This window comes from Bidens hawaiensis, unplaced genomic scaffold (assembly GCF_021521415.1).
Source record: "Bidens hawaiensis isolate Kalapana, Puna unplaced genomic scaffold, B.hawaiensis_p1.1 tig00027096_1, whole genome shotgun sequence".
Lineage (NCBI taxonomy): Eukaryota > Viridiplantae > Streptophyta > Magnoliopsida > Asterales > Asteraceae > Bidens > Bidens hawaiensis.
The window spans coordinates 180,384-238,896 of record NW_027494373.1 but is presented as its reverse complement, the minus strand read 5'-3'; the positions used below and the strand labels follow the sequence as shown (position 1 = coordinate 238,896).

The 58,513-nt window shown below is 38.2% G+C and overlaps 3 protein-coding genes across 3 annotated transcripts; 2 read left to right on the top strand and 1 right to left on the bottom strand.

Moving 5' to 3' along the window:
• Nucleotides 1–5,270: 5,270 nt before the first annotated feature.
• LOC143574761 (uncharacterized) lies at nucleotides 5,271–21,835 on the top strand. Its single transcript, XM_077059302.1, has 18 exons — nucleotides 5,271–5,356; nucleotides 5,931–6,035; nucleotides 6,748–6,830; nucleotides 6,941–7,025; nucleotides 7,125–7,211; nucleotides 7,297–7,358; nucleotides 18,649–18,830; nucleotides 18,930–18,990; nucleotides 19,086–19,263; nucleotides 19,801–19,839; nucleotides 19,943–20,004; nucleotides 20,088–20,124; nucleotides 20,207–20,256; nucleotides 20,348–20,417; nucleotides 21,083–21,158; nucleotides 21,234–21,313; nucleotides 21,384–21,452; nucleotides 21,582–21,835. The coding sequence occupies exons 1-18, from the start codon at nucleotides 5,282–5,284 to the stop codon at nucleotides 21,624–21,626; spliced, it is 1,446 nt and encodes a 481-aa protein (XP_076915417.1). The 5' UTR covers nucleotides 5,271–5,281; the 3' UTR covers nucleotides 21,627–21,835.
• A 7,762-nt stretch (nucleotides 21,836–29,597) lies between these two features.
• On the top strand, nucleotides 29,598–29,987 carry LOC143574749 (uncharacterized). Its single transcript, XM_077059290.1, has one exon. The coding sequence runs from the start codon at nucleotides 29,598–29,600 to the stop codon at nucleotides 29,985–29,987; it is 390 nt and encodes a 129-aa protein (XP_076915405.1).
• Nucleotides 29,988–38,400: 8,413 nt separating this feature from the next.
• Nucleotides 38,401–58,035, bottom strand: LOC143574742 (serine/threonine-protein kinase TOR-like). Its single transcript, XM_077059284.1, has 56 exons — nucleotides 57,812–58,035; nucleotides 56,761–57,099; nucleotides 56,607–56,681; nucleotides 56,335–56,507; nucleotides 55,998–56,096; nucleotides 55,451–55,610; nucleotides 55,211–55,354; nucleotides 54,935–55,104; nucleotides 54,654–54,858; nucleotides 54,397–54,582; nucleotides 53,018–53,170; nucleotides 51,877–51,998; nucleotides 51,691–51,790; nucleotides 51,523–51,621; nucleotides 51,044–51,174; nucleotides 50,458–50,560; nucleotides 50,201–50,383; nucleotides 50,033–50,125; nucleotides 49,900–49,935; nucleotides 48,716–48,814; nucleotides 48,534–48,632; nucleotides 48,269–48,431; nucleotides 48,061–48,185; nucleotides 47,916–47,968; nucleotides 47,673–47,796; nucleotides 47,412–47,588; nucleotides 47,083–47,235; nucleotides 46,862–47,014; nucleotides 46,532–46,603; nucleotides 46,297–46,431; nucleotides 46,148–46,209; nucleotides 45,929–46,026; nucleotides 45,562–45,671; nucleotides 45,254–45,427; nucleotides 45,107–45,172; nucleotides 44,286–44,354; nucleotides 44,080–44,190; nucleotides 43,823–43,963; nucleotides 43,599–43,727; nucleotides 43,244–43,403; nucleotides 42,920–43,134; nucleotides 42,545–42,751; nucleotides 42,346–42,459; nucleotides 42,060–42,263; nucleotides 41,872–41,952; nucleotides 41,726–41,800; nucleotides 41,470–41,536; nucleotides 40,843–41,177; nucleotides 40,633–40,761; nucleotides 40,441–40,524; nucleotides 40,012–40,073; nucleotides 39,855–39,927; nucleotides 39,636–39,770; nucleotides 39,388–39,558; nucleotides 39,053–39,309; nucleotides 38,401–38,502 (listed from the first exon to the last, which is right to left on the bottom strand). The coding sequence occupies exons 1-56, from the start codon at nucleotides 57,929–57,931 to the stop codon at nucleotides 38,484–38,486; spliced, it is 7,392 nt and encodes a 2,463-aa protein (XP_076915399.1). The 5' UTR covers nucleotides 57,932–58,035; the 3' UTR covers nucleotides 38,401–38,483.
• Nucleotides 58,036–58,513: the final 478 nt, after the last annotated feature.

Sequence of the window (58,513 nt, the reverse complement as noted above, 5' to 3'; positions counted from 1 at the left end):
ATCTGTGAATCCCTTATTGAACATTATAGAGCCAAAATCTCAATATGTGAAAGCCTATTACGTGGCTTCTAACAAGAACATGTTCAACGGCGGCTTGTATCAAGCCGTCGGGAGTAGCACAAAGATTGAGAACGGCGTATGACGATCGGGGGAAGGTGAATTTGGATTCGAGTCAGGTGAGTTTCCATACGTCGTGAGAACGGTAGTCGTGTTCTTTGGCTAAATGGTAAAAGACGATACAGCCTTTTATTTTGATGGAAAGACAAATAGTAGACGGTGGGAGGCAAGTCCCCAAAACCACATGAACACTAACAGCTCATTGTTGGGGTGCAAGTGATCCTGCATTCCCGCCCCAAAATCACATGGACTCAAACTACATTTTACTTCTTTTTTTATGAGTTTCATTTATTTTTATTTTTAAGAGGGTGAATAATCAATTTATGAAAACTTCAAATTTTTGTTAACAAAAGTTAAAGTGTAAATTTATTTCAAAACAAAACCCAAATAACTTACACATCAAATGAGTCAAACCAAAAAACTATTTATGTATTGATATGAAGAGAAAAGTTAACGTACAAATGAAATTAACGTGCTAAACATAAGAATCAAGTAGAGTAATTATATATACAAGTAGAGTAATTATGTAATTACATCATAGAGTAATTACGTAATTACTCTATGAGGTAATTACGTAATTACTCTACTTGTATATATAATTACTCTACTTGATTATCACGTTTAACACGTTAATTCCATTTGTATTTGATCCAAACCCTTGATATGAAAATATAAAGTGAATTCAAATATAAAGGATAATCTTATTAGTAGCACTTTATTAAATATAAGATGACCGGAATTTGAAAGATCTTTCTTGCTTCCATATGCTTTTGTGTTATTCGTCGGCCAGTAAAGTAAAGATGCTAATCCCCGCAGATATTGATCAAATGCTAACTTATTATTTTATTTAGCTCAAAATGAGCATAAAACAAACGGCATTCAAATTCCATATAGCATCTTTGACGTTGGCTTCACAAAGTCAAAACCCGGTTCATTCATATGGCTCGATGTGTGATTGTCTTTATACCTTATTATTAATTGTTAATTAATGCTTTCTATGAGCTAGCATACAAAATTACAAACCGGTACTTTTTCTCTCGGTCATGTTTTATGCTTCAATTTTTATTATAAATATTTAAACCTAGTTGCATTAAAAAACCAACATTCTATATGTTACTTATTTATTACTTGCCCTTTGTTCAGTTTAACTAAAAATATAATATACTTGGATTTTTTAAACTTAAATGAGTGAGAGTTGACCGATGTTTAGGAAATAGGTGAAGTAAGTGAATCAGCTCCTCTAGAAACCAAGATAATCGTTAAATTTCTTTTTTAAGGCGTAACTAAACTGAACTTACTCATGTTCAACATAAAGAAGAATTTAACGTGTTAGCTGAATAGCTGGTGTCCACTCCCCGGCCTGGAGATGCAGGGTTTGAATCCCGCGGTGAATTATAAAGAAGAATTAAGAGTAGATTGGATGACGTGTGAATTACTCAAATATATATAAAAAAAACACTAAAAATCATTGCAGCATGCGTTGCTTTCCTACACGGGACATTATTAGACATATTTCACCAGACACATGATATAAATTGATTTTGATTTGACTTATGGCATAAGGTGGTCCTCAAGTGGTTTTCAGGAAGTTATATCCACTAAATATAAGAAACTTGAAAGTTGTTCAACGGTAGCAACTTTGTCTTTTGGTAGCAAACGAGGTTCTTATCTGTGCATTGCCTTGCGCGGGCTTAGTGTTTAATGTTTTTTTCCTTTAATATATGGCCATTCAAAAAAAATTAATTTTGAAGAATTTCTTTTTTAGTGAAGCAATTCATGATTAAATCTGTAAGTCACAATGACATGAAGATCTTTCAATAATCAATCTACTGGAAAAGAGAAAATCTTGAAAACTTTCCCATACCCACCTCAAAAAAATCATATGCCGGAAATTAACTATATGAATAAAGGGTATATAATTTTAAACACTTATCCAAGAGATGCATATGGATGTGGTATTAAAATATTAGCAAGCAGTACACAAAAGGGATGTTAGATGTACATTGTTGTACTAGCTAAGTAAAGCAAGAAGTTCTATTGATTAGTAGTACAATTTTGTAAGATAACACGAATTTCATAATTAATGGGTTTAATGAGCTAGATATTGTTAGAATTAATGAAGCCTTTTGGGTTTAGTTGTGGGTTTTAAGCTCGGGTGACAAGAAGGGTTATTGAGGCCCGGTCAGGTTAATTAGCTATTACACCCATTTTTAGTTTTTTTTAGATACCAAGTTAGATATTTTTTTTTGAACGGCTAATTTGGATGTCACTAGCTCACCCGAGACCACCCTCGAGAGGAAACCCACCAACCATAATCCTATTGTATTTATATCCTCCATTGTGATTGTAATCTTCGTCTGAGCTTAATAAAATAACTTAGTTGCAGTTCGTGGATGCAAGTATTCTATTAGGACCGGACCATGTTAAAATTCTTTTGTTATAGTTCATATATAATAATATTTGGGTTTTAAATTTAAATGAGCAAAACAAGCACACTAATAAGTTTATTTGGGGGTTATCAAAACATTTGAGACACCAGAAGGGTAAAATCTCGTAAAAAGATGATCATTATTACTAATGATGACCTCTTGAATAGATTGTCATTGCCATTGTAATCCACGACATCGCCAAAACTCAGTGAGAGATATCTCTTAAGAGATTGTACTTGGCAACGACGATTCTCAAGTGGTCGTCTTCACCAATGACGACCCCCTTGTAAAACATTTTCAATATTTTACTCTATTACGTCACATACAAAAGATGGTCCTCACGAACTAGCAAGTTTTCTTTTAACAGAGTTTTTTAAAGCAAGTCTCCAACAGAACGTTTTTAACAACCCTAGTTTTGTCCCACCTATTTAGTTTTAACTTGTTTATGGAATATGCTTTATTTCTAGGTAATCACTGAACAAGAAAAATAGTAAGCAAAAGACGGAAACAAAGTAAACTTGATCACAAGCTAGTGGATGTCATTAACGAAACGTGCCGTGAAGTATGCCAAGTAAATACACCCACTCCAAGCCACATATGGCCTTCGTTTCTCCAACCAAAAGTTCTCTTAATATAAACAAAAAGTAAAACATATAAAGTAATTGGCTTTTGTTCGGTTAATTAAATCGGCTTTTACAAGGCAATTTCTGTCGAAAAATATTGATATATTTTAAGGCGGGTACACAAATAGAGACTCTATTAAATATTGACATCGACCCTTAGGCCACAATGCAATCCAAACATTTCCTAAATTCGAATATTTTTATTCAGATATTGAAATGGATATAAGAAAATATAGCTTTATACAGATTAAAAAATTAAACCTTTAATACATCCCAACATTTGGGAATTGAAGAGACGGGAGGTGATTTAAGGTGACGAGTCAATCAAACATGTAAATAAAATCTATCTGAATCCAAAAATTAAAACATCTGAATTTCAGATAATTCAGGTTTACTATTTCAAGTTAGTCATTTAAATGTTCAAATTTAAATCTTTCACATTATCATTTTACATGATTAAAAAGTTAAATTTACTCGTCTCAAAATAATAAAAGTCTCTTTGAACATTCTTTAAATTTAAATTAGTTCCGTGGACAAAATGGAAAGAACTTTCCATAAAAACAGTCAAATATATCCAAAAGTAGTTGTTTGACTCTCAATAAATCCAAATATTTGTATGGTGGTGATTGTTTTGTTGTGGTTTGCTTAAATATTAACGATGACGTTCTTATCGAATCTAAATTGTAAACGGCGTTCTGTCGTCCCCTTAAAATATTAGACCGGGTCATAGTTATAAAACATCCCTTTTAGTTTCCAACTATTAGAAAAGAATACATTAATTATAATTTATTGGAGCAATGCCAATACTTTCCATATGTATGACTTTGTTATTGCATGCTATAAAAATAAAAATACTATATTTAATATTAATGCTCTTTAATGATACATTTCCTTAATTAAAAAAATAGTCATGGCTTAAAATAAAGAAAATTTATCAAATTAAAAACCGGTGGTCGTGACAACGGTGGCAGTAATAATGAGATAGTGGTGTCAAAAAGGTAGGATGAAAATGGAATATAATGAAAAAAATGAGAGATGTGGATGGCTTTGATGCGTTTAAATTTATTAAAATTCCTTGTGTAGTGGGCGTAACTATTATATTGACTAACCAAATACGATCATTTTTCATTTCCTCACAGCCAATTCCATCTAGTTGTTATTCGTATATACCAAATATTAGCTAAATACTTTGTAAAAGATGATCACACAAAGTCACAACCACATTCTTTTTATAGCATTTTCAATGCTCCCCCTCTCTCTCTCTCTCTCTCTCATTACGCTTTGAGAATCTAGATGTGGTTAATGTAAATGAGTATATTAATTTATAACAATATTACGTATTTATGTGTTGCGATCTTGCAAAAGATCACCCGGTTCCAACTCTATGTATGATGCAAGCTACCGCCGATACGACGGCTTGATTAAATACATTCTATGCATCGCAAGGCTAATTCCAACAACTACTTTCCATGCAAAGGTGTTACATTTCATCTTTATGAATATCGCGAGCTTAAAACGACAAAGTTTTCAACAATAAATCAATATCTTATCTGGGATTAAGATATTCAAAGACAAATAGGCTCAAAAGGGTATAGCATAGAACGAAACTTCAATCATTAAAATTGTAAAAATGATGTAATTTTAATTTGGTTAACACACCAAAATGGTTAATTTCAAATATAAATAAAACCTTTTTGTTATCTATATACGGACAAACAAAGCTGTCCTCACACAGAGATTAACAAAGCACCGTCCCACACACAATATATTATATACCCTCCCACCTCCGTAAATTTCTCACTTTGGGATGGATTTATATGAGAACGAAAGGTCTAAAAGTGTGACATGACCTTAGTCCAACTTGTACGGTCCTCATCAACACTTGCACACTACGTGCATGTATATATATATTCATTCATCCAACAACTACATACATATATATAGGCAGCAAGCAATAATAATAATAATAAGAGGAAGTGAGACCACGTAAACGAATATCGTCCATGTATTATTCACTCAAGGATTCTCTCAACACCATTTTCCAATTTCAATCAATTCTCAATTCCATTTCCAATTCCAGTTCTTAGTAATTTAGTTCGTTAAGTCTTATTAATGGCTACCGGAGATGAATCGTCGTCGTCTAGATTCAGTTTGGAAGGAGTTGATGACGTGGAGGACTTTGTTTGGGTGAGTTTTCTTATGCTTTTTTGTTTAAATTCTAAATTATTATTATTATGATTATTAATTGCAGCAGGTCAAATGTTGTTGTAATTATCATTAACTTATGTGATGAATATATATTATATAAAGAGCCGGCGAGCGTCTTGGGATTGATTGGCTGTAGGATTATGAAATCTGTTAAGAGTTTGACTCTGGATGTCAACTCCAATGTTGATTTTGACCTTGCTAGGTTTCCATCAGAGCAAGTACGCACAATAATCACGAGATTTACGTCCACGGGCGCAACTAGAGTTTATTTTATATTGGTAGCTCAGTAGAAGATTAAAATACATGACTATGACTATGATAGTTATAGAGAATAATCAGGTCACGAAGAGAACGTAAAACAATGGGAACCCCCATTCGTCTTCTAAGTGTCAACCAAAACCGACCGCCTTCACAAAGCCTTACATCAATTAGGCTAATCAAGAGTTTTGCAGTACTAAATTTGATTAAATAAAAATTTTAAAGTGGAGTTTAAGATTTTGTAGTTCTGCAATTGATTAAGATTTATAAAAGTGTTTTGTTGAGAAATGTGCAGGGAAATCAAGGAGATTCGGCTTCCATGTCGTTAGGAAGGTTTAGTCATCTTTATGATCTAATGGATATGGGCAACAAAGCGTTCAGAGAGAATCGGTTCGAGGAGGTAAATGATGAATAACATATAAGTTTACTTGTATTTTATATAGGTTGACATTTAGTGAAGATCAATAAACAACATAGCATTTTTAGAGTCTATGTTATGTGTATATGTTAAGTCTTTTAACGCATTAAATTTTGGAACTTTCCAACTAGTCTGTGACAATATTCCTGCAAGCCGGAATTTTTCTTTTCTTTTAGACATATTAAAAGAGTACATTGATTGATTGATTGATTTGTAACTTTGAAATAGTATATAACATAACCGTGAAATATGTAGTATAGAATTTAGTACATAAAAGTGTCACCTAGAAATGGAGTTCGGTTTTGCTGTTTCATATGACTATATTTGCGTGTCTCGTGGCTTAAGTTGTTGCCTGCCCTAGTTTAAGGATGTTTGGATTATAATTCTTCGTTATACAATCACGGGTGTGTTTTGTAGAAAGACGATTCCTCACTTATGGCTCTCCAAAGCTTAAAGTTAGTAGTCTTTTGTTAGACTTGTGTTGTTCGAGATTATTTAATAAAAGAGGCAACAATGACATATAATGCATGACAATTATAGTATTTTTAAGATTAAAGTAACAATATCATATTCATAACTAGATAACTATTGTATATTATAGTTTACCATGCTTGATTTGGAGCTCATAATATTTAAACCAAATGCTATTTGGTTCCTATAATCTATTTTGCTAATAATTATATTTGTCAATCAGGCGGTCAATTGTTTCTCGAGAGCTCATAATATTAAACCAGATGATCCTATCATTCTTAACAACCGATGTTCTGCTTACCTCAGGTAAATTACTTAACTGCCCCTGTTTACTCTTCAGTTCTCTATCTTTTATTTGTTGACTTCTTAACAATCACATGTGTTCCGACACATAATCCACTTAATTTTCTATTCAGGATCTGCCAATTTCTGAAAAGCAGGCCACCTTCTGCATCTGAACATAGACCATTGAACGGGCTTGATCCTACAATCCATGCTGGCGTACGTGATCTTTGTTTATTTTGTATGACCTTGCTCATTCTTTGTTGCTTTTAAGTTAGCAAATTGGTGAATGTGTTAATAATTATAGTTCTTTTTTAGCTTGCATTGAAGGATGCTGAGCACTTTATGAACATCAGAAGTCAATCAGTAACTCCATACATATTGAAAGCAAATGCACTCATTTTGGTGAGATCCCCTTGTTTCATCTCCTTTTCTGAACTCAACCATTAATTATATTTCATCACCTAATTTGATAATAAGCTGTTGACAGTTAGAGAGGTTCGAGCAAGCCCATGATGTAATTATTGCCGGTCTTCAGGTTGATGCTTCAAGGTAATAGAGTACATTATACTTTACCACCACTTAAGTGGTTCATATCTTTTCTTGGAGGTGGCATTTTCAACATGTTTACTTGTAAATGGGCTTATCTTTATCGTGTCAAACTGGCAAATTTAAAAACATATATATAGCTCAATAAGGGGCCAAATACTAGGAAACTAACTCAATGTGCAATTTTAATGTATAAAACTTCCTAAATCATTTTATTCATATAATTAGATTACTACTAATTACTAGTAATAAAATATTAAAAATTTGGGGATGGGTGGCAAAACGTGTCTAGTCGTGTTAAAACTGGTCAGACGCAACACGAGTACCAAACATGAACACAACATGATTTGCCACCGAAAAACTCCCATGGCCAAAAGCTCCAATGATCCGGCAACGACCTAATGCGGATCAGAGCAAATCCTGTGACTTCCACGGGACAAAGGGTCACAGTACAGAGGAGTGTACATCCTTGAAGGATATTGTTGAAACATTCGTCAAGGATGGAAGACTTGCACACCTTGTGGCATCAATCAAGAATGGAGGAAGGAATGATAACCGGTATAAAGGAAACGGACGAAAGCCCGTTGACATCAGCATCCACATGGTTCATGGCAACATCAGAGGAAGAAAAAGACGAACGACAGAACCATGCGAATGGAAGGAAGCTGAGGTGCGCTTCCCGCGAGTGCCAGGAGGACCCAGCAAGGAAGGCCCTATCGTCATCAAAAGCCAGCTGGGGCATTACATAACTTCCCACACTCTTGCTGACAACGGCGCCTCGTCAACGGTTATGTACAGGCAGTTCTTCGACAAGCTAGACGACGAAGACAAAGAATGCCTGGAAACGGTTTACGCCTCAATGGAAGGGTTCGACGGCAGCACAAACACACCCCTGGGTATCCTATCTTTCCCCGTCATTCTCACAGACGGAAAATACTCCCGCACAGAAGACGTGGACTTCGTCGTAATGAGGAAGCCACATCACACATACGACATTCTCTTCGGGAGAGACGGGATGGCAAGATTCAACGCCGTGGTATCTTCAGTCCATGGCATGATGGGATGGCCAACTGCTGAGGGTGTAGCGATGATCACCGGTATCCCCCAGGTATGCATCGCATCCGTCTCAACTAAACCCAAACCAAAGATGGCTAAACCAACCATCACCGAACCAGAAAAATGGGCCCTCAATGGCAAATACCCTGACCAGGCTGTTACAATTGGCCCAACAATCACTGATCCTACGCGCACCTTACTCAAACGCTTACTACAGAGAAACGCTGACATCTTCGCGTGGACACCAGCTGACATGACTGGTGTACCTCGAAGTAAAGCAGAGCATAAGCTCAAGTGTGACCCGGCTTTTACGCCAGTCATACAAAAGCGCAGAGTAATGGGGGCGGAACAGGCTAACGCGTGTAGAACCCAAGTCAAGGAACTCCTTGATACGGGCATCGTACGCGTTAGTAGATATCAAACATGGGTTGCAAATCCCGTTATGGTACCGAAGGCTAACAAACAATGGCGCATGTGTATAGATTTCAAAGATTTAAACAAAGCATGCCCCAAAGATTGTTACCCGTTACCCGAAATTGACCTCAAAGTGGATTCATTAGCACCGTTTCGCCTTAAATGCTTCCTTGACGCATATAAGGGGTACCATCAAATCCACATGGCTGTAGATGATCAGGACAAAACCGCATTTCGGACGCCCGATGGCACATTTTGTTATCAAATGATGCCATTCGGACTTAAGAATGCAGGGTCCACATACCAACGCCTGATGGACAAAGAGTTTCATGCCCAAGTTGGGAGAAACTTGGAAGTCTACATGGATTATTTGGTCATCAAAAACCCTGAGCCAGAAGCGATGTTGAAAGACATCGAAGAAACTTTCAACACGCTCAGAAAGATAAACATGAAGCTCAACCCGAGCAAGTGTTCCTTTGGGATGGAAGAAGGGAAGTTCTTGGGAGTCATTGTTACTAAAGATGGCTTCAGAGCGAACCCTGAAAAGGTCGAAGCCATTATCAAAATGGAATCACCTACTACCATCAAGCAAGCCCAGACACTGAATGGACGCCTAGTCGCACTTAACCGCTTTTTGTCAAACCATGCGGATAGGTCGTTCCCATTCGTGTCAACATTAAGAAACTGTTTAAAGAAAACGCACTTCCGCTGGACACCAGAAGCGGAAGCAGCTTTTCAGGAAATTCGGTCACGCTTGATCAAACTCCCAACGCTCACAGCACCAGAAGCGGGGGAGGAGTTAATCATATATCTTTCTGCCACAGATAGAGCAACCGGGGCAGTCCTGCTAGTAGAGCGGAAAGGTATCCAGATGCCTATTTACTATGTTAGCCGTGTCCTAACAGACGTAGAAACCCGGTACTCTACCCTGGAAAAACTAGTCTTAGCACTTGTACAGGCTTCACGCAGGCTAAGACGATATTTCCAAGGTCACCCAATCACCATTCTCACCAACTTCAAACTCGCAAACGTTCTAGGAAAACCCGAATTATCGGGACGTCTAGCCAAATGGGCAATTGAGTTGGGGGAATATGCGATAAAGTACAAGCCACGACCAGCTATGAAAGGCCAGGTCCTGGCCGACTTTATTGCAGAAGTCCCCGCTTCGCGGGAGAAAGAGTGCCAGGAGGAGGCTCAACCCTCCCCAGCACAGGACATCAATGATGTCTGGCGACTCTACACTGATGGAGTAGCCAACAACGAGGGTTCAGGCGCAGGGTTGAAATTAACCAACCCAGTAGGCCAAGAATACACTTACGCTATTCGACCGGATTTTCCAAGTACGAATAACGAAGCCGAGTATGAAGCATTCTTGGCAGGGCTGAGAATTGCGCGTAAAATGGGAGTGAAAAACTTGGAAGCCCACGTGGATTCCATGTTAGTAGCCAACCAGATAAACGGAACGTACGCGGCTGTGAACGACACAATGGCCCTGTACGTCGCACAAGCAAAAACCCTTATGCGCGATTTTAATGATTGTAAAGTCATACACGTCAAGCGTAGCGAAAACGAATCTGCGGATGCGTTAAGCAAGCTTGCATCATTAGCCTTCACCCATTTGGGAAAGGACATCCGCATTGAACTCCTTGAAGCACCATCAGTCCCGCACAAGGAAATTTGTGTCATCCAAACCGGTACAGAAACGTGGATGACACCAATAATAAATTACCTTGCAGCGGGTATACTACCAGAGTCAAAAACACAGGCAAGAAAAATACGATGTAAAGCATTAAACTATCAACTCATCGATGACATCCTTTACAGACGTAACTTTCTTGGCCCACTCTTAAGATGCGTGGACAACCAAGATGCTGACTATCTCCTAAGGGAAGTACATGAAGGCATCTGTAGAGTACACGCAGGTCCACGCGCTGTTGTTGCTAAGCTAAACAACGCTGGATACTTTTGGCCGGGGATGCATACGGATGCGCTGGCATACATCAGAAAGTGTAGGTCTTGCCAGCTCTACGCACCCAACACGCATCGCCCGAAGAATGAACTTGTTCCAGTCACCTCTTCATGGCCATTTCAGAAGTGGGCCATCGATGTGACAGGCCCATTTCCTACAGCAGTAGGAAACGTTCAGTTCCTAGTGGTAGCCATCGACTACTTCACCAAGTGGATAGAAGCAAAACCCTTAGCCCAAACAACTGCAAAACATATTAAAAAATTTATTTGGGAATTTATTATTTGTCGTTTTGGACTTCCACAGACTTTGGTGAGTGATAACGGCACCAACTTTGCTGACAAGAAGCTACAAAAGTGGCTGGAAGAATTTCAAATCACCCACACTTTTACCTCAGTGGCACACCCGCAAGGTAACGGTGAGGTGGAAAGAGCAAATAAAAGCATCGTCGAAGGCATAAAGAAAAGACTCCGGGAACACAGATCCGGCTGGGTAGACGAAGTTCCACACGTTCTTTGGGCAAACAGAACGCTGAAAAAGGCTAGTACGTGAGAAACCCCGTTCAGCCTCACTTATGGCACTGAAGCCATGGTCCCAGTCGAAATTGGTTTGCCATCACCAAGGGTCTTGATTCAGCCAGAAGACAATGATGCGGAAAGACGGTTAGACCTTATGCTAACCGAGGAACGCAGAGACTTAGCCGCAGCGCGTGAAGAAAACTATAAGCGACAAATGCAAAAGTACTACAACACGCAGGTAAAACTCTGCAACTTCAATGTAGGAGAATACATATTGCGTAACAACGAGGCTTCAAACCAAGAGCGCCCAGGAAAACTGGCACCGGTCTGGGAAGGACCGTACATTATCAAAGAAGTTTTGGGAAAAGGCGCATACCGGCTTGAAAGGCTCGATGGCACTCCTATCCCAAGAACATGGAACGGAGCTCAATTACGCAAATGTTACATGTAGATCAATTCCAAACTTGTAAAGAAAAGGCCTAGAGCCACTTCTAATGGAAATGATTCTCCTTTATCACATTGTGTTGATAGCCTTACCTTTATACTTATGAACTTCCCACACTGATGCCGGTATTCACCGCATAAATATGGGAAGAAGTAAGTCGTTGCGTGTGGAAGGCGGCAAAACCCGCATAAACACATAAAACGGTAAAAATTTCGAAGGAAAACCTTCACGCAGGTCAACTATAGGTGAAGTTTGGTCATCCCAATAAATGAAAGTGACGGTCTTACCCGCACAATCATGATAGAGGAAACTGAACATTGACCTATTGGCAACCGCGCGTCGAAAGGTTAACTTATTCAAAACACTTAGAAAATTTCAAAGGAAAATATGAGGAAAACTTCCACGCAGGTCAGATATAGGTAAAGTTTTGCCATCATACTAAGTGAAAGTGACGGTCTTATCCGCACAATCACGAAAGAGGAAGCAAAACTTTAACTTATTATCTGCCACGTTGAAAAGTTAACTTATCTAAGTACTAAAGAAATTGCTAAGTTAAAACAAAATATGAGCGAAATAAACAAGGCAAGGCATTAGCAAATAATTTTTATTCCATCATCATTCAAACATTACAAGAATTGCTGGGTACATACCCGCATACAAGAGTAGAAGTCTACAAACAAAAAAATCTACTCTAATGGTGGAAAGGGATCTAAAGTATCAAGCTTCAGGACCACTCCCACTTGAACCCGCACCTTCAGTAGAGTGTGGCGGTTCAAGGAAAGCTTTGAGGATAGCTAGCCCATTATCAGCAGCAGCAATCTCGTTTACCTTCTCCACCACCGGATGCGGGAAGGCGGCATACTGATTCACTGCTTGGTCATACGCAGCTTCAGTATCCACATTGTAAAGAGGGAAGTTGGAAGGCGGAATGCCTTGTTCAACAAACCCTAGACCAAGCAGGAAGCCAGCCTTTTCCCCATCCTCATGAGAAGCGTTGAGGGCTGCGCTCATCGCATCGTCATATGATGTGTTCGTGAACACCCGATGCACAACCTAAAAAACAGAAGTATATCAAAAACTCTTCTAAGGAAAAGCGTAAAGAAATTGTGAAACTACGCATACCTGCGACAACGCTTCTCGAAGAAGCCATTCCTTGGTAACCAAAGCCTCCTGGAGGGCAGCTTGAGCTTCATTACGGGCGCGTTCGGCTTCGTTCTTTGTAAGGTTGGCAAGCAACACATCTTTGGCTGCAGCCTCTTCGACGCCCTTTAGCTTACGCTCAGTGTGGTCAAGCACCCCCCTCTAGTCCAAGATCTCTTGGAGCTTCTTGGCATCTTCCATGGCCAAGGCATCATGAGCCTGCTGGAGCCTCTCTAATTTGGCTTTAAGTTCCTCATTCTCGATGCGTAGAGGCTCAGCAGCAGCTTCAGCCTTGGTGGTCCTCTCGGTTGCGTTCCGTGCAGTTTCCTTAGCCAACCGAACCTGTTCATTAACAGCTTGGGCGGCCTTGGAACGGGCCTCGAGACGAGCCTGAACGTCAACCTCAAGGGCCTTGAAGGCCTTCTCCTTTTCCGCAGCAACGGCGGCAAGCTTCGCATTCTCCTCCCGGATAGCCCGCGCCTGAGCCACTTCAAGGCTACGCGCCGTCTTTAACTTGTCGTTTTCACGACAAAGTAACTCGACGCGCGGCTGCATCCGGGCGAGGAGGATTCGGAGCTCGTTGGACAGCCTACCTTCCTGGTAGCTGGCCATGGCCTCCCCCAGCGCACCGCTTGGGGCGGCGTGACGCGCCCATTCGACGCAATCCTCAGCAGTCCGGAGGGTCGTTCCCCGGCGGATCTTCCACCGAGGAGCGTACACCTCGTTGGAATCACGAACTGCAATAAAATAAAAAACAGTTAAGAGAGAAATAATGAAAGGGATATAGGCCAAAATAACCCTACGCACCTGTAGGGTCGACAACAGGCCGATAGCCACCAAACCCATCACCTGAACCTAAGGGATATCCATACAAAAGGTCAAGGAGACGGGAAGGAGGTAGGGATTGGCTAGACGCCCCAACCCCAAACGTACCTGAAGGACTGGCCGTAGTCGCAGGCGCCGGAGGAGGCATGGTGGATGCTGCCGTGGTGGAAACCAATGGAGGTGAACTCACCGGAGGTGAACTCACAACCGTGGCCGCGGCTGCGGAAGAACCTGCAAGAGAAATCACCGCCGGCTCAGTGATGGATTCTGTGAAAATGGCACTGACAGCCGGCGGGGATAATGTTACAGCTGGAACAGTTGGCTCAACGGGATGAGCAACTGAACCAGTACTGCAAGCAGGCGTAGCCGCCTGGGTCATCGCCTCGGGTAGGTTGACCAAACCTACCTTCATGGGTCCAGAGCTGCTCCCTCCCGCTCCACTCTGGAATGCCGCAGCATCCACGCCTGCACGAAGACAAGATATATATGTATAATAGCGGAAAGATATGAAGTTAAAGTTATGTACACTTACGGGTCCTTTTGAGCTTGAAGGTGCGAACAGGCGGGGAAGAACCCGATGGAGCCGGCCTCTTCGTACCGGTCACCGTCGTCGTCCTGGGCTGCTCGGAGGTGACAGCCGTTTCAACCTCCGGAGCAGTGGTCTCAACACCACCTGGGTTCCCCGCCGCTTCTTCACTCTCGGTCTCCGACTCAGACCGGTTCCCCTGGTCGGCGGTGGAGGCTACCTTCGCCTTGCCCTTCCCGCCAGCAGCCTTCTTTTTCCGCGCAAGAAAAGGACCATCTGCGGATTCCTCATCAGAAGATGACAAGACTAGAGGAATTCCGGCAGAGGTTTCAGCATTCAGAGGGCGAGGGTTAAATAGTCTTTTACCTGGCCGCGTGGCGCTCAGTATTTCGTGGCCTGGCGGGTAGGCCTCCACAAACCGATCCGCAGTCTGCGCAAGGATGGGCAACTCGTTCTCGTCAAGAGCGCGAGTACCCAACCGAGCGGGACCGTCAGCTTCCCGCGGATGCAGGAGGGACTGCAAGTCATTTCCCTCTGAAATAAAAAGAAAAACAGTTAGAAAAAACCTTAAATCAACAAAGAAGACGGAGCATACCGTAAGGGATAAAGTTCAAACCGTATTCAAGTACGATGGGAATCTGTGGCGCATCCGCCCCAGCATCCTTCCACACCCTGCTCATACCGAGCATCACCATCCCGGACTCCGGAAAGCGGTAAACCGGAGTCTGGATCCGGGAAATCTTGGAGAACCATTCCGCCTCCTGGTAGTTGGAGGCGTGAAGGCTGGAGAGAGCTCTCCCGTTCTTAAATGTCATCGCTATAGGGACGACACGGGCAGAGATGTAAAAGAACTCCAGCTTCCAAGACCGAAGACTGCGCTCGGTAGCGCAGATCTTCAAACCCTTGATCCGGGTGACCAGGGTGTACCAGCCTTGGATGCACCTCCAAGAGTAGAAGGTCATCAGGCGGTCGACGTGGGGATCCACGCCAAGAATGAGGCACACCCACTCAAAATGGCGGATCTTGGCGATCGCCATTGGGTGTACCTCCGTCAGGTGCACACCGTGTCTATCCAGAACACGGTATACAAACTTCGTCAATGGGAACCTAAGATTCCCATAGACGAAGAAGGCGGCATATACCCCTATTTTGCCCTTGGGGGCATCGTACACCGTCTGGTGTAGCTCCGGAAACTCAGGCTCGAACGGCTCGAGCATGAACTTCCGGACGATGTACCGGTAAAGCTCGATGGGAAGAGCACACTGCATTCGCCAGCAGTGCTCTTATCGTCCTTATCGGACGTAGACGTCGGGTTCTCGACATACAAGTCAGACTCCTCGACGATAGCTTCTGGATCATGAGTAGACGACATGTTTTGGAGGTAAAGAATGATTTAAGGAGAATGCTCGACAGAAAGAGTATTCGCCGGAAATCGCTTAGAAGGAGAAGAGAGAAGTGAAAGTGTGGATTACCAAGGACCCTCTCCCCCTTTATATACTCATCGCAATCAATGCGATGAATTTAATGCGGAGGAGAGAGAAAAAGCTGGTGCAATGAAACTATGACACGTGGAAAAAGCAAGCTGGCAACAGCTGTTGACGGGACGCGCGCCGTAAAATCCGCACCCACGCGCCCCACGCGCCTGAAAAAGCGTCTGGAATGACCATGTACTGTCACGTCGCCATAACTTCCTGCACGTCCTGAAACTGTCAGAAGAAACCGTCGGACGACGTTTCAACAGTTTGGACTGTTCTTATCCTTTCACCAACTCTTCGAATTTCAAAAAGATTCAAAAGTAAGCGGGACTATACCCCTTACCTTGGCAACCAAGTAACTATAAGACAGGTGCGAGTACAGTGTCAAGGCAAAACCCTTCACATACTTAGCACCCGCAGGGAATTGAAGCCAGGAATACCTTGGAAGTAAAGTAACTATAAGACGAGTGCGGGTACAGTGTCAAGGCGAAACCCTTCACATACCTAGCACTCCGCAGGGAATTGAAACCAAGAAGGATCTTCTGGGCCATGCTTGCGGAAACGGGAATAACATCCCCGCATAGCAGGAACGTCGAGAACTAGATTGTTTGAAGCTCCAAGATGGAATTGGTTGTTTTAACATAATTGATCACTATGTTCAAAACTACCAAAACCTCATAGAGAATCTACACAAGTGGAACTCAACGCTCCTGACTTGCGAGGAGGTTACACACCTACCCGCATCATACCCAAAGATCAAGCAGAAAAGTCGGGAATTTCTGCGTGACATTAGGGAAACCGCAGGAAGAATCCCCACGGACAACCTTAAAACTAAATCCTTTTCAAAACCCCTTGATTAAGTCCAAAGTTCACCTCACTTATTAACAATTCATGAGAAGAACATTGGACTGGGGGGACTTGAAGAGGTAGGTCCCAGCAGAGCCCAGTTGGACCCGCAACTCACCTTGAATAGGGACGTTTGCGCAAGGACCAACTGGTTCCGCAGGACCCACCATGCTCAGAGATGAAGACCTTACGCGCAGTACGCCAGCTGTTCACGCAGGGAAAGCCTCCCAATGGTGAAGTACCCTGCCTGTCCCCGCAGCTGCGGATACAAGCCATCAGGGAAGGCTACCCGCACTAATAGCAAGGCTACACGCACAAGGCACTAAATAATTCAGTGTCACCTGAAGGAATGAGCAAGGCTGGAATACTCCCGCCCAAATGAGCCAGTCCGTATGCTTCTGGAAGATCTTTTGTACTATACCTGCCAAGGTATGGACAAAATAGACAAGATCTGACCAAAGCAGCCCATGAACCAATCACAGGGTGACAGCTCACCGACAAACAGTACGAGGAGCATGCTCTAGTACTGTTTGTCACTATTAGCCGCTGCCTAATCACCAACCCTTGTCGTGGCACGCACATAGCCTGCAGTTGGTGGAAAAGGAATAGTACACAGCCGGCCTGGTCACTATCAGCCGCTGCCTACCCACCAACCAGCATGGCACGTGCGTAGCCCGTAGTTGGTAGAACAGGAATATTATACAGCTGGCTGTACCTGCTTGGAAACCTACCTTCGGCTATAAATACTCCAACACCTTGGAACGGTATGATCATCTGGTATTTTACCTTCACTAGCTATTTCTCTCAATATACACTTATATTCAGAGCAATCTAGTCTGATTCTCACGCCGGAGGGTGGTCACAAGGAGGAACCCCCCCTTCTCAGTGACGAGCTCACGGTGTCTGTTTTGCAGGTCATCTGAAGAACATCCTTTTTTGCCGGACCTAACCCTCGTGGGAAACGTTACTTAACCCCCAGATTATCCATAATCTACTCGGGGTCACCTAGTGTTTCTTCAATTATCCAAAAGAGTCTATTGCTCTTAACATGAACACGAACCCGTTCAAAATCTAGATCAAAATCCATTTTCAGCTGTCTCTACTGAAAGAAGTTGAACAAAAATGTTTTTGGAAGCATTGCTTCTTGACCAAGCATTACTGCTATTCATAGACAAATCTTGTTGTGAATTTCAAGACCACTGACTTACACATAAACAACCTTTTTCTGTTAAAAACTTGTAAAGAACCCATTGTTGCTTACCACATCCAAACATCTTGTTAGCGTATCAAACGGGTAAACGAGCTAAAGACGGAAAAGAAGAAGAATCACAGAAAGAGTTAAACTCTCAAATCAATACACCGTCTCATTCACGTCTCCAAAATATGTATATCAACCTATTACAATTATAACCCTAAACTATTCAACATTTACACTTTAGTCCTTCTACTATATAATACCTAACACATCTGAACCAGTGGGTCTGTACATCATGATAGTGCATTTACCCCCCCCCCCCCCCCCCCCCCCCAATTTCACACCATAGTTCTGGAGTCTGGACTGCACAGACCCCTTATAAAACCCATGAAGATCCTCATCTTCAAATGGCATCACTTCATCCAGACTTCCAGAGTGAAATCTGTTTTATTGCTACTGCTAGCCGCTAGGTTTCTGGTTTCATAGCCTGTTTAAAATGAATTTGAAGATGCTTCTAGGGTTAAGGGTTTTCTTTTGGTATATATGCAATTATTTTCAAAATAATAAAATTAAATAGTTAAAAGGGGTTTAATCATGTGTTTTGCACGAATTTAATCGTGTTTGACTTGTTTAAGTCAAAATCATGCTTAACTTCGTATCGTGTTAACCGGCCGTGTCAAAAATTGCCTAAGCCACATTGACACCCCCCCCCCCCGGGTCTCTGCTTTACGTGTGTTTGATTTATCCATTCAATAGCATGCATATTCTGTATTCTTTTCAAATTCATGTTCTTTCTTTCGTTTTTCACTTCCATGTTTATAATTGTGAATTGTATAATGACTTTCGCAAATATGATTTTTGTTTTGTTGGTTTCTTTTGTGATGCAGTAACGCTCTGCGAAACTTAGAAAGGATAACAACCAATGTATTTGGGAGGAGAGTCCACAGTAGACCAGCACGTACCGATGATTTTGATTGCACGCTTTGCTTAAAACTACTATATGAACCAATTACAACTCCATGTGGTCACACCTTTTGTCGCTCTTGCCTCTTCCAATCAATGGACCGAGGTTGGTCAACTTCCTTCTCTTTGGTCAAACGGGGGTCAGGCTGACTCGGCATGCATTCTTCCGTCACTAATTCTTTTATGTCCTTCGAATAAATGCTAGGAAACAGATGCCCTTTGTGTCGAACGGTTTTGTTTATTAGTCCTAGAACTTGTGCAATAAGGCAAGTTTGTTTGTTTCCGTTTTTTAAATTTTAAACTTTTTGTCTTCTATTAACTGTTTTATTATATTATAACATTTGTTTTTTTTTTGTTTTAGTGTGACACTGAACAGCATAATAGAGAGAACCTTTCCACAAGAATATGCAGAAAGGAAACTAGAACATGAGAGTTTAGCTAACATGGGTCCCGATTTGATACCTCTTTTTGTCATGGATGTTGTGCTACCTTGTCAGAAATTGCATTTAAACATTTTTGAAGCCCGTTACCGACTTATGGTGAGTTAAATATCAGTGTTCGTGTTCTTACGTCAAAAAAATATCGATGTTTGTGTTGGTTTATATTCGTTTGTTAATAGTATAAACGAAAGTAAACGAACAAAGATAACTTAACATAGATGAAAAAAATATGTTTGAGGGAACAGCAATTAAAAGTTAACATGCACAAAATCTGTTGGCCTAAAAGTTCATTAACACCAGACTAAATTGTAACAGGCTATCATAAAACCAGACTAAATTGTAATGGGCCTTAAAGTTTTAACTTCAACAAACATTACTAACGAACATAAATGAATATAAACGAACACACATGTGTTCATGTTCATTCATTCAACTAAATGAACAAAAATTTTGCTCGTCTTCGTTCGCTTATTAAAAAATGAACATAAATGAACTTCCTGCCTAATGGTTTATGAACAGTTCACTGAACGTTCGGTTCGTTTACAGGCCTAATTCAAATGATCGTGTTGGCATAAAACAGCAATGGGAATAAACATGTACAAGAATGTTATGTTTGATCTTTGTGTTAAATGACAGGTAAGGAGGATTATGGAGGGAAACCGACGAATGGGAATGGTATATAACTGTATATAATCATTGTTTCATTTTTTCCCCTTTGATTAAGATAGCTTGGTGGATTAGTGCTGTCCAGATATAACTTTTCTTTGAATTTGTGCAGGTTATACTTGATTCCGCTACAGGGTCTGTTGCCGATTATGCTTGTGAAGTGGAAATCACAGAGTATGCTTTGGTTAAGATTAGGACACAAGTTTAAATGCTTTTTTAACTGATTTTTATTTAACCTTTCTTTTCTCTTCATGCAGTTGTGAACCTCTTCCTGATGGCCGCTTTTTCCTTGAGGTGAATTAGTTAGTTTGTTTTCTTATTTATCTGTTTGAAGTTGTTTTAGTTACACCTTTTTTAACTGATTAAATCCATGCAGGTCGAAAGTCGGCGAAGATTTCACATCCTTAGAAACTGGGATCAAGATGGGTCAGTAGCATCATTGTTGTCAACCACTTATCTTGACTGCTTGAAACGATGTGGTAGTAAGTTTGACATTTTATGTTTTTTGTCTATGAAGGTACCGTGTTGCTGAGGTGGAATGGGTGCAAGATTTCTCTCCGCCTGAAGGATCAAAAGAGAAACATGACGTAAGTATACTTAAGATGTAAACGTTTCAATCGTGAGTAGTTTCTTCAAGCTCAAGCTCAGTTCTGGGTCGGCTCATTTATTATTTATTCTTTTAATTAATTTATTTACATATACATTTATAATTATTTTTGTATATATTTATATTTATGATGTTATATATAAATAATGTTATAATGTATTTTATTTTTCATAAATGTATACATAATAGTAACTATTATGTAAATACATATCTAATATATTTTAATAAAAGTTATCTAAATAGTAGGCTCGTGTAGGGTCAGGACCTAATCAGCTTGTTAAGTGAAGCTTGGGCCCTAGCTAGTTTAAGCTCAGCTTCATTCGACCTTTTAGTGAGCCGATCTTTTAATGTATACATAATAGTAACTATTATGTAAATACATATCTAATATATTTTAATAAAAGTTATCTAAATAGTAGGCTCGTGTAGGGTCAGGACCTAATCAGCTTGTTAAGTGAAGCTTGGGCCCTAGCTAGTTTAAGCTCAGCTTCATTCGACCTTTTAGTGAGCCGATCTTGAACCCTAGATCTTGGCTTGTAAACGTTTTTTTCTTATATAATGTCTTATTCTTGTTTCTTTCTAATTTGGAAAATAATATTACATTCGTTGAAACTTATGTTACTAGTTTAATCATACACTTAACAGTTACTGCAAACAACGAATAAAGTAGCATCATATGCGCGATCGTGGATAAAGGTGGCTCAAGAGGCTGCACAAAGAGGTAATATAATCAAAATCTAGGGTTTTGTATCAACTATCAAATCTTGATGCATAAATTCAAGAAATTTTCATGCAGATCAATCAAAACTTATGGAATTGCATAGAGCAGAAGGTCTAATGCCTTCAACAAGCGACCCCGAATCCTTCAGTTTTTGGGTATGTATGTTCACATCGTCTTGTTTTTAGTTTATAGTAACCAGTTTGTGATGAACAACGTTTGTTGCAGCTTGCTTCCTTAACAAATCAAAGGCCACAGGACCGGCTGGCTCTTCTTCGCCTTAAAGATACAAAAGAGGTACTCAATTAGGTTGCTAATCGGGTCGTGTTCTTGGGTTGACACTTCACACTTGACACGAACACAACCTGTTTAAACGTAATTTTTAACATGATTAAGGTATTATTTTGTTTTCTTTTTTTGTTGCAGAGGTTAAAAAGGGGGTACTATTACATGAAAGCAGAGGAACAGTGATGCAGATTTCATTGAACATAAAGATATATAATTATATTCATTTATTCATCAAGTATATTTTTGTTCTATAGGCAATTATATATTCTTTTTTATCTTGATATAGAGGTTACATACAAATGGTAAACAACCACCTTTTTCTTTTGTTTTGAATTCTGAATTGTAATAGAAAAGGCTGAATTACATCCATCTTGGTAGACATGACATTTTTTTTAAGGCGACTGATATGTACCTTATTTGAGTTACAATGTACCTAAATGGTATGTTTGTCTTTGTAGCAATTTCATGCAAGTCTTTGGGGTAACTAAAATCAGATTCGTAAATCGAACATCTATAAGAAAGACTAGTTTTGGATGCTTTGGATGTGGATGAGAGGTCTGTAATTTCACACAGACGAACCAGTGTGCACAGCCTCAAGGATACGAACCTCCGAATTGTACCTCAAAAAACAAAGCAAGGAAGAAGAAATGATTGGAGATTCTGTTTTCTAGCTCAAGTACGTTGTGATACTAATTGGCCTGTCTTAATAGTGAAAAGAGGCTTGAAACCGGGCAAAAGAATTAAAACCGAAGATAAATTCATTGAATCTCTTCAATGCTTTTTATTCTAATTATGAACTTCAACTAAAATTGTCTTTGTGTTCCAATTGCTACTTTAAGTGGAAGAAGTCTGGAACAGTCACTAACGGGTCGCCACTTGAGCACCACCTCAACATAGGTCGGCATGTTTCGCACCTTCCTAAACCTCCCACGCCTATGCACCACCCTCCGACAATTGGAACAGGTGAGGCACACATGCGAGCCCTAATCCGTACAAATTGCACCATCAAAGGCTCTCAAGCAGTGATGTGAGTGTGCGAAATGCAAAGTGTGCCATAAAAGCGTCACATTGCGCCCATCAATCATGTTGGGCACACACAAGAGTTAAGGGTGTTTTTGCATCCTTCAAGGATTCACTTGTGTGCGTGTCTCCTAATGGAAACAATGAGTGAGGAGTGCTCCTTTTAACACATTTAAGGTTTTGTTCCTCCATCAGCGTGGTAAAAGCTCTCACTTCTTCCACTTATTTTGTTAAAGATTTGACAACTTTAACAAGTTCAAACACCAAACTTTCACTTATTTTGTGAAAAAACTCATTTTTTTCCACAAATTTTCCCACACCTTTTGCGTATGTGTGTGTATATATATATATATATATATTATATATATATATAATATATATAATATATATATATATATATATTTAGCATGTGCAATTTAAAATGTATTGTTTGATTATTTCTAGTACTAGCAAAATGAATATCAACAACACAATACCAGCAACCATAATACCATGGTGATCATCAATGGTTACCAATTGAGACTAATGGATTTTGTTGCTTCTCCGTCAATGACAAGTAGTTTGGTCGGTTTTACAAATAGTCGGTGATCCGTTAGTAAGTAAAGCTGGTGGCATCTCTTCGGTGACATCATGGGCGAACCAAGCTATGTGCTAGGGAGGTCTGCCATCTCCTGTGAAATTTCTTTTTAGTATTATGATAGTGTAAAAATCCCAATCGACCATTGTAATATTTTGATACCGATCCTTGTTGGATGAATTCGAGACTGACCCTAATAAAATTTAAAATGAAAATTTTACAAATAAATTTATACAAATGTAATATAAATAATTACATTTGAATACCCAATTTCATAGTCGAATAACCCAACCCAATCATTCTCTACCCAAAATTTTAATCTCAATCCCAATTCCCAACTCAATCAACTTCTACTCAATTTTAAGCCCAATATGCAACCCAAATCACATTTAACCAAATTAAAAAGAATTAAGTGGGGTTCAAATTCTAATTTGTTTGAAGTGGGTAAACCTCCGACCGTCAACCTGACTAGCTGTCGTCCATCCGCTCGTCCTCTGTCTGTCCCGGTGGTCGGTGTCCCTCTCGTCCAAACTCCAAACTTCAATCCACACTTGATATATTTTATTTTAATTATGCATTTCTAACGAGCTTTCATGAACTTTTTTTTAGTAATTATGATATTTTTTATTATCCTGATTCGACCTGACCGGAACGGCCGAACTGGGAATAAAAAGTTATATCCCAATTTGACCCGATCCGAATGGCCAAACCAGACCCTTTTTTTATTATTGAGTACCTACCGAAAAATTTTCAACCCAAGTGAGAAAATTTCATGGGTCCACCGCTAGTCTATAACCTATCCGGTGATAGTCATATTGGAAGTCTTTTCAATATTGTCAATCATCTAACACTAACTAACGTCATTAGGTTATCCATTGGTGAGATCCGCTACTAATCTGTTGCAAACGAGATTACCCACTACCAAATCACCGATGAAATTTCCACCGTGTCTCCAAGGGTAACGACTAGTATTAATGGGATATTGACCAGTATGATCGTTACCCATCGATAATACTCGTTTATTTTGTAGTGTATGATATCATATACTACAAGTTATGCTACTTGCTTGATAGTCCAATAGCTTGGCTTTATTTGTTTAATTTACTCTTTATATAATTTGTCAAAACAATAAAAACTCGACATTCCTTGTGTAGGTAAAATATTTTCTTATAAAATGAAAATTGAATACAATTTTCTTGTTAATTAACTAACTTAATAGGCAATTAACTTATAAATAGAAAATATAACAAACTGGAGTGTCGGTAGCATAATTATATTGTGATATAAAATTAATTTATTCAATCATGATTTGGAAAGCTAATTGAACCTACAGCAGGATTTTAGATATCTTATTATTCTCCCACTCATTTTTTTATTTGTTATTTTTGTATAGATGATGATAATGAAGAGCAAAGACAAAAACTACTTTACAAGAGTAGTCTCATTATTTGTTATTGGAGTTGTCTATTTATTATTTTTATATAGATTTTGGTTAAGGTTTCATTTTCCATGATGATCAATATGGTCAATGATGTTAGAATTTTATATGAACTTATTTGAAGGCATGACATAGCTTGTCTATGATGCTATGAAGATATATGCATTCTTAATTTGTGTTTAATACGGGTTTGAATCATTTGTATTTTTGTACTAATTTTACGAGCGATTTTACTTTCTTACCATATCTCGCGACAGTGCTTGTTAGTAAAAAATGATACACTCTTTCACCAAGGTTTTGTTTTCAGGATGAACATAGTTTCGGTTATCAACTATTAGTGATAAACATGGAAAATGATAAATTTGTGATTAAAATTTTATTTAATTTGTTATGATCATTTCTTCGATAAATAATGCATGTTTCTATTGTGGTATCAGCTTAATAATTCGATCATTCTCTCTTTTTTTATGGCTCGTCTTCTCATCCTTACCCATGTGCCTTTGTTTTTCAGTTTCACCCTCGCCTATATATTTGTTTTGCTTTTTCCAATAGCCGTTAAAACTACTAGTAGTGGTTATCTTCTTATTGCCATGTTACTACGCATGTTTACTAGCAAATTTTCTTCAGCCAACTGTCTTCTATAATGAAATTAAGTTACTCCTCTTCTTTCTTACCATTAAAAAATCAGTGCCACTCAATTAGGTTGGATCTTTTTAATGAAGCTTAATGGTCTTTGTTGGTCCCGGGTGTGGGCATGACGATAAATGATTATCGATTTTTGTCAAACGAGAGATTAAGATAAACTGTGATTTACCTTATCTCGTTGGTCACTAGAATATCACATGTCCCTTAATTTTTTTGTTAATGGATTCTTATGATTAAAAAAAAAAACTCTAACCAAACACTCTAAAGCATAGCCTAATAGATATGTTGCAATTCTTTATATATATTTTTTTGTTATTTAGAATAAAGCCAAAATATGGGTATGCGCATATATAGTAAATTCTTAAAAACCTTGCCTAAAATAAATGCCACTCACCAACTTAGAGACAACGCATGTAAAGATACTCTAATAATTATTTTTCGTAGATTATTATTTTTACTAGGTTAATAACACGTGCATACACGGGCTGAAAAATTGATATAATGCCAATAAAAAAATATTTACATATTTGATACAAGTTATAAGTGAAATCAAGCATATAAAAGAATTATAATTATTAAATTGAATGAATGGTAATTTAAAAAAATAGTTAATTAGGTGGAATATGTTTAAATAAAAATTGATTAGTTGGCATCCTATGTGGATGGCATATTTAAAAGCCATGTGGAACATGTATTGCTTTAATATATTAGTTAGATTTTTGAAACAAAGAAAATATACTAGTGACTAGCAAGGGCCAAGGAGCTAAAAAATATATAATAATTTTCCTAAACTATTGTACATTTCTACTTATAAACTAATTTATTTCTCAATTATACTAATTCTTTTCTAATATTCCAAATTAAAAAAAAAATAGAATATGTTAAACTCCTTACACTTTTTAACTGTATACAAACAAAAACTAACGAGACCATATTGAGGAGGGGCACTCCCCCTTGATTTCAAGGTACTAAAATCTTTTGTTTGAAAACTAAAAGAAGATAAAAACAAATTAGCAATCATCTTGTTGGTAATCATTAATAATTAAACATGTATTTTGATATTCGGACTTAAAAATGGTGAAACATTAGGTATACATGTTTCTAAACATACTTTTTTTCTGACAAAGATAACGGTATCTAAGAGCATTCCCAACCCATCTCCTAAAATTATGTGAGGAGAGTTTGTAAATTATAGGGTGGGGTTGTGAGTGATTGTAAGTGTAAATTATATGGTGGAGAGAGAAAATGTAGTGATTTTTTGTAAATTTGGGAAAAAGGTAGTGATTTTTTTGTAAATTATAGGATGGAGAGAGAAAACTGTAATGAAAAGGGTAGAAAAAAATATTATTTAATTGAACATAAGAGAAAAATGTATTGTTTTTTAGTGTAATTATATGATATATATGGATATAGGAATAGGGAACGGGATGAGAATGCTCTAAGAGCATTTTCAGTCCATTCTCCATCTTCATCTTTATAATTACACTAAAAACACTATATTTTCTCTCTTATTTTCAATTAAATAATATATTTTTATACTTTTATCATTACATTTTCTCTCTCTTTCACTCACAACCACTTTAAAAAACATTATAAAATTATAGAGGTGAATAGTGTGTTTCTCCAAATTTAACCATGAACAATAACATTTTCTTTCTCCTCCTCTTACAACCACTTTTAACCATCTTTAAAATATGAAGAACTCTCTCACATAATTTGAAGAACCCACTGTGAATGCTCTAACATCTTTTAAGAGTTAAATTAAATCATTTTAAATATTAAAGTATTCTATATTTTATTAATAATTGAAACTACTGAAATCACCTTGTAAAAGTGGCGTTTATTATTTTTCTTTAAATATTTATTACAAAAACTATATAAATAGGTGATAACAATTGATGATATTTCTCAAAATAAAAAAATCATGTCTTGTTGGGATGATTACAAAGCATTGGTTATATAAACCAGGAACAAAACAGCTTGGTTTGTTGGTGGCCTCAGATACATCAAATGCATGTCTCCAAACTGTAGTTACGTTTTTCATATTATTTGACTATTAGGATAGAGCCCTGTGATACACGGATGGTTAAAAAAAATAAAAAATTGAGTCACGGGTTATAACATAACTAAAAGGGTTCGTGTCCCATATTGTGTTTAGAAGAAAAGATGATAAAATACGTGACATCTTATGCAGAAGCCCTAGAATGATGCCATGTGAAAAAATCATCTTACTTTATTATTAGATTATACACTTTTGACCCGTAAACTCGTAATACCTCTGTAAAAAAATTCAGCAAATTGATCAAAATGTGGAAACAAGTTATTATTTCATAGGTAATAACTAACTTAAGATAATTAGAAATTGTTAATAATATAATTATAAGAAAGTCATTATTGGTTTATTTGAGTTAATTAATAAATATTAAATATTAATAAATGCATTAATTGTCATATGATTTAATATAAAAATGTATTAAATTGAAAGAGTGATGACTAAAAAATTAGTTAATTAGGTGGAATATATATAAATAGAAATTGATTAGTTGGCATCTCATATGGATGGTATATTTAAAGGGCATGTGTAAAACATGTATTGTTTTAATATATTAGTTAGATTTTTACAAAAATAAAAAAATATATGTATATATATTACTAAAAGAAAATATATTTTTAAAAAGTTGAAACGCTTAGAAAAAACCGATGCTTGTTTTAAGGAACCTTACTGTTCGTCACCTGAATTACATTCTTTTTGAAGCATTTATTAAAGCAGTAATATTTTTTTGAACAAATGATGGGGAAAAAGGAAACCATATATGGGTAAGAACAAGAGACTATAAACTATAATAAAGTGGCAATTTTTAATACATAACTAATTTTAAGTATACAGTCAATAAAGGGACAATTTTTAATATATAATTAATTTTAAGTAGATAGTCGTGAGAATCATGTAGCTAGTATATAATATAAGAGAGAAAAATAGTATATTATGAGATTAAATATATGTTTTATGTATATAGTTAACATACGTATGTTTATACGATTCTTATAATTTTTATTTGAAATTAATAATGTATTGGCAGGAAGCAATGTGATTAATAATATACGATAGATTGATAGTAAAGAGATTAACTAGGTATTAAGACGTGTGTTGGGGCGGAGGGGTTAACCATACAAAAAGTAAATGTCAAAACGTTGAACCATGCAAGTGGACACGTTAAACTACGAAAAAAAAATATAAGTCCTTAAAAGTTTATACTATAAAACCAATTTTTTTACGTAAACATACCCCGCACGAGAAAAGCATGTAAGAAAAGTCAAAAACAAATCTAAAAGTATAAAAAAAAGGTTAGAATAAAAAAATAAAAGTTAAAAAAATTTTTATGCTTGCACATTTTTTGCTTTGAAAACTTGTCCATTGTCAAGCACTAAACACGTTATCACGATATTTTCAGAATTTTATAAAACATCATATTTTAAAATTTATATGAAAAAAGTTGTTTTTTGTTTAAGAATCAAATCAATGTGAATGCAACATGCAGCATTATGTGTGGTTGGATAGAAAAGGGCCTAATTTATAAATTTATGAGAATTAGAATTATAATTTTAAAAAAACAATGCATTATTAACTTGCATAATAATGTGTTGTAAAAATTGTTAATTTTAGAGATTTAATTTTAGTAAATCTCACTCACATTCATCAGAAGTTATAAATTAATATAGAGAATAGAAAAAAAATACCAATGATTTACATTTACCATAAGCATTTAATGAGTTGATGTCATGAAGCAACCACTTCCTCCTTGTTCCATATAAATATAGAAAAAAAGCCACATTCCAAATACAATCCACATAACTGGAATCACCAATTCCAGACCTCTCTTCCATTCCAATGGAAAGAAGTACACCACCAACAACAATCAAGATCATCAGAAAATCAATCCATACCTTCCTCAAAAACTACAATTACTTCACAAACATATCCCTTTTAGCACTTCCCTTCTCAACCTCAATCCTCCTCTCATCATCTCTTTCACCTGATTCCAATTCCCTCCAAAAAACACTCCATTTCCGCCTTCTTTCGCTCCTCGACGCCTTCGGAATCCCCTATTCCAATGAATTCATTTCCATTTTCACTCTCAAACTCTCCCAAACCATCACCACATCAATCCTACTCCTACCCTTTACCTTCTCCTTCTTCCTCATCACAAAAACATCCATAATTCAACACCTTAATCACCACCACAAGAATCCGCCACCTTTCATCGCAATCTTCAATTCCATCCTCCAAACACAACTATGGAATTCATTCCTTATCATCTCCGCAAACGCCACATCATTTTTCACTCTCTTTATTGCCTACAACTGCTTAGAAACCCTCAACATCTTCTCATCTTCCACCTTGATCATATTATTCTCCATAACCGGAGGAATCGCGTATTCCGTAGTTATAGCCTATTCCATGATCATATGCAACATGGCTCTAATACTCTCAGGAATGGAAACAAAAGGAGGGCTTATTTCTATTCTCAAAGCATGTGTTATCATCAAAAGGAGAACTACAACAGCTCTTTCATTAGCTCTTTACATCAACATAACTTTGGCTGGAATCGAAGCGATATTCCAGTTCCGGATGGCAAGTGTTTATGCATACACAAGAACAAGTAATCCCAGTCCTTTTATTATTTTAGAAGGATTGTTGATAGCTTATTTATACTCCATCATCATCACACTTGACACCATTACAAGTTGTATGTTCTACAAAAGCTGTAAACTTGCAAGCCTTAAGAATGTTCTTGATCAAGAAGAAGGTAAGATATATGAGTATTGCTTGGAAGTCAAAGGTGAAGAAGATGAGCTTCAATGAATTACCTTTTTTTTTTTTTCGTGATTATGAACTTTTTAATTCATTTCATTTGAGATTAGATCATAGGAATAAAAAAAGGAGTATGTAAATTATCTCCCAATTTGGATGAAACATTTTGAGTATTATTAATCTTATTATTATAAAGTAAATGTACAAATATTTAGTCATTAATAACTAACAACATATCTGTAGGGGTATGGTACTAAAACCCGGTTCTACGACCCTAAATCTATTATGTTTGGCTTATTTTATTACACGGACTAATACAATGCTATTGGGCTGAGGGGGTTTTGTGGAGGTAACCCTAACTGGGCTAGGCCCATTAGGGTATCATGATGGTGGCCATGAGGCTCTCTATATAAGGAGGTCTCCACCTCCTTGTTAGGGGGTCATGCTCAATAAGAGCCACCACCACCTTTTTGTGTCTGTGAACAAGAAATCCTCAGGATATCTTAGCAGTCACCTCCACACCCCCGAAACCATTGCAGGTCTCAACATTGCAGGTCACAGGCGCAGCCGCAGAAGAAGAAGATCAAGACGTGGTTCGTTCATCTCAAAATCCGTGGAAACATCGTCATGGATCAGGTTAGATTCATTTCGTGCTTCGACATTGGCGCCATCCGTGGGACGGCAACGAACTGCCCTTCGATCTTCATCTCGGCTGTCAGATCTCTCCCAAGAAAAACACAGATCTGGAAGTTTACAGAAAAAGGCTTCAAAGCTTGTTCTATTAAAGCTCAAAAAGATCCATAGATCTAAAAAGAGGCTTCCAGATCTGGGCAAGAAGAAACGGCCTGATTCGAATGATCAGGTCTCCGGATCTGTGATGGTTTTAAATCTGCTCCGGGCTTCAGATCTGTCCAGATCTGATTTACAGATCTAGGTCTAGATTACAGACCTGGATTTTAGGTCTAAAGTTGCAGATCTGACTCTAAAATTGCAGATTCAGAAATTACCAGACTTCCGCCGCCATGTACGCACGCCCGTGGATTCTCACTCCGCAGCCGTGCATGTGCCGCCGCGGAAACCACCATCTGGGTTTTGCGCAAGAGACCTCCGCCATGCACGCGCACTCACGAGTCACCACTCTATCGCCGTGCATGCGCGCATCAGGCTACGCACCAAACTTCAAGGTTGGGAATCCTCCTAATATCCCATATGGCTACGCGCCAAACTTCAAGGTTGGGAATCCTCCTAATATCCCATATGGCTACGCGCCAAGGTTGGGAATCCTCCTAATATCCCATATGGCTACGCGCCAAACTTCAAGGTTGGGAATCCTCCTAATATCCCATATGGCTACGCGCCAAGGTTGGGAATCCTCCTAATATCCCATATGGCTACGCGCCAAACTTCAAGGCTGGGAATCCTCCTAATATCCCATATGGCTACGCGCCAAACTGCAAGGTTGGGAATCCTAATATCCCGTATGGCTACCCGCCAAGGTTGGGAATCCTCCTAATATCCCATATGGCTACGCGCCAAACTTCAAGGTTGGGAATCCTCATAATATCCCATATGGCTTCGCGCCAAACTTCAAGGTTGGGAATCCTCATAATATCCCATATGGCTACGCGCCAAGGTTGGGAATCCTCATAATATCCCATATGGCTACGCGCCAAACTTCGAGGTTGGGAATCCTCATAATATCCCATATGGCTACGCGCCAAACTTAAGGGTTGGGAATCCTCATACCATATGCTCACGCATCACATATGCTCACGCATATTACACATGCTTACGCATCACATGCTCACATTTAACATCCCGAAATTTCAAAGTAATATTAATTATATTACTTAATAATAGAGGGAAAGTTTACTCGGGTTATCAGGAAATAAATAAAAGAATAGGAGTTGGTATGGGTCGGGCTAGTGTCGGGTAATGGACGTTGGTTATGGATTTGGATTAATTGAGATGGGTTAAATAAGAATGGGATTTCAGGGATATAAATACCCCCAAAATCCCAAAAATATCTTCATTTACATCTATTTCTTCACACACTCAAAACACACACATTCTAACCGATCAAGATTCGAAGCTGAGACCCGAGATTTTGTTGATAGATCTGAGTTGGTAAGGTAAGAACAAATCCAACAAAGCTAATATCACTGAAAATGGTTAGGATTGGATGGGTTAACCGGACCCGAAACCCAAACTGCCCAAATCGGACCCCTAAAACGTCGATTTTAGGCCGATTTGATGGTTGGGATTTGTAGGCGCCGATCATACGATTCCGTGGGTACCAAAATCGAGTTATTTGGCTAAGAAACGAAGGATTTATGGGCAAACAGATCTGCAGCGCGATAACTTCGCCTACAAGATTAAGTTCGCCTGATGAACTTCGCCTTCGAGCGTAACTTCGCCTTCAAGCGTAACTTCGCCTAAGGATAACTTCGCCTACGGCCAAGTTCGCCTAAGGATAACTTCGCCTACGGCCAAGTTCGCCTAAGGATAACTTCGCCTGAAGCCAAGTTCGCCCGAGGTTTAACTTCGCCTGAAGTGAAGTTCGTTTAGAAAATAAATTAAAAACCTAATGGAAAATGTGTTAAGGCAGTTATCGAAAATAAAATTTTTCCAAGCTGACCTGGCAGCTTAACCCCAGCCAGGGGCTCTGCCCCTTGGACCCTGCTAGGGGCTGCCGCCCCTAGACCCCGCTGCCAGGGGCGCTGCCCCCGGACCCCCGTTCGTTGTGGGTCATATAAAGATAGAAATACATTATGAGAAGTGATAGTTAATTGATACGTATACTTGTTAAACAGTCAGCCGTGCACAACTGAAGAAAGGGATTACGATTAACGGTGAACGTAACCGTGTTCAGGTGAGTTTCTAGCCCCATTTATGTGTTATGTTTTCGGGGCTGTGTGCATACTCGATATGTTTGTTAATACGCTTATCCTAAGAGATAAGTGTATGCCTTATGTGAATGATATGATATGTATGAATGATTGCTTGATGGTACGTGAACGATTTTCGGATATTGCACGTACTGTCAGGTTGTAGCGCTTTGTATAAGGTAAGTATGATATGTATGCTTATGTGTATGAACGTGATAAAGTTAATAAAAGAAGGAAATGACGGTTGTATGGTTGTATGGTTACGAAAAGGGTACCGAGCCCTAATAATACTCGAGGTATGATGTATGGTTGTATGGTAACGAAGAGGGAATCGAACCCTACTAATATTCGAGAACTAGGGAACCGAACCCTACTAATATTCGAGGAAAGAGGGACCGAGCCCTAATAATACTCGAGGAAAGAGGGTACCGAGCCCTAATAATACTCGAGGAAAGAGGGTACCGAGCCCTAATAATACTCGAGGAAAGAGGGTACCGAGCCCTAATAATACTCGAGGAAAGAGGGTACCGAGCCCTAATAATACTCGAGGAATGTAGGGCGTAATGCTCTTTATAACATGAGATATGAAAGTAAGTTAATACAAAAGAAAGTAAGAAAGTATGAAAGTAAGAAAGTATGAATGTAAGAAAGTATGAAAGTATGAAAGTATAAAAGTATGAACGAAAGAATATAATGTTATGTGAATGGTATGATTATGTGATTATCTAGAACTCACTCAGCGTAGCTGACTTTTAGTATGCACGCAGGTGAGCTGATTATAGAGTTAGCATGAGGATGACACACGGCATGGATTGAACGGCTGGCATCTGAAGAAAGAAGTAAAGATGTTTTAAAAATAAAGTTTTGTGTTATGGTATCAAAGAAAAGATTTAATGTTTTGTAACAAATGATTGATCTTTTATATTCCGCGAAAAGTTTTAATAAACTCTGATTTGAAGGACTGTGTTTATGAGTAAATCCGACGCTAAAGTAGGGTCACCGGGTTCGGGGCCTTACATCACACATGTCACAGTCTACACGCACGCGCACGCAACATCTGCGCGTGGCGCATAACACAAAACCAAAGTCTACGCGCACGCGCATGCAACATCTGCACGTGGCGCGTGACATAAAGTAGCTCGTAAGCCGCCTCACGCGCAAGCTCCACTATTATTACAGCTCATAAGACGCCTCGCGCGCAAGCTGTTATTACTCTTACAGCCCGTAAGTCGCCTCACGCGCAGGCTTTTATTATTCACACAGCTCATAAGACGCCTCGCGCGCAAGCTGTTATTATTCTTACAGCCCGTAAGTCGCCTCACGCGCAGGCTTTATTATTCACACAGCTCATAAGACGCCTCGCGCGCAAGCTGTTATTATTCTTACAGCCCGTAAGTCGCCTCACGCGCAGGCTTTATTATTCACACAGCTCATAAGACGCCTCGCGCGCAAGCTGTTATTATTCTTACAGCCCGTAAGTCGCCTCACGCGCAGGCTTTTATTATTCACACAGCTCATAAGACGCCTCGCGCGCAAGCTGTTATTATTCTTATAGCTCGTAAGACGCCTCACGCGCAAGCTTTTATACTCACAGCTCGTAAGCCGCCTCACGCGCCAGCTCAATTATTATTCTCAAAGCTCATAAGACGCCTCTCGATCGCAGGCTTTATTATTCTTAGCTCGTAAGTCGCCTCTCGCGCGCAGGCATTATTATTCTCTAAGCTCATAAGACGCCTCTCGCGCGCAGGCTTTATTATTCTTAGCTCGTAAGTCGCCTCTCGCGCGCAGGCATTATTATTCTTAGCTCGTAAGTCGCCTCTCGCGCGCAGGCATTATTATTCTCTAAGCTCATAAGACGCCTCTCGCGCGCAGGCATTATTATTCTCTAAGCTCATAAGACGCCTCTCGCGCGCAGGCTTTATTATTCTTAGCTCGTAAGTCGCCTCTCGCGCGCAGGCATTATTATTCTCTAAGCTCATAAGACGCCTCTCGCGCGCAGGCTTTTTTATTCTTAGCTCGTAAGTCGCCTCTCGCGCGCAGGCATTATTATTCTCTAAGCTCATAAGACGCCTCTCGCGCGCAGGCTTTATTATTCTTAGCTCGTAAGACGCCTCACGCGCAGGCTTTATTATGCTACAGCTCGTAAGACGCCCCTCGCGCGCAGGCTTTATTATTCTCAGCTCGTAAGTCGACCCGCGCGCCAGCTTAATTATTATTCTCAAAGCTCATAAGACGCCTCTCGCGCGCAAGGGTTTACTATTCTCATAGCTCGTAAGGCGCCTCACGCGCAGGCTATATCATTCTCAGCTCGTAAGACGCCTCTCGCGCGCAGGCTTTATCATTCTTAGCTCGTAAGACGCCTCACGCGCAAGCTTTATTATGCTACAGCTCGTAAGACGCCCCTCGCGCGCAGGCTTTATTATTCTCAGCTCGTAAGTCGCCCCGCGCGCCAGCTTAATTGTTATTCTCAAAGCTCATAAGACGCCTCTCGCGCGCAGGCTTTACTATTCTCATAGCTCGTAAGGCGGCTCACGCGCAGGCTATATCATTCTCAGCTCGTAAGACGCCTCTCGCGCGCAGGCTTTTATTATTCTTAGCTCGTAAGTCGCCTCTCGCGCGCAGGCATTATTATTCTTATAGCTCGTAAGCCGCCTCACGCGCAGACTTCATTATTATTACAGCTCATAAGACGCCTCGCGCGCAAGCTGTTATTATTACAGCTCGTAAGTCGCCTCTCGCGCCAGCTTCATTATTATTACAGCTCGTAAGTCGCCTCTCGCGCCAGCTTCTTTATTATTACAGCTCATAAGTCGCCACGCGCGCAGGCTTCATATTCTTATAGCTCGTAAGTCGCCTTACGCGCAGGCTTTATTACTATCATAGCTCGTAAGCCGCAACTCGCGCCAGCTTCATTATTATTATAGCTCGTAAGTCGCTTCTCGCGCCAGCTCCATTATTATTATAGCTCGTAAGTCGCCTCACGCGCAAGCTTCATTATTATTATAGCTCGTAAGTCGCCTCGCGCGCAGGCTTTTATTACAACATGTCACCATCATGAAGAAAACCTCTCAAAACTCAAAAGACAATAAAGACAAGGCCAAAGAAAAGGGAAAAAACCGCCTCACACCTTATAAAGTCCAGCGCTCCACCTAGACGCTTGCGCGCCCAGGAGCAACGCTGGACTTGGGGGGCTTGTAGGGGTATGGTACTAAAACCCGGTTCTACGACCCTAAATCTATTATGTTTGGCTTATTTTATTACACGGACTAATACAACGCTATTGGGCTGAGGGGGTTTTGTGGAGGTAACCCTAACTGGGCTAGGCCCATTAGGGTATCATGATGGTGGCCATGAGGCTCTCTATATAAGGAGGTCTCCACCTCCTTGTTAGGGGGTCATGCTCAATAAGAGCCACCACCACCTTTTTGTGTCTGTGAACAAGAAATCCTCAGGATATCTTAGCAGTCACCTCCACACCCCCGAAACCATTGCAGGTCTCAACATTGCAGGTCACAGGCGCAGCCGCAGAAGAAGAAGATCAAGACGTGGTTCGTTCATCTCAAAATCCGTGGAAACATCGTCATGGATCAGGTTAGATTCATTTCGTGCTTCGACAATATCATTAGTAATTTTCTAGATGTAATAATGACAATTATGTGATAAAATAAGTTTCCTTCCCAAAATAAACCATGTATGTTATTTAAATTAAAAAAATGTATATAGTATTTGTTTTTAACCTATTAAGTGAATAGGTAATTTAATAATAACGCGTGGTTCATCTAGCAACCAGATTTAATAGTAATAATAACCGGGCTAAATAATCGAGTTTATTTGAGATTTTTTTAACAACAAATACTCTACTCTTAAATCTATCAAGCTCACCTAGACACCTAGTGCAGGATAATTATTACAAATTTGGTACAATTGAGCCAAATGTCTGCTGGTATCTAAATTTAAACAACGCAACCTTTTAATCTTAAAAAAGAACTTGTATATGGTTTTTGTTTTTAATTAAAATTATCGAGTTATATTAAGTGAATAAATGAAATTAGATAACTTGAAAAATAGTGTCACGTTCTATGTGTAGCAGTTATATTTTATTAGTTATGGACCCGATTAAATAATAAGATTTTATTACTTTTTAATTAAATTTCATAATAATAAAGCCGGATTATATCCAGTTGTTTTCTTTATCATTCACCACTTTAATATGGAGACTTCTGTACGCATAAAATCATTATGATCTCAACAATCCATGTTTATCTATATGACGTTGTATTATGTAAAGATAGACACATTTGGTTGCATGAAATACAAGTCATGAACCTTCCAAAATAGTAGTCATGAATGAACTCAACCCCTCAAGCTATTAACTAACTATGGTTATCATTACCATAACTAACCCCCCCCCCCCCCAAAAAAAAAAAAAAAAAAAAAAAAAAAACCTTGTCACATTTAAATTGGTGTGTGTTCGTTTACTAAAAGAATTAGTGAGGTTTTCATATGTATTTCCCACATGAAGAAAAATGAAAAAACAAGCATAGCTTGCAATGCATGTGTCACATGTTCCTTGCACATAAAGTAGTTTCGGTTACTAGTTGATGTGGAAAAGAATCCGTGTCCAAAGGCTATGAGCAGTTGTTTTTCTAAACAAAACCGATTAAAGCGCTAGTAGACGTTAGCAATTTCCGGTTGAAGCTTGGGGCACGAGTTTGGTGCACAAGTTGACAAGGATGAAGGCTAGTAATTCCTAAACAAGTAATTGGTTTAAACTGCTAGGATAAGTTTGTTTATGTATTGATCCTATTGTTTAGCGATCCTAGTTATAGTATAGCAGGTCTTAGGTTAGATAAATGAATCACGCTAGGGTCAATCATTGTAATCAAGGTTTGAGTCAGTTTCTTGGTTGCAATAAACGTTTGAATGTTAGCCAAATATCGTGCATCTCAATTCTTATCTTGAGTAGACATAACTAGAGAAGGACAAAATTTAAAATTACCACAACTTGCGACGTTTGGAGTGATGAAGCATTAAGTTTCTTAAACGGATACATACAGCCATCTACTTCTACTCATACCCCTAAACTACACCAAGAGATTATATACTCGCATGCCAAATTTTGAACCCTGATCTTCATTTGAATCCTAGCTGTTACCTTGTATTGTAATTTCTTATTAGATTGTTGTGCCACTACGTATTTTACTTTATTTTTCTAATACTATAGACTGTTATTGGTTATACAACTAAGTCATTTGCTTAATTTCTTTTTTTCCAATTTTTCGCTATCAAATTTTAATTTGGACATTTAGTTTTGACAATTATAGTTAAATAGGCGTTTGGTTTTGATGATTTCAATTAAAACGAGCGCTTAACTTTTGGGTTTCACTTTTTTAATGCACGTACAGCCCAACCTGTTGAAGAGAATTCTACAAGACGCCACACATATCTTGACGGGATTGGATATGGCTAATAGCTTAAGTCGTACATTGCTTGGTGTGAATAGTGCCATCAGCTACTAAAACTCTTGTAATAACTACAAAGTCACACAAACTCACAGCCAGAAACAGGGTTTAAATTATATAAACACAAGTATTACATAACTTACAGAAGAGAGCCTAAATATATGCACTAGTGTTTGTATATGTACCTACATTTGATTTTACCAGAATGGACACCACCTGCATACACAAAATCAAAATATCAGTTCCAAAGTGTATCTTTGATTACCATTACTGATATAATATAAACATCGTAATTTTAATATAATACAGACCAATGATTCATAACAAAAAGTGTTATAAAATGCAGTTCGGCGTCTTCTGACAATAGAGATGTATTAATTCCAGACTTATAAACGAACAGAACATTCAGCGAACAGTTCATGAACCGTTCGGCAGAAAGTTTGTTTATTTAATAAACGAATGAACTTAAATGAACATAAGCACATGTCTCGTTCGTTCATTGTAATTCGTTTATTTTCGTTTGCTTACATTCATGTTTGTAATTTTAAATTTATATTTGTTTTTACGTGTATTAATATATCCATTCAATTTTTTTATTACAACGTAGTCTAGTTTTAAACTTTTAATAACTCTTTAGGCCTAACACATTGTTCTTCACGTTATTTTAACTAGTTTTAGCTCAGTTATGTTCGTGAGACGTTCGTGTTCGTTTACAGGCCTATTAATTTCTACAGATGACCAAATACAGGTTATATCGAAAACATACCCAACATAATTTTGGCATAAATTTTCATGGGAAGTGGCCTGTAAAATTAGCTTTTGAACTTGTAGCTTAACTGATAAACCATGCTCCACTTCACGAGTATCGCCAGCTATTAAACTGGTGTTTTCTGTTGCGACGGTGGCTGGTACTGTAGAACACGTTGAAAAATCACGACCTGTAAGTTTATTACTCATTCGTGCCATAACTACCACAGCCCGTTCGTTCAAAACCTCGTTAGCATCACCAAGTTGATGAACAGCCTACACAAAACAATTATTATCATTATTGTTATAACTGTTACAATTATTATAATAAACAGATGGATGAGACACAGAAACCTGTAAAAGTTCGCGTTCACGAGCACCGCGTTGAGGTTGAAGAAGATGATTTGTAGCAGCTTCTTCACCAGTGACAGCTACCTGGGCATTTGTGGTGGCAAGGGTTGACATTTGCGTCACTTCATTGAAGTTGAAAAGACGCCAATTTATAAGGGGATCATGAACGAAGGCCTGAAACCGAATGAAACGATATTGATTTAAATTTAAGTCGTTATAAATATATAATAATAAACCGAGATAGTATTTACCTCCATCATAGCCATTACACTATCTTTATTTGTCCTAAGAACTTGCATCACATTTTCACAAGTTGAACGGAAATTCCCTTCAATCCCGCTAACTTCCATAGCCTTTACAAGCATTCTAGTCAACCGAAAAGGAACCTGCAATAGAATAAAGAGCAAGTTTAATGCTTGAATGGCACATAAATTAAAATAGTTTTAACGAATAATTTTATAGAATTACACCTTTTCAGGGAACTTCTCACGATTCATTGACGCTTCAAAGCAATCTCCAAAATCAATATGCAAGATCTTTCCACTACATAACAACACTCAGATACTCCACAATACTATGATATAATATATTGTAATTGAAGACACACAATCTATGATTATCATGTACCTGAAGCGATGCAGCATAAGATTGCTGGGGTGGCGATCACCTAAACCAAGAAGGTAGCCAACCTGTAGCATGTGTCATTAGTTTCTATGAACAGCTAAACTGAAATACAAAGATACAAACCAAATAAAATTGAATATTACAAACACGTGTCACTAGTTTCTATGAACATAAAAGGTCTCTGTGGTTTGGCAAAAGTAACAGGTATGGGGGCACAAACATGTGACAATTTTACCCTTATTTACACAAATAGTCCTTCGCAACCAAATATGCAATTAGTTAAAAGGGCAAAACTGTCATTTTTTACAATTTAACAGAAATTTTAACAAAAGTTAGTGTTATACCCCAAGCCCGCTATTTTTATCGAGCCATAGGGGCCATTTATGTAATTAACTCAAGGAACAAACATACGATGTCGAGGAGATATCATACCATACTCATGACAGCCAAACTTCTAGTGTAATTAGTCCTTCTGTCAAGCCAGACTTCTGAAGTGCGGCTTTTTAACCAAAGCACCTACATATTAGAAACAATTTTATACATACACGTGTCAACAAGCAGAATGTTTTCTGGCAGCAAAACCAAAGGCCGCATGTAATACATTTTTAGTACATAAACACATACCCTAGCCAAATCGTTTCCTTCTGTACTATCAAGGGCATACTCGAATACCTCCACTTTAGCTACCAGTGGCAAGTGATCGTAATCTGGAGCAAAACTAAGCATATATTTATGCTCTTGATTCAGGGTGATCTACACAAGAATCAGGAATCAACAGGATTATAAAACTTATGATATATAAATCAAGAGATAGGAGAGTGAAGTAAAATAAACCTTGCGGGCATCCCTGTACTCTCGAATGAGTTGGTGCAGGGTGTCACAATTCGGGACCCACCCTATCAACCCACTATTTGGAGATAATGGGATAACCTCGTATCGCTGGATAGAAAGATCTTTTTCCGAAGTTTTTCTAGAATTCTCCAGTAGAGTATTTACTAAACCAAAGAGCTGCATGACTCGTTCATCCTGCCTTAAATCTTCATGACCTTTAAGCAAAAAGGCATAATCTTCCCCGTCACTGCCATGAATTGTCAACTTTCTGGGTCGTTGTTTGGATGTGATGACAACAAGCTGTGGTGCAAATGATGCAATTGTCACCACTGGTGAATCTGAAACAGGTGATGCATGCAAGTATATCAGTACAGGTGTTATCTTGAACCCGTTTGCTTACAATGGGCCTCAAACAACTCAAATATAAAAAAAAGACTGAGCCAACAGATCACGTAGAATGAGCTTTAATTCTAAAATTCAGATTATTATTGTAAAAATAGTATGTTCATAATCAAGACTAAAATACTATATATTAAGTAACCCAAAATTGGGCAGAAAAGTGATTGGGAAGCAACACAACCAAACCTGTGCAAAGACAAGTCAAAATATTATGATATGAGAATACAATACCTGCACGGTAGGTCCCAGGAACAGCAAGCTCTAAATCACGACACTCTACTAATTCTGGAGAAACCGACTGTTTGCAAAAGAAAAATAAAACTTGTGTTAAAACCAAGAACATGAGTTCATACTGTAAACTGCAAACAGGTGCCAAAACTATAAAAAATCCTAAGAGAACCTTTCACAAACATGCGAAATGCATACAATGTTATGTATTGACCTTAAAAGCAAGAAAAAGTAAATTAAATACATGAAGTTTACTTACCTGAAGATCCAATGTAGTAAGAGACTGAAGCTGCTTATCTATCCGTCTAAAGACATGATAGTAGAGATCCCAGGCCTGAAAGAAAAAAAAAATCATTTGATACATAACCATAAATGCAAAGAAATTAGTATACAAATATATCATACCCGAGTGAGCTCAGCGTCTTTCCCAGAATTCTTATATTCCATACAGCAATCATAGGCCTCCAGTAATTCGTGATGATATGCCTAATATCCAATAAAGACACGTATGGCACAAGCAATACAAGAATCTTATTAAATAACTTATCTTTAACACAAAATGAGGATACACAATGTCCAATTTGAGGGCATACCTGAAGAAAGGCTTTCTCTTTTATGGTTATATTGCTCCTCATTGCACCTTCTGCAAGCATTTCATGCAGTGGCTCTAAAACCTTTAACATTCCCTCAATGTTATGTTCACCAAAATACAAGCGACTAGCTTCTTCTAGTGCCTCGTGCCACATTTCATGCCAAAGAATTGCAACCCTAATCAATTCCTCTGATACAAGTTGTGCCTTTATATGAAGAAATCCAGCTGTCAGCTTAAATCAAGAAATCCAAAACAAAATCATGTTAACAGTCTTGTTATAATTTCACCTGATCCACCAACAGACCGCTGTGTTGTCTAACTTTGTCTACCACTTCTTGAGCTGCAGCTTTACGCAAATTGCTAATTGATTTACAAGCCACGAGAAGAGGGTACATAAGGGCCTGTAACACGGTTGATATAGATAAGTCTATCTGACACTGATGCATGCTTACAAAAACAAGAACAGACGGTTACAGACTTGCAGACCTGTGGGTGGCATTGACCTATGCGAACCAGAAGAGATTGTATCAATTCTCTCACAGCATGATTATTTGAATGTATTCGGGCAATAATCTGAGGTAAAACAACCAACCATGTGTTGATATTAACATGTGAAAATCCTCTCTGCAATGCTGTTTGAACCTCAGCAGTAGCTCCATGGTTAAACCACAAAGTCAGGAGTCGAAGAATATCCTGTAAACCAGAATGTATCTCAAAAGCATTAAAAAACATATGAAAAACAGAAATAAGGATATCAAATCCTTACTTCAAGATACACATGAGTAATGTATAGACTTCAGAAATAACTAAAGTAATTCAAAGCCATAGATAACAATTGAAAAAAATAAGGTGGTGACTCACCTGCAAGCTATCATCTACACCCTTAGCATGTGCTGCGCAAGCAATTGAATGAAAATATCCAGTGACTGCTGCTACTACAAATTGTGCAGCAAAATCAGGATGACCTTTGAGTGTGTAATGAGACATGACTGCTGTATTGAAAAGAGCCCAAGTGTGCCACGCTTTTGCCCGTTTTGAAGCATAATGAGTCGCATGCCTGAATGAGCTAAGAATTTCTACAAAATAGACAACAATTAATTATACAGATGGATGTCAGAACTCAGAAAAGATTATAATTACATATTACATCTCGTGTAAAAAATCCTTAAACTTATGACCGGCTACCTTGTATGGGATCATCATCAAGACCAGGGGAAAGAGCCCATTGCCATATTCCAAGTTTTAGATATACACGCGCCATAAGTGATACATTTGGAGCACCAACTATACCAGTCGGTGTAGATGATTGAATACCAGACGAACTTGAAAGCTCTAAGGCAAGATGCTAAAAGAGAATAAGACAAAAATAAGTAAGCTAATAATTAATTTCTTTTAATAAAAGATTCATTCATATACTGAACAAAAGGATCCAAATACAATAGAGAGGTGAGTAAGTGGGCAACAAGCTGCGCCGCGACCCCCTTTTGAATGGCAAAACCGATCCTGCTGAAAACAAAAATATTTGAAATGATTAACCTACCTGCAACCTAGAAAAAGCTTCCTTGCGCTTCTGGTCCTCCCCAAGTGACCATTGGTATTTTAAATATGAAAGTATTACTTGTGGAGGCCCACGATATTGTACAATTTCAGGAATTGTTTCAGGGTCAAACTGTGTAAAAGTAGTGATAAGTAAAATACAAACTTAAAAGAAAAAAAAATACCAAACTTAGCATCTCAATTAACTTAAAACAAACAAAAACAAACCTGTAAAAGTTTGATTAAAGTGGATTTGGCTTGACTAATCCTACCACTTTTCCGACAAAGCGAAGCAAATTTCAGCCATGTTTCACTGTCTTCTGTAGGAGGTAATACAAGTGACCTAACTGCCAAAAGAGCTTGCCAAACCTATAAATCAAAATTTTAATAGCTTTTAACAAATCCGCAGAGTATCCACTTTGAATGTATGTGGTATAATCAGATACGTATTATGTAATGCATGTCCCAATACTTTGACTGCATACCTCAACATTTCGTTTTGTGCCTTTAATTCGTTCGTTCCACATGTTACGAATGAGTGCTCTTCGTCCCTCAGCAACAGAATTTCCAACTGGAAGAGTACAGTAATCGATGACCTGTCACAGATCAAAGTAACAAGAAAATCATACTCAGAAAAAGAAAATTCAGTTAAACTGCAGAACAGAGTGCTAAAAATGATCAAATAGCATACCTCCTCTAACTCTGACAACTGTTGAACACGAACCATATTACTGTATGCTCGCTCATAGCTTTCAAGGACCTGCATTAAAACAAACAAGCAGAAATCTAAATATCACTCTACAGAGTTTTTAACGTGATCCAGAGAAATGTTTGTTGTCCAAAACCCAAACGGACCTTAATTTTAGGTGTTTCATTCAAATGATTGTGTTTGATATTTGGGTTTTAATTACAAATAGACAAAATGATCTTAAATTAGTTTCAATTTCAGTTCAAAGCAAATGGGTTTGGATTTTGTTTTCATTCAGTTCAGAGCAAATTGTCAATGATTGTCTTCATGTGTAACTTGTCCCCTTTAAACATAAAGATCAATTCTTAAGACTAAGAGGATGAAGAAACAAGAGTGAGGAGGATTTTGACCCATGTTTTCCAACTATAGTAATCTTACAACTATTTTATTATAATTAACTCAACCATAAATAACCTAACCATGACTTGGTATTTTTAACTAAAAAGAAACTTAACCTACTATGACTCAAATACTAATTAAACAAATAGTCAAACAAGTCTAGACAATCTAGGCGACCAATGTGAAGAAATTAGGGTTTAGGGAATCTTTTTGATTTGTTAAAAACTGAAATGACCAAAATGGCCATCAAACTAACTGACCAAACTAGTATCGTTAAACCAAGAGGTCATTTTTGAAAGCAACGGGTGTGTCAACCCATAAAAAGATCAAGTCCAAAAGTTGACCATACCACAGAGACAAAAACGCAATTGACACTTAAATATTCTTGCCGGAAGAAAACTTATACTCATAAAAGATAAACTAACCAATGCAGCAAGCTCAGTTGCCAAGCATTTCCTTGCTCTTTCAACATATTCGCGAGCTTCATCATACTGTAAAAAATTAAGGAAAGAAGTTGGAAATTATCCACGCAAACAGTTAAAAACTGGAAAAATCCATATTCCAAACAGTACCTTTCCCCTACGAACTAATAAAACAGCCCTGAAGAACGTGCCATTGCTGCCACCATCACCTGTAGCAGCAGTATTCCCTAACACTCTGAGTTTAGTTTCATCACCATCGTCCAGTTTAGATACATATTCTGCCATCTGATCCCACTCGCCCATATTCCATGCAGCATTAGCAGCCTGATGCATAAAGAATATTAATAATAATAATAATAGTAATAATAATAATAATAATAATAATAATAATAATAATAATAAAGACTGATACAAATGCAACCACATATGGTTAAGAGTCATATATGTTATCAACAGACCATTGGTGCCATTTCTAAGCGAGCAGCTGGCTCAGCAGATGTCCAATAATCCCTACACATGTTGTTAAGCTCTTCCCATCGAGCCAATGCAGCAAGACTCCTCATCCGTCCTAATCACAGGTAAATAAATATTACATAATATACATAACTCTCTGTATAATACAAAGATGTGTTACGGTTGAGAAACACATATATAGCTTCATATTCAAATAAGAACCCTCGTATTTTGCACTGCTAAACTGTAAATTAAGATGCCAGTAGAAGGATATTGGTGAATACATGGTTCTTAATCTAAAACATGACAGTTGACAAGCACATAGCCAAATAAATTCTGAAAAGCTGTAACATCTTATAACTTAAATAATACCTAGTGTAGCATCCAAAATCAGATGTTGACTTGTTGCCTGAGCAGCTTTTGCAGTGTATGCCTTAAGGGCATCATCCCACCGCTGCAATTTTTCATACCTTGTATTTGCAAGAAAACATCGTAATAGTACTGATAAGTAACTCCAGGACCAAGATATTAGTAATAGAAGAAATATGAAAATGAAAGATATTTTGGATGATAGGATCTTAGATATAATACCATGATTCTTTCAGTTGCACATCCAAACGTTGTTGAGCATAGGTCAATATTCCAACTGCAGCCTAAAATAAATATTTATATGTCAATACTCTACTATTCATATGAAAGACCAGAGAAGGGGAACTATAGATAATATTATATCTATGCACCTCATGCTGATGTAACTGATTGTTTATATGAATGAGTGCTTCGACTACAGCAACAGGATTTGCATCCATCTTCTTGGTAAGGGCACCTTCAAATTCCATCTCTTTGTAATGCAAAGCCTTAGCAAATGCTCGACACTGCATCAGAATAAGCATATAAACACAATAACGCTATGAAAAAATGAAATGTAGTGTATGCATCAGAAGTTTATATATACAACTTTGTAAGCCATCACACCTTTTCAGCAAGAGCACCAAGGAGACGAATATCAATAGGTAGCGGTTTCTCATCATGTTCCATGAACTCGGCCTGTAACATAAGTGTTGCAGTTTGATATTAAGAATCAACAGAAGCACACAGATTACAAAAAAACGCTTAAAAGGTTTTCTTTGTTATCTTTCTTCACGTAAATATACAACTTATGTATACACCAATTTCTTGGTCTAATCACTAATGTGACAAAATGCATTAAGTCTAAGATCTAGATCCAGCAACTTCATATTAAAGAAAGTACTAATAAATTGCTACTTTGAAAAAAGATCAACATAGAAGGTAAGAAGGTCATACCAAGTTTAGTAATGTTGCAAGAATTTCAGGGGGTATATTAGGAGAAGAAAATGCCATCTCCAAACTGCGAACAAGGGCTTTTTGGCTAGACTCATGGAGTTGTGACCAGCAGCTAACAAATCCTGCTGCAAACAGCTCTCGTCCAACAAAAGGCTGCAGATAAATTTGGTTAAAATTTGAAACTCAAAAATACTATTTACAAAAAATAAAATTACCAATACCTGTAACTGTGCAAGCCTAGCACACGTTCGTAGAGCCGGGGAAGGTGATTCCTTCAACAGTTCAATGCTGAAATGTCTCATCCATTCTGCCCAATCTTCTTTTGTGCTGCGCTGAGAAGCTTCTCCAGCAGCACGTAATCGACCATCATTAACCTGTGGGACCCAATGATTAGAAATCAAGATATTGAAGAACAATGACGAGTCACATGCTAATGACTTCAATTACTTTGAAGTATAACGAGCCACCTCATGCATGGTATTGAAGTATAAACAAGCTGATTTAACTGTCCCACTGGATAGGGAATTGAAGAGATCAGATTACCAAATACCTTATGAAATTTGAGTTGTTTGTGCACATCTTCATAAGGATCATTATCCATATCACTTAAAGGATCACTAATAACCTCAACAGGAGGCTGCCGGATTGACTTTTGAGCTGCTACACTGCCCAGGGCTAAAGGTCCATGCCTTTGCAACCTCCCCTCAATTTCTTCAAATTCCTTGTGCTGACAGCAAAAATATAACATTTATCTACAAATCAGCACATGATTTTCACAAGTTAAGAATTAACAAAACATTAGAAAAGAGACCCGCAGCCGATGCTTCAGAAAAAGTTTGTGAATCGATGGGATGAAGATAGTGAAGTCCTCGCCAAGAGCATGTGCCAAACAACAAAGTGCATCAACAGCATCCTTCCTAAGCTCATCATTTTTTCTGCATACATGAAGATAATGATGTAAAAAAAACTATTTATCAAAATGCTTTATCGAATAAATACTCGTGCAAACGCAATATGACACAAAGTCATATACAACAAGGGGAAAGCAACATACCCATCCAATACAAGCTTAAGGTGATGCACAAGTGCTGATATGTGACCCGTAACCTAGTAAAACCAATAGATATCATGGCATTTAATTAAAAGTTTAAATATAAATATATTACAATAATTCTTTTAAGGCCGAAGAAATTATTAACCTGGACACGTGGAATCAATCTTATCAAAGTCTTAATAGCAGAACGCCTTATGTCAACAGAAGCATCCACTTTAAATAAACGTATGAGTGCAGGAAGAAGCAGATGCATATGTTCATCCAATGTTCCTGTACAGTAAAATTGCATTACAGATTTTGGCATGTTCGCCTTTATTTATATTTAATTTTGTTGTTTCCACAATCACACTAACCACCAAACACTTCCAATGTGCGAAGAATATCCCGAACATATGTATAATCATTACACCTTTCAGCATCACTCAGAACTTGAATACAGCCTGGGAGAATGACAGGAAGATATCTCCTGAATTCATCATTGAGAGCCAGACAAAGCTGTTCAACTAGGTGCAGGATCTGATGAAGAAATCATAATAGTAGATATGCATAAACAATTAAATTACTTTCCACCGACATAAACGCCTTATACTTGAATATCAATACTAAAGCAAACTTTACCGGTGGTCCGTGAACAGGGCGTTTAGATGCGGGCAGGCTGAATGATGACCATAACTCTGATATTAAAGAGAGCAGTTCTGGTAGATATTTTCGAATGTGCTACACAAGCAACCGAGAACAGTGAATGATCTGACACCTAAAAGCATTAACTTTAAATTTTACAGCATGAAGCAATATTCTACCTGGCGCACGATTGAAACAAGTGTTCCAAGCTTCCAAGTTATGAACTCCTTCAGACTATCGTCACATGTGCGGATTGTGTGAAAGAAGTCAGGTAAAACCTAGATATTAGAGTAAGATATATCAGATAAGTTTCACAAAGTTCTTACGAAATCACTGAATGTATACAAAATTATCTACATCAGTGAAACCAAAAATTATCGAAGCTCTGATACCAAGTTAAACTTCGTAATTGTATTGTATATTTATCATAATATGATGAATGCGTAGGGTGTATATATAGAATACATACTTAAGCTATGCCGTTATCTGTCTAATACCAAACAAACACTGACTTGTCGTATCTATAATATTAAGAGTCGACAAATTGACACAATTAATATTCATACTTGTGCAGCGCCTTGAAACCTTTTATATCAGCATAAACAAGAACATGTCTCATTGCATTTCCCTTTCTCCTATTTTACTAGCCCGTCATGGGGTGAAAGATGTATGAAATGGTTGTCCCAATGATGTCTAGATAGTTAACTAGTCAAAGTTTGGAGGAGTCAAATTTTAATTTCAGGGCAATATGAACTCTATTAGTTCCACTTCTAAAAGGCAGTGTGTTTTTTAAAGGTAACAATCATTACTACAAGATAATAGATCCCCACCAATCTCCATCTATCTTGGACTGTATCAATCTCCATCTTAAATTTAATAGTTAAAACCTTACAAACTTTGAAAAATAAAACAAAATAAGAAAAGGTACACACAAAACCAGTTTCAGAAAAATGTTGCATATATCACACGAACAATTTATTGCAGTCTTGCCACTCTTATTTAACTTCCAACACGAACATATAACCATCCAAGTCTCAGCAGCATCCACAAGAAAACCCAAAGCACAATTCAAGTGCAACTAAATTGAAACCTTAATAACGCTCCTAAGTCCTAAATTAATATATTCAAGCTATGAAAATAGTTACATGGCAAAATAGACAATTGAACTTCATAGAACTACCAAAAGAACAGAAAACATTGTAGACATAAAACAAATTGCAGATAAAATTCATGCCCTTGTTGATCACCAATGGTGACAGAACAATGAATTGTGCTCATATGAAGCTATGTTTCTCTTGGCTCACATGCTGAACAAAACCAAGATTAGAGCAATGTTTAGAAAATATATGCTAAATGGACTAACCTTTGGCAAGTATGGCACGCAACCAAGACCCATTGACTGATCTTGCACGAATAATTGGAAAAAAGATACTAGAGATCAATGAAGCCGCAAAACGAATTCACAAATAATGTATAGCATTTTATAAGAAAAAAACCTTGAAGATAAACATGAGAGACCCAACTACTTTTTGATGATAACTAGAAAGCGATGGGTCCCTAAGTATCCGAACAAGGGAATTGATGGCAACCTGCAAGTAATAAACGAGAATGGAAAACAGGGATGACGGACGCTTATGTATTTGTTTTTGCTATTTAAAACTTACAGTGGAGAAATAATCTTCTGATGTCGCAAATGACGGCCAAAGATCCATTGGCAACTCATCACTGGACTGAATGTGTGGGACCGCTTCACTGGTCGTGCGAGTACCATCACCAAGAGGTCCTGGCAAGCTTTGTTGATTGCGTTTATGAACATGAGGATCTAAAGCACCCATTATGCCAAGAACCTATTCATCATTTTGGGAAAGTTTTAGCAAAGCCTCATTACCCAGGAAGGCAAAGAAAGCACTTAATAACATACCTTTAGAACTTCCTGACGTGTTGACCATGCCAGCTCACCATTCAACAATTTTAAGAGTAAGCCAAGCAATTGTGGATATTCATTATATGGAGTAATGACATAACTATGGACAAAAACCAACTCTTGTAAGACATACATATTAATAAAAAACTATGAAGTCACATTAAGTCAAATGATTCATACTATTCACATGACAATAACATCACGAGCATATCTTGATACAAAGCAATATATACATCATTCCTAAATTAAGGTGGAGTTGGTTTGTAGTAAGGAATCACTATGGTTAGTTTAATAACAGGTGAAACAGGAACAGGTATGCATTTGTTAAACCAAACCCTTCAATATGAAGGATTCAGAATTTTATGGGTATCAAGTAATCAAACCCATACCCTCAAACCAAGCATACCTTGATACATTGTTAGCCTTTTCCAAAAGCCAACAATATCACCTAAGATAACACCCTCAAACCAAGCGTGAGGTTTGGAAAATGTCATCCCAAAATGACAGTGTGCAATGCACATTACATGCAGCACAAAATGTAATGTCACTTTCAATTTTGTTCGAGTTGAAGCAGTCAACATACCCTGTGCTCTGTACAACCTGACCAAGAGTTGCAACAGCAACCTCACGTTTAGTAGCGGCAGCTCCATCCAATAAAGCTTCAACAATTCTTGGCATGAGTTCAGGAATATATTCTCGCATTGCAAAACCACCCTGAACATACAAGTGAGGATATACACAGTACAGTGTAAGGATAGGTTATGCTCAAAGAGGCTACACTACCATGTTAAGACACCAAAAGCTCAAGAACAAACAATACAAAGCTCAAAAGCACCAAGTAACTATTAATGCAAGAAAAAACCACAGACACATGAGTGAAAGAATACTTGTTCATAAAAAGGAAGCAATTACTTCATCAGGAAAAATTAAAATTGTCACTAGTATGAAATTACCAAAGGTGGCCAAGTTGTAACAGAAAAAGATAATGTATTCTCAACATCAAATAGCATGTACCAAATAAAAATAACAAGAACAAGAAAGAATCCAACACAAGTGACTTACCACTCTAGCAAGATCCCCCACAGTCACAAGAACCCCACTGATTATGCCATTGTTGGCATTCACTCCTGCTGTTCCTTCACATAGTTTAGCCAAAAGCGCCTGCAAGAAACTTATTTGAGCTATACAAGAAAATGATAAGAAAATATATAATGTGCAAGCTTATTAAACCTTATGTATTGGAGAAATATATGGAAGTATAAGTCGTTCACAACTGCGGATAAGGCAACCCAACAATTTTGCACTCTCTTCTCGGCATTTGTTATCAGCACTGTTAAATGAAGAGCGAAAAATAAAGTTGTCAAATAAGACCTCATATCAAACATTTATAAAATAGTAGTAAAACGTTTGGCTTACCTTTGCCCAAGATAAGTTAATAACTGAATAAGGTGGCGGCGAAGTGCTGGAAAAACATATGCAGGATTCTTTTCTGATAATCTACCAGCCACAGAGATCGCATACTCCCGAACTTGAAAATCCTGGTAGATATACAGCCGAATGAATGGCATTCTAATTCTAAACTATTTCAACGAATAACTCGTTAAGCTCTATAAATCAATATTGCTCAATCTAACACAATTCAGACTCTGTCAAAACTACTAGAAGCCAGATATAGAGAATAACAAGCATATAAAAAAACACAGTAATAAATGCTAGAATGTTCCAGAAAACCTATGCATGTTATTGCAACTGGAGTCTGCTTCTAAACACAATCAGTAACCTCCAGACTAATACTCATTCCAAAAAGATAACTATATACTTGAATAACATATGTATATACTTAAAATCCAGCCTGAACTCCTCAGATGCGTTAAGAGAATTAACATTTTACATTAACTTCATACCATACTGATGTTTATCAGGTTCAAGGAATGACAACTAACTTCTAAGATTTTCGGTGTAAGTGTTATCAAGTCATTTAATCCAGACCATGCAATTAAGTGGTTGATTTTCTCACGCAGTACGCATAGAATCACGCTATCACGGTCCTTTGCCCTAAGTGAACACAAAAGAAAATCACTACTACACTAGCCACCTATTGGCAGTGATATGTCCTATACAACTCTCTGCTATAAGAAATAGTTAAATACGGTATGATCACAAACACAGCACATGTTATTCCAAAGCATCACAAAACTGGAAAGCTGTAGGATTAAGAACAACGTCGTTCATTTCATTATAAGATAATTTCATTCATGATTAGCATTAGCCAAACAAAACAAGTCTTTCATGTAGTTACATTGCACCATACACAATTACGCATTTGTACAATACATCTGTGCTATTTATGATCAATGGGTGTAGAGCCTATATTATTTTTCTCTCCCGAACTCAATGATGATTTAGAGCAGACATTTGTGCACACATAACTGTGTATGGTATAGTGTTATGACAAACCAAACCCCCCCCCCCCCCCGGTCTACCCCAACCCAAGAATGCGAGCACATTCATTGTCTTGGAAGGGTTTTTTATGTCAAATGAATAATTTGCAGTGTACCTCATCATTGAGAGCAGCAAAAATAGCAGTCAAGCTATCAGCTTGGGCTAAAAAATCATCAAACCCTTCATTACCATGCAGGGAAGAGAAGATTGAGTTCCGCACTGAAACATCAGCATCTGCTACAGCTGCAATAAGCAGCTTCTCCACAATCTGCAATGACAACATTAATCAATAATCTGATGTACCATCGTATAAAACTTACAAACTGAGCACAATAATAAAGCCACCATCACATATAGAAATATCATGTCAACGAGCAAGCCTTTAATGGTCTTGCACATAAACAGTTATACCCTAATCACACTAATCATAGCCAAACAAAACTGCAACCATCCAAGCAAACGAGCACATAAAGTCCCTCTCCCACCAACGCATAACTCACATGATACCATAAAACACCAATATAGCATCACGGTCATGCCCAGATTTCTTAGTCAAAAAGTTGACCTTAAATAGTTTGGCTAGAGATTTTGAGGGAAGAGGCAGCACAAAACCATGCTTCAAATCATCAATTCAAGAATGAAAAGGAATAGAAACCCAGCCACCTGATTACACAAGTAAATGGCAAAACAGAAGGTAAACTACCACCTAAGTCTTAAGGCAAACAGACAAGCCATAATCACACAAAATAAACTACCACCAAAATCTTATATAATAGACTGGAGTAGAGCAGTTATAACAGTTGAACTAAGTAACCTAATGTGAACCTGTAGCTTTATGAACCATTTCCAACATATATATATATAGTGTTTGGATCAAATGCAAATTACTTTTATCGTGAGAAGTGTACAAATAACTAGAGTAATTATGTTAGCAATAGGGTAATTATTATCACTACTTTCAAACTAAAGTAGTTATTATTACACTATTTTATTTTTTATAACATAATTACTCTAGTTCAAAACTGTAATTACTCTAGTTATTTGCATGTTTAGTAGGTTAATTTTATTTGTACCAGATTTCACCCTATATATATATATATATAGAGAGAGAGAGAGAGAGATGTGTGCCGCCATAAAAGAGTGAGGAAGTATCTGAGTCCCAAGTTAGATTTAAACATTTAGAAGCTAGCTGTTGGTCTGTTGTCGCATAATGGTGTTTTCATATAACTCATAAACCGTCAATCCTCTAAACACTACATATTCAATGTCCCCATTTAGTAGAAGTATTAGTAGTAATAAAAAATGAGTTCACACTTCACATTCTTGAGAATATATATTTACAAATTAACATCACCATGTTCTCATGTTCATTTGACACGAAAGACTTATTTCTTAATCAAGCAACACCAATTTAGAGCAGCACATGTGGTGTGAATGACCAAATAAAGATTTTTAAAAGCAGTTTATGGTAAATGAAAACATAGATTATCAAACCTCTTCAATAAGACGTCTACGTTTGCCCCCAGCTCGACTGGACCTGCTAAGACTGAATTGTGCAATGGAGAAAGAATTTACAACTAATTTGCAGCAGCAAAGGGCAGCGTCCTTGCGTGTGGCTCCATCATCATCTTCCAAATAAACTACAACTGATTCTCTAGCAAACTCAAGAAGATCATGGCCCTAGATGCACAAAAGTGAAACAATAGATAGCATGATTCATGTTTTGCTTAGATTAAGCAGTTAAATGTTACCTTAAAATTGAATCGTGCTAGTGTTTGTAATGCAAGCTGCTCCAGAACCGAACCACTAAGTTCTGGCACCTGTTGCGTGTTGTTAGCCGGATTTACTCGACCAGGAGTTCCGGATGTCCTTATTTGGGCATTGTGAGGCTTTGAAAGAACTGTTGAAATACTTTCAAGCAACTGATCTTGGATAGTAGGCAGTAATGAAGGAATGCTGAGGCAACCGCCATTGTTATTAGTCAAAACCCTTCATAAAATGCAAAGCCAGAGTTTCTTTGAAACTAGCATACCTGACGGTTATCTGTTCAAGTGATTCTACTAGTACTGCAGAAAGACCAGCTGAAAACATGGCATCCAAAAGGGAACAGACATGAGTTTCCATGGTGGGACCCATTGCTTTTGCAATATTTCCAACACAAGCCAAAGCCTCAAGTGAGGGTCTGCCTCTACGAGGAGCAATCTGAAAATTTAACAGGTACACATAAGTTACATTGGTTTCAACAAAATGAATGCTTTAAAGTGGTAAAGTTTACACGAAGCAATCAAAATTAACTCAAATAACATACTGCTTCACGTAAGTGAGATGTTATTGTCGGCAAGTAGTGGACTAGTTCACCATCCAAAGCACCAGCCATCTCCCCAAGAGCTATAAATCCACTGGCACGTTCAGTTGGTATCTTGAGAACCGCAAGGATATGATTCATGCATATCTGTTTACGAGCAAACCCCTCTTCCAGGTTTAGACGTTATCGGCATTTAATAAAAGAAATTTAATAACAGTGATTTGAGGGAAGAAATTGACTAACTGTAAGATAGTTTGTCACAAATCGATCACGCAGAAAATGTGCAATCCGGGGAAGCAAAGAAGTTATACTGAGACGTACAAGAGGGTTCTTATGCTCCAGATATCTAAGAACAATTTCTGCAACCTCTCTGTACCTTGACATCATGAATTCACCTGTATTTCTGTCCAATGAAAAAGTCAAGATTTGTTAAAAAAACAAGGTGTCATGGACTTTTTCTAGGTGGCCAAAAGATGAATATACAAGACATCATCCTCAAAAATTATACAAACATCATCCCCTCGAAAATTATACAAACATCATCCCTCCATATTCTAAAAGATCTAGTAGAGCTAAAAACCAGAGAGTAAAGTTACAAAAGAAATACAAGACAACAATCAAATTCCAGAAGATGGACTTTTTCTAGGTGGCCAAAAGATGAATATAACAACATACAAGAAGCTTTACAAACTTGATAACAGAAAGCTTACAAACAAATGAAATCAAAGAACATATACCAGTATACATGTGTATAGTTAACATAATAAATTTTCACTACATATCCACCAACCTCAAGAGTTCCCCAACTGCAAGTAGAGAGCCATGAATGCTGTGAACAGAAGCATTTTTCCCTAGACCATCTTGTGTGGCCTCAAACATACGGTAATACCTGTCAAAATCAATACTACTTATAAATAAACTGTGGGCTCAACACTTCAGCATCAAACTTTAGTAGGGGCATAATGGTCATTTGATCAATAGGAACAAAACCGCAATAAAAACAAAAAAGGAAGGAAAGACAGGACCAACATACGATGTCCAAAACTAAAAGTGCACAAATAATTATGCATGGGAGAGATGAGAGAATGTAGCTAAAGAACAAGTAACGACTTTGTATATGCACTAACCATTGCACACGCCAACGTGTCTCTCGTTTTTCAATTACACGAAGGCAGGCGCGCAATGCCTCAACAGCCCGCTCCCGAACTGCTAATGTCGGATCCCTCAATGCCACCCAAATGGCATCCACAAATTCAGGCACATGGACATTGAAAACTGTGGAAGCATTCTCAGCCATTTCCTGAAGTCAGAAGACAAGGCAATGAAGTTGCATGAAAAAAGATGTAAATAAGTAGCATATAAAAACTAAAATACTGTGAAAACCTCAGCAAACATTTACCTTTAAGATTAGAACAGCAGCAAAGCGACGATACTCAACTCTCTCGCCACCAAGCCATTGAAGTGCATTTTTCACCTGTGATGGTATAAGTACTAAAAGTTATTGAGGCCACAGTAAAACACCAATAATATAAAAAGGATGAAACCATACACACCTGGCATTCCACCTCATCTGCTGTCATGGCCCCGCCAGATCTGGCTAGATGACCAAGAACTTTACTAGCGAGGATCAAAATCTCAGGGTCACGCTTCGTATCAAATACAATACGCATGTAATTAGAAAACTTTGAAACCTTGGTGCCACTCGCTCCAAGTTTCAAGTCTATCAGTTCATCCATAGCCCTTAGAGCACCTAAGTTGTCAGCAACATCATTGCTCTCTAGAAGACTAGTAATTCTATCATATAACTGATCCATGTAACGAGAAAAAGCTTCTCCATTAAGAGCACGTGTCTCTTCTTCAACTTGTTTTCTTAATGCCAAAGCAGAACCATCCTGTCATAATTCCATTCAGAAAAGGTATTCACAAGTTAGATGAACTAATCACTACATACAAACAACTTACACTGCATAAGAAACTCGAATACATAACTAAACAAAAAATGCATTCAATAGTATCTATATTGTATACACACACCCAAACACACATACATCTGCCTTAATTCAAACCATAACTATCACATCCTGAGCTACCTTAAGGCCTAGCCTTCTAAGTTTTACCTACTAGATAATAGAGGTGGGGAAAAAACCGGTTATCTAAACCTGCCCGAAAATCGAACCGAAACTGAACTGGTTTGAAACCAATTATGTAAAAAACGGCTTCGAATCGATTGAAACCATAGGTTCGGAACTGGTTTGTAATCCTCTCTACTGAAACCGGTTAACCGAACCGAAACTGGCTAAAACCGGCCAAAAACCGATCGTAACCCGAACCAGTTTAGGGTTTGAAAACAGTTTGTGCACCTCTAGTAGATTAAGCTCAACACTAGCACATGGAGACTTCACTTCACTTAATAACAAAGTGCACATTGCACTGACTACACTAAATGCACAAAAACCTAAATGTAGCCAATTATTATCCAAACCTAGGTTTCAAATCATAACAATGTAGCTCCAAACTCCTGATAATGTAACGCTTTTTACTCAGATTCACAGTTTAACTAGGGCACATAATTGAATCCAGCAGCAAACTGATTAACGAACGAACCTTGGGATTGCCTCTAGTACAGAGATCGGCGAGGACTCTATTAAGAGCCTCGATGTTTCCGGCAGCCGGTGCGGTGGTGGCCGGAGCTCCGAAGCGGAAGGATTGAGGCGGAGCCGCCATGTGTTGTTCTTCTTCAGTAATAGCAACAACAGTAGTGCCCCAAAACCCTAACCCCAACCTTGCGAAGAAGGGGGAAGAATCTAGGGTGGGCAAGCAGTTGCCCACCTTGATTGATTGATTGATGGAATTAATTTATTAATTACAACTACAGCAATTTGAAGAGTGATGATTGAAGCTGATCGATGACGTCAGCAGTACCAAATGGATGCTAGTAGCAGTAGTAACTGGTAATAGAAAGATGTGATGCGACGATATGTGTATAAACAGACAGCTGATTTATTTATGTGTTTATATGGGTGGCCCACGTCTACAGGGTTTTAACCGCTTGTATAAGGAACCACAACTCGGCTCTTTAAACTCCACGCTATGGGCCGCGGAGGGCACGGAAGAGGGTGGCGTCTTTAGAATGACCGGCGCGGAAGAGGGAAAAGGTGGGCCCTTTCTCGCTCCATCTCTCACACACACATAAATATATATGTGTGTGTGTATATATATATATTAGGGCGTCTAAGGGGAGCTCGACTCGTTTACTATTTATCAATTATTTTTTATATAATTATAATTATTTTTATATGTTTTTTT

What these genes read in the sequence shown, in the direction of transcription:
- LOC143574749 (XM_077059290.1), top strand. Translation starts at nt 29,598, where the DNA reads ATGGCTCTAATACTCTCAGGAATGGAAACAAAAGGAGGGCTTATTTCT.
- LOC143574742 (XM_077059284.1), bottom strand. Translation starts at nt 57,931, where the DNA reads ATGGCGGCTCCGCCTCAATCCTTCCGCTTCGGAGCTCCGGCCACCACC. An exon ending in GCAGTTGGGGAACTCTTGAG is followed by an intron (nt 55,611 to 55,997) that starts GTTGGTGGATAT and finishes TTCATTGGACAG; the next exon opens with AAATACAGGTGAATTCATGA. An exon ending in AGTACAGGGATGCCCGCAAG is followed by an intron (nt 40,762 to 40,842) that starts GTTTATTTTACT and finishes ATTCTTGTGTAG; the next exon opens with ATCACCCTGAATCAAGAGCA.
- LOC143574761 (XM_077059302.1), top strand. Translation starts at nt 5,282, where the DNA reads ATGGCTACCGGAGATGAATCGTCGTCGTCTAGATTCAGTTTGGAAGGA. An exon ending in GAGAGAATCGGTTCGAGGAG is followed by an intron (nt 6,036 to 6,747) that starts GTAAATGATGAA and finishes TTTGTCAATCAG; the next exon opens with GCGGTCAATTGTTTCTCGAG. An exon ending in CCTAGAACTTGTGCAATAAG is followed by an intron (nt 18,991 to 19,085) that starts GCAAGTTTGTTT and finishes TTTTTGTTTTAG; the next exon opens with TGTGACACTGAACAGCATAA.